Source organism: Mustela lutreola, chromosome 1, assembly GCF_030435805.1.
Source record: "Mustela lutreola isolate mMusLut2 chromosome 1, mMusLut2.pri, whole genome shotgun sequence".
Classification (NCBI taxonomy): Eukaryota; Metazoa; Chordata; class Mammalia; order Carnivora; family Mustelidae; genus Mustela; species Mustela lutreola.
This window is the reverse complement of record NC_081290.1, coordinates 86,115,883-86,187,971: the sequence shown is the minus strand read 5'-3', so window position 1 is coordinate 86,187,971 and position 72,089 is coordinate 86,115,883. Positions and strand designations below refer to the sequence as shown.

Genomic DNA, 72,089 nt, shown 5'->3' with positions numbered 1-72,089 from the left:
TTGTACCATCTTCATACATGAGAACTGAAGCTTTGCGAAGTTACATCTCCAAGATTATATAATTCGTAAATATCAAAGGGAGAAATTTGTCCAGATCTTTGTGAAAAGTCTGTGCTCTCAGCCACCATGTGATCTAAGCCATTCATTCCAAAAACATTTACAAGGACATTTATAATCAAAAAGAGTCAGAGAAGCACTAACGAGAGCGTCCTGTCATCAAATTTCCAATTGATCATGAGTAATAATGCCTTAACATTACATTGCCAATTTCTCTTTAAATTTTATGGACATAGAGAGAAACTATTTTTCTCCTTCTCTCTCCAAAATGTTTTCGTCTATCTACTCCTATGGAATACTGATTTTAAGTATAGAGTTTAATTTATATATTTGTAATAGATTTATTTTTTATATACAGCTATACATACACACATACATATATAGATGAATTTTTATGTTCTGATTATCATCAAAAGAGTTCTCAAGTCTTCTTCTTATGATGGTATAGCCTGTGTTTACTGCCCACCTCTATTCTTCAGCGATTTCAACTTTACTATAATAACTTGTGTGATTCTATGGCATAATATAAATCAAATCCTTCAAATGGAAATCATTTCTTATTTAGTGCTGTGCAATTTGTTGCAAAATTGTTGATAACTTCGTTATAAACATAAAGTTGTTGTGATTTTTTTTATTACTGTGCTATATGCTGCATTTGTTTAAGTTTATGACTGTGGGATGCTCACCAGAGAGAGAAATAAGTTTTCTCAGAAAATGAGGCTAACACAGTTTTAGATAGTAGATCCAGAAGAGATTATAGCATAATTCAAATTCTCATTTAAAAGTAGAAAGCGAAAAAAAAAATAATAAAATAAAAGTAGAAAGCGGCCTATGTTTACATTTTTATTACCTGTCATTTACCTTCTAATCAGTTATTGGTTATCATATGCATAGTAATTTAAAAGTAATGTGGCTTTTACGCCCAATGGCTCAAATCTTCTACATCATTTAATGGAAAAATTGCTACTCAAGACATAAAGAAAGAAATGGGCATATTTATAGTGAAGTTTTTCTTTTCATCTAGATTTTTAATTATGGGGTTGTAAATGGCATCGTGAGAATAACCTCAAGCAGTTACTAAGAATAAGCATGCAAAACTTGTTGGTTATTCAAATATGTCAAGCCCTTTCATCTGGAAATACAGAAGGAAACTGTAGGATTTGCATTATTCAACAGTTAATCCTTCCAGGTTTATTTCGAAATAGTCCAAGTGTGGCTAGAAAAAGATGTCCCCCCCCCAAATTTAATTAAATTCTTTTCAAGTATTGCAATATTTTCACTTAAAATATTGTTAAATTGACATCTTTATATCTCAAGGAAACTATTATGAATGGGCTCAATAAAATCTAGGATTTTTAATTACCTTTAATCTGTAGACTCAAAAGTTCAGAGATAATTGAAAAGAGAAAATTGGATGGAATTTCCTTAGAAGCAGCAAAATTAAATATCATTGACTCTACCAGTGTTCCAGTTACAGATCTAAGAAAGCATATTTACTCTTTGGATACACATTCATTTAAGAACACATTCACTTAAGAATTACTAAACTGGAAGTCACCACGTAGAGCCCAGAACTAGGCTTTAGTCACTAGGAAGATTATACTGAAGACAGCCAACCATAACCACTTAGAAACTTTTCTGGGCTCAGAATGGATGGTGAATCAGTATCCAGTTTTATTACTATATTTGTATTATGATTCTTTTTTAACTTACCCTAAAGATTCTATAATTGATCTACATTGACGTGAAGTTTTTATTTTATAAAATGTATTAGCATAATTTGAATATTTTAATATTTCACTGAATAAATCAAGGTCAATGTAAAATATTAAAAGAAGAGTGCAAAGATTAATCTAAATTTTAGTTCTTTATCAAGATGGTCTTATTTATTTCTACCTGGATCAGGTAAGAGTCAGCTTCGAGAGACAGAAAGCTCACAGTAGGGACACTTGGGTGGCTCAGTAGTCAAGTGTCCGCCTCCAGCCTGGGTCATGATCCTGGGCTCCTGGGATCGGGTCCTGGGATCAGGTCCTGCTCCGTGGGGAGCTTGCTTCTCCCTCTCCCACTTCCCCTGCTTATGTTCTCTTTTCACTGTTTCACTGTCAAATAAAGACCTAAAATTAAAAAAAGAAAGAAACAAACAAAAAAGGAAGAAAGAAGGAAAAAGAAAGCTCACAATAGCAGCCGCTGAAACCAGTTAGATGTTTGTTTTGGAATGCAAACCTTCCTGGTCTGCCACTACCAGGGCAGGACACACTTTACATCTTGTTGCTTCTTGTTTTCAAATAACTTCCATTTTATGGTCTACAATAGCTGCTCAAGGCCCAGCAATCACATTTAGTTCCAGCCAGCAGAAAAGAAAAAGAGACAAAGAAAAACATGCCTCTTTCATTTAAAAGAAGTTGCCCACAAATTCTGGTTACCTTCCATATTAAAAAAAGAAAAAAAAAATGAAGTCATCTGTTAATATTTAATTGTAGATGAGGGTGGAAAAGGTATTATTTATTCTAGACAGTCATGTGCTTAGCTAAAAATCGGTTCTAAAACCTAAGAAGGGGAGAACACATCTTAGGTGACAACCAGCAATATCAGCCACATAAGCTTTTTGTTCATTAACTCTAGGACTGTGGCTCATCTGTGGCAAACTGCCCCGCCCCCACTGCAATAGCCATTTATTATTCAGAAGTTCATGTTCATTACATGACTCTGTCTACGTGTCTATCCCTTCTAAAACAGGCCCATTAGCTGGAATGGAGGTGATTTTTTTCATACAGAAATTGTACTTTATTGAGTTTATCTTAGTAACCTTCATGTCACCTAACTCTCTAGAGTGTGAACATGTGCCCCTGAGGAACAACAGTTTGTATAAATGGGTGGCTGTGTGTTTGCATTAAATAACCAGTGATCTCACACTTTATTATATATTTCATCAAGTTGCATAATACGGAATCAACTTTCAGTAAGTATAAATAATTGTAGATGTTTCCCAGCAGAAATTTCACATGATTGCCTGACACCTAGGAAATTTGCTCTTTCTCTGATATAGTCAGCCTTGTTATAAGTGGGTCCATTGCTCCCCATCACATCCAGAACAGATACATCAGAATCCAGCCACTTCTCAAGGGTCTGTACCGATAACCACTGTCCTCTCTCACCCGCGTTGTTAATGTAGCCTCTGATCTCTGTGCCTCGGCCTGTTGTTCAACACAATCATGAGAGTTATCCTTCTACAGTACAAAGCAGATCCCTTCTTGGCCCGAAAGCATCTGAACAGAGTAAATGGTCAAACCCTGACCTGGGCCTGCACGCCCTGCTGCCACCACTTCCACCCACCCTGTCGCACGCTCTCTGACTCTGTCCCTGCCTTCTTTCCTCTGAATCTTTGTGCCACCATCAAGAAAGACTTCTTGTTGTCTGTCACACACCAAGCATACTTCGACCTCAGTGCTTGGCTTGTCTTCCCTGCTGACCAGCATGCCTTTCTTCCAGTTATTCTTGCATCTCCAACCATTACTTCTTTCAGTTCCCTACTCAACGGACACTTTACCTGAAATGTCTTTCCTTAACCACACTAAGTAAAACTACCAGCTCCTACCCAGGACACCGTAGTCCCCTCTTTCTTCACTTTTCTCCAGAACAGACATCATCCAATGGTGTGCTACATATTGCTTTGTGGGTTGATTTGTTTTGTGGCTGTCCTTCCACTAGAATGTAAGCTCCACGACGGGAAGGACTTGTGGAAAGAGCAGCCCAGCTGGCCATCAGAGTCCCCAGTCCCAAAGCCAGGCTGCGCAACAAAGAAAATGAATAGACGGTTTGTGTGCACTTCTCATTGATGTTAATAAAACTATAAAGCTACAAAAAAATTAAAATAAAAAATTAAAAAATTTAAAGTATCCAAAAAGTGTCAATTAATCCTTCTATGTTATGAAGAAAGGAATGTTCCGAAAACTACAATGATAGATCCTTTGCTTTATCTTAGTCAACAAAATTTAGATGAGTATGTAGTTGAAATTTTCACTAAACTTGGAGATGACACATGTAATAATGGCTAATGGTTTTATTGCTCCCTGTATGCTGGGTGCTATGCTTTACTTCAATGGAGCTCTTATTTGACTTATTATGTTGCACGACATGTGGGGAAACACTCTGAGCTAGGTTAACTGGGCTACCGAACCTCATACAACCAGTAAGAGGGAGGGTTGATGACAGAATCCTGTTTGAGTAGACCCCACAGAACATGCTTGTAACCTCTATTCCAGAATGCTTCTTATGGAAGGAAATAGCTCTGCCTGAAAGCAGAGGCTGAAAAAGAAAATAGAAACAAGAGGGGTGCCTGGGTGGCTCAGTTGGTTAAGCATCTGTTTTCAGCTCAGGTCATGATCTCAGGGTCCTGGAAGTAAGCTGGGCTCCCTGCTCAGTGGGGAGTCTATTTCTCCCTCTTCCTCTACCTTCCTGTGCTCCTTGTTCTCTCTCTCAAATAAATAAAATCTTAAGAAAGAAAGAAAGATAGATAGATCGATTTAATTGTTCCATAGTCTATAAAGTACATTGAGTTAGGAAACCTGAGTTCAACCCTGGTTCCATCAATGACAAGTATGATTTTAGTTCATTTAGATTTTTAGTTCTAAAAAATGGGAAGATGACATTAAATAAGATCAATTAAATATTGTCTAATATTCCCTGGCTCAAGAGTTACATAAATCACTGTTTTTAAAAAGTTATGTGTAGGAGTACCTGACTGGCTCCATCAGTGGATCATGTAACTTCTGATCTCGGGGTTAGAAGTTCAAACCCCATGTTGAATGTAGAGATTACTTAAAAATAAATCTTTAAAAAAATTAAAAACTCTGTATAATACATCATAGTGACTTAAATTGGCAAAAGAAATCTGAATATTTTCATAATTGCATGTTTAATATGAGTCAATTAACTATAAACTGATTGCTTGAAATCAGTAAATTTTTGAAATCATGAATATTTGGGGTATAGCTAGAAAATGAGAAATGATGGTCCCACTGAATTATGCATGGCTCAAATAGTACTTTCAGTGTCCATTAAATTCTGAACATAAGAAAATTCACCAATTTTCTGTAATATTTTGAGTTGAAATTTCAAGAGCAAAGTTAGGATATAGGATACAGGTTTCGGGTGGGACTGGTCCAGAACCACAAAGATGTGATGGTTAATTTTGCAGGTTGACTTGATTGGGCCACAGTGTGCCCAGATATTTGACTAAACTATATTTAACTATTTCTGGTGTATCTGTGAAGGTATGTCCAGATGCGATTAACATTTGAACTGGTAGATTATATAAAGCAGATTGCTCTCCCCAATGTGGATGGGCTTCATCTAATTTATTGAGGGCCTAAGTAGAATGAAAGGCAGAAGATGAATTTGTCTCCCTGCCTTCCTGCTTGAGCTAGGTCATCAGTTTTGGTCTTCTCCTGCCCTGGGCCTGAGACATACAGCATCAACTCCCCTGTTCTCAGTCCTTCAGACCGGGACTGGAACTGTACCCATCACTTCTCAGGATTTTCAAAGGACAGACATCAGACTGTGGGACTTCCCAGCCTCCATAAACACATGAGGCAATTGTTCATAGTAAATCTCTTAGATAGATAGATGGATGATAGATAGGTGGATGAGATACACGTAATATCTACGGTTCTGTTTCTCTGAAGAACCCTGACTAATACAGAAAACAGTCGGTAATATAGAATTATACATTAAATCTGGTATCCAAAAAAGGTTTCGTCCAGGTGGACCAAAACTTTATAAACCCAGAGTCAGTCTTCTCTTTCCCACCAAAGCCATGCCTGGGACTGTGTACACATGGAAGGCTTGGTAATTCAAAACATAAAAGGAAGGGAAAAGGAAAGAAAAGAATAGGAAAGGGGGGTTGGGGAGAAGAAGAAGCAAAAAGGGAGGGGCTAAAATGAACAATAAAGAATAAATTGCCTAGAGAATAAAAGAAAAGAAAGAGAAAAAAAAAAAGGAACAGAACAAGAGGAGATTAGTAAGTTTGGCAGACAGCTCTGCACAGACAGTATGCTTTGGCTCTAGAACAATACATGCCAGAGGGAGCTCCTTGCCTGAAGAGAAAGGCTGAGGGAAAGCAGGCGGTCTTAGAGTAAGAAAACTTTTTCATAAGCATCAATACTGATTATTCCAATTTTTTTCATGGCGTAGAGGTCATAGATACATTTTTCTAATACCATACTTAATTGCCAAGGAAAGAAAATATTCTTTATATGTAAGAGACAGACAAAGACAAAGTTGCACACTCTTCTTTAAAATTACCTCAGGGAGTCCGTTGCATTAGGAGATGGTGACAGCCTTCTCAGAATTGCTTCTCCCTTTTGAAAAACAGAAAAACTGTTGACACTACTTATGCTTCCCTGTGTGGTCTGCCATGCAGAACAGCCTCTGTTAGCACTTGCATTGTGCAAGTGGGTAGCGTCACTCAGCGTAGTTACCCTAAGGCTGAGCCCAGATGGTGTTGTCTGAGAAGAGCTCTGCAGGAGCTTCACAAAACACAGGTTTACTGCCTCCCTTTGGGTCAAGAAAAACCTTGAAAGGTCCTTCATGGACTGTAACTTCTCTAACTCTCCAATCACATCACTCCCCACCCCCACCCCCAACTTCCTTTTTCCTGCAAACAAATCTGCTCCAGTTACCACACACTCTGGCTTTTTCCAAGACTCCTATCTGGAAAGCCTTCTCTCTCTGTATTAACCCATGTCATCTCCCTTTTTAAAGCTTCATTCAATATCTGTTTTCTCTAGAAGAGTGTATGGACTTATTACATGAGAACTAGATCACTCATAACATGTTCACTGCTGCACCACAAATGAGCAGTCTGGATGATGTTATTTTGTCATTTTGGATATATCACATTGAATTGTTCTTGGCTCTATGTGCTTTCCTTAGGCATAATCCCGTAAGAGAAGGAATAATTCTTGTACTTTCTTTTTAATCTCTTTTCTTTATCAGCACTCCAAAACACACACGTGCGTGTGCGCGCACACACACACACACACACACACACACACATTGTCTAGTTTGGTAATTTTATTCAGGGAGAATGAATAAATAGGAATGCACTAATTCCCCCATTCTTTTCTATACCTGAGATTGTGTTCACCTCAGTATAGAATTACTCTCCACTATCAAGAGGATGTTGAAGGCATATGCCATTTGACATGGTTATATGAACTGAAGAAACATACTGGAAAAATAAGTGTCATTACTTGGTTTATTTCTCAGGAAACTGGATACCTTCTATACAAGACTACCAAAATCATATACCTCACATAGGCGCCAAGAGAAGTACTCCGCCTTCTCCCTAAAGTACCTAATGAAAACTGTCCCCATGTGGTCACGTCATCTCAAATTCTATTAATGGATTGGATACTCTAGTCATTACTACACACAATGCAGTTAATATCACATAAAATGGATAAAGCAAGTAAGTTTTCTTTAAGTTCATTGTCTAAAATGGAAAAATTTAAAAAGATTTTAGGGAACATTTCTATATCATGGGCAATTTTCAGATGGTTAACTCCTTCCATAAGTCATAAATGGGGTCTAAAACAAATCAGGAAAATATTTCACATCCATACAGATGTGAAGCATAGGAATTGAACCTCAAATCTGTTCTTATACTCCACGCTCAGATCTCTCCATAATAATTACAGACGCTTCGAAAGAAAACAGAGATATATTTTCATGATACAACCTAAACAGTATACTGTAAATTTTGTTGTTGAAACAATGATGTGGTAAGATGATGAGGAAAGAGCTGTATACAGATAGGCTGACATAAAAACAAAACAAAACGAAACAAGAAACAAACAAACAAAACAACAAATCCCGAAGATGAAAAAGTCAAACACAGAAAAAGCAAAAAAATCTAAGTCAGAAAGACCCAAACGTGAGGAGGAAATCAGAATAGTGTTTCACATCAGTCTAAAAGGTGATGCCATCTGTCCCACCTTAGGAAATGAGTACAGAGGATTAAAACCAAAGAAGCTTCTCTCCTACTGCAGTCTGTCCATTCCTGCCAGACCCCCACGCCTGTCTCTATCCAGCCAGCATGGGTTCAGTCGGCTGTCTCTGAGGATTGTTGATAAAACACCACAGATAGGTCGTGGCTCACAGTGGTTCACCTTATGACTTTTCAACTTTACGATAGTGCAAAAGTGATACAAATTTAGTAGAAGACAAACTTCAAATTTAGAAGTTTGTTTATTTTTCTCTTTTTTAAGATTGGTGTTTATTTGACAGAGAGACAGAACTAGCAGGGGGAGCAGCAGGGAGAGGGAGAAACAGGCTCTCCACTTGAGCAGAGAGCTCCACATGGGGCTCGATCCCAGTACCCCAGGATCTTGACCTGAAGCGAAGGCAGCAACTTAACTAACTGAGCCACCAAGGCACCCCTAGAAGCTTGATATTTTCTTGAGCTAGTGGTGTGTGGTGGGCTACTCTGTCATGAGGCCGGCAGCCGCCGTGATCGCGAGAGTAACAACCAGTACACTCACAATTGTGTGCCCATAAGACCATTCCATTTTTCAGTTTCGATGCTAATCTAAAGGCTCTCAGCATGTTCAAGGTAGGCTAGGCTAAGCTATGATGTTCCGCGGGTTAGATGTATTAAACACATTTTCAACTTGTGATGTTTTCAATTTATTATGGGTTAATCGGGATGTCAGTCCAAGAAGATCTGTACTTGGTAAACTTACATGTTTTCTGTGCTAAACAGATGGCAGAGATAACTCCCAGAGTGTTTCCAGATTTCTCTTCTTCTCTCAAGCCTTGATAAACCACACCTTATGGTATTACTAGGTTTTTCATGTCTTCACTGGGAACACAGTGCAAATATTCTTCGCAGAGAGTGACTTAGGGAGAGAAGATGAAATCCAGGAAGGTGGTTGGCAAGGATATGGGCAGACAGGTGTGGGAGTGGAATTATTCACTGATCCTACACACTGATAACTTCCAACATTTAAAATAGTAGAAGTTCTGTAGGAACAATCATACTTTCATCTATTTTTCTGAGAAATTTTGGCTCCAAATTTGGGCACTCCAGTCAGCAAAATGAAAGCTGGCAGTTAAAGGGATCCAACTCCCTCTGGAAATAGCTTATTGACTATTGATACAAACCATAACTGTTGGGGGAAAAGAAGGCTGGAGAACCTCTTTTTCCTGTCAATCTCCCTGAGAACAGCTACAGTGAAGAGGAAATCCTTAATACTCTTACATTTCCAGCAACTATTAGTGTTCCAACAATGATTTAGCAACTCTTATAGATTGAGGTCTGGGGAACAGCCAGACTAGTGCACCCCTTAATCAGCTCTGGATATGTGGATGGCCAGGAAGGCTCATGCAAGCCCAAGGAAGCACTTTTTAGGTATCTGGAGAACCGATTGATATAAAGGAGTTTTGAAGTGTTCTCATTCATGATTCTTCACTCTTCCCAGTTTCCTGAGGTACATGTTCTTTTTTTTTTTTTTTAAAGATTTTTTTTATTTATTTGACAGACAGAGATCACAAGTAGGCAGAGAAGCAGGCAGAGGGAGATGAGGAAGCAGACTCCCTGCTGAGCAGAGAGCCCGATGTGGGGCTCGATCCCAGGACTCTGGGATCATGACCTGAGCCGAAGGCAGAGGCTTTAACCCACTGAGCCACCAGGCGCCCCCTGAGGTACATGTTCTGATCCCACCTGGATCTTATCATTGCCTCTAATTACTCCACTCTCCAGATCCCTGGCTCAAACTAGCCACTTGGACTACACCTCCCTCTCCTTTCACTTGCTTGTCCTACCGTACACTGCAGGAGCCTTGCATGAAAACTTAGTCCTCCAGCTTTTCATCCCTCTACTGTCTCCCTCCACACCCACCTTTTCTTCTTCCTTTTGGTGTACATGGTCTATCAGATCATTTCTTGATTATATCCTGAGCTCTTTTTATGTAATCAGATCTATTTTTTATTTCGTAGCCTCTGGATTTTTAGTCTTGCTAAAATTCAGCCTCATCTCTAGGCTGTAACTATAGTTTCCTAGATGCCCCCACAAAACATTCATTTTGTTAATTTTACCCCTTACCATTTTAATTCCTTTGAAGTTTATTTTTCTTTACTGTAAGGTAAAGGCTAATGTTCTTTTCATTCAAATTTACTTTCGCAAGTCACTTATTATAGAATAACAAATCCTTTCCCAATGAATTTAATGGTCCCATGGAATTCTCACACATCTTTGAATCTAACGCTATATTTTATATTATATTTTACTCAGCCATGTGGATGCCATATTGGTCCATTTACAGTTGCTTTCTTGTATGTTCTAAGTCTAGAAACACATGTTTTTCTACATTACTGTTTCTCAAAATGTTCTTGGCTAATCTTTGGTATTTGTTCTCCAGGTAAATTTTATCCAGTTTTATCCAGGTGTTATCCTTATTGTTTTATCCAGTTTTACCAACACATACACAAACACATATTATCAGGATTCCAAGTAATAATTCCTTAAATATATGTCTTCGTTTTGAGAAAGTTACATTTTCTAATGTTAAATCATTCTATCTAGAACAAAAGTCTTTACATTATTCTTACTCACAGACACAATGCCTTTTCCTCTCCTTGCTCCTTCCTGAATCATCAGTTTTCCCTCTTTTGGGCATTATTCCCATCAACATACAAATATTTAACTTAAGTGGTGTGGTAACTAAGGGAAGATTACCATCAGGAGGATTGGTTTTGATTTTTGGTTTTTTTCCCCCGCTTTCTTCTTCTTTTTAAAATAATATAAGTCCTTCAAGGGGTGTCCCAGTGGCTCAGTCTCTAGGTTTTGGCTCAGGTCATGATCTCAGGATTGTGAGATAGAGCTCTGCATTCGGTTCCATGTTCAGTCAGAAGTCTGCTTGAGATTCTCTCTCTCACTCCCTCTGCCCTCCCCCCTCACCTCTGCTGATGTGTGCATGCTCTCTCTCAAATAAATAAATAAATCTTTAATAATAATAATAATAGTAATAATAAAACTCCTCCAAGGGTTTTCCTTTTCCTACTCTATAACTTCTTTGCCCTTTTCTCCCTAAACCTCACTCCAATCAGATTTTATTCCTGGTACCATTTCAGGGACACAGCTTGTTTTTGGTTCACAAATGATCCACAAGTCATGAAGTACCATGGCCAGTTCTTTGTTCATAACTTCTTGCCTTGTCATCAATACTTGACATGTCTGATCGTGCATCACACTTTCTTTATTGGCTTTCATAACAACATGGTTTGATGATTTTTTTTTTCTTTTGCTGCTTCCTTTTAAGCTCTTTAACCTCTGAGAGCAACATGGTTCATTCTTTGAGTCTCTTATTTTATCTGACTACTACCCTCTCTTCCTTAGTGATCTCATGTTTGAGATGGTGACCTTGAACACCGTCTATATTACAAAGATATCCAAATGAGTATCCCTTCAGCCTGTACCAAACTCACAGTTTTATATCTAATTACCTCATGGCCTCTCTACCTAAATATCGAATAACATTTCATATGCAGCAATTTTATTACATTCTCCCATTAATATAAATATGATCGTGAGATCTCATAGCAGTCAAACCTTAATCCTACCTACCTTACCAGGCTTAGCACTCTGTAACTTCAGCCACAGCTGTTAGTCTAAAATGACACGCACTCCTTTACCACTTCCATCCGTTGAAGTGTAACCCACCTCTCAACTCTTACCTAGCAACCACCATCTGATTAACCTCTCCCTTCCCCAAATTCTAGTATCATTCATTTGGTTATTTCTTGTTTGCCATATTCTGTCTCAAATATGAGTGGTCTGTTTTGTTGAAGTGGTCTATGAGCTCTTGCAGGACATGAAAAGGAGAGTCATCTTTCTAGATTTTCAGCATATACATTGCAGGATTTTGAAAATAGCAGTTGCTTAGTTAATTGAAATTGAGTTCTAGGATTTTTATTAATAGTACAGAATTATTTGTCTTCTATAAATAATAAAGCAAAGCTGCTTAGAATGAGGAAATTTTATTTATACATTTCAATGACCTACATAGAAGCTATATAAATCAATTTTATTAGAAGCAGAGAAGAGATAGGTATATTGTTTAACATTATTTTAATAGCTCACAGTTTATTGTCGGTTGCCCATCCTCTCTTAGTTAATATCACCAAAGGGACCTCACAGTGTAGTAGGAACCATGAGAAATGTAACAAGTTTATTGCCTAGCATGTTTTTAACACAAATAGGAATGTATTAAATTATTTAATGAAAGACTTTTTCAGGTAAGTCACTGTATTATAATGATACTAAGAATTATAGATAGCCCTAAAATTAAAACTTTTCACTATGATGCAGTATGTTTTTGGAATATGTGTAAGCATCCATCTAAACAGATACTACTGAATGGGCCCCAAGCCAATTTCTGAGAGCATATGTTTGCTTCCTCTTCTGTTTTATTTGTCTCCTTTTCAGTTTCTCTTTTTCTATACACTTTATTAATCTTGTCTCCCCTATTCCTTCTTCCTTTCTAAACTTTGGCTTGAGCAAAATACACATGAATTGTTTCAATGTCCCTGTGCATGTCCAGCGTGAAGTTGCTGATAAACAATTTAAGTGTCCCTGTCTGGATCATCTTTCACTGTTCTCTTTGGTGCCTACCTGAAAGATATCAATAAATTTTCCCAGCTATTAAGGTTTAAATTTACTAAGTTAGAAAGTTTAATGAATGGACTATCCTAGATTAATTCTATGTTCCTCTTAACTGCAAATAAAATAATTGCTTTTTTTTTTTTTTTTTTGTAATGAAGATTACTTTGTTGCTTTAGGAAGTATATTAAGTAAAACAGACTTTTTTTTTTTTTTTTTTTTTTTGAGAGTCTGTATTTAGGGCCTGGATATAACATCCTTATATAATAAAGAAAATAGTAGATTGGAAAATTTTTCTCTAAATAGACACTGATATCAAAATATGCTCTGGAAGTTTTTGGTGGAAGTTTTTAAAATAAAACTTCAAAATCAGCTTATTTTTGTGTGCATTACCTCTTTTTTTCCGAGCTTTTGGGGAAGAAAATATCACTAATTAAGGGTTCCAGTTAGATGGGTTAAAGTTAATCAGGATTGACTGTACTTGAACTAAAATTCTTAAAATGACACACAAAAACTTAGTTAACATCTTTCTTTTGAGGCCACATATTGCATTAAAGGCAGTGGTAAAATAACCAACCCATGACAAATGACAGTTTTCTGCTGCCAATGCTATTTTAATTGTAAGTTCCAATTTCTTCAGCATTTTGTTGTTTGCTGATTTGTAACCAACTTACGTAGCACCTTGGTTTGCTGTTCCAGGTAATGTGTTGGTTTTCCCTCTGTCCATAATTAAATTCAACTAAAAATAGCCCCCAACTTAACATTTCATAAGCAGTAGTTAGTGTTTGAAATTTTTCATTAGTTATTTTTCTATATTTATAAATGTTTTAATTCAAAAAGTTGTGTTAACAGTTCACTTCTTAAAAGTCTAACTTATCAGATAGCATATTTTATGTGAACTCAAATCCTTTTATCAATTTTTGTATCTTTCATTTAATGTCATTTATTTCCTCCTTTTTAGGAGAAAAAATCTCAATCCTGGTTTTATTTTATATAAATGCAACTTACATTTTCTAATTTTTCTTTTCCTTTGCTAAATGTAGACACAACTCCCATTTATTTAAACAAACAATGGTTGAGGAAACAGTTTTGAGTTTCTCTGTACTTGACTCTGCTGTATATTTCTCTGGTGTAAAATATGTCTTACTAAGGGAGAATAGTTTCCTCTTTTCTGCAAGTGAAATAAATCACTCATTAAACAATGACATAACAATATAGATTAAGTGTTTAGTTAGCATATGTGACAAAGCTGACGTCAGTCCATGATCACTAAAGCCATGGAAATGGAAGAATGGCTCCCTCTGAAAAAGATCTATGATCTGCTACCGACTCAGGTTAACTATTCACTGACACCATACAAAAAATAAAAACTCCCAAGGTGGGGTTGATACATGTACCAAATAACCAGTCATATGGCATACTGGATACAAATGCAAAATCATAGACCTCCCTTCTAGAGTTTCTGGTTAGAAAGCCTGGAGTAGGATGCAGTCAACACAGCTTTAATAATTTTCCTACCTCCCACTACATCTACTACATTTAATTCTGAAGAAGATGATATATGGGTCAGGCCCTGGTAAGGGGGAGGAATACACTAGACCCTATGTTTCTGTGTTGCCATCTTTTTCTGCCATTCTGGTTAAAATTCTCAACTAGTAGAATTTTATACAATCCAAACTAGTATTTTCCCTGCCCTGTTTACTATATCAGAGCAAAAAGTTGGATAACCCATAAGTTAGGGAATTCAGTGTTGTAGTGGAGTAATATCTTGAAGTGTTAATCAACATGCATCCGTGACATTTTGTGCTACCCTGTGACTACATCTCTATCTACTGCTGGAAAAAAATGTACTCACAGGGTCAAAGAACAGACTGCTGAGGATCAAAAGCCTACATTTTTATGGGTAAAATCTAGCCAACAAGGGAATTCAAAGCACTAATGTTAAAGGTACTAGATGACTCAAGTGAAATTTCACTTCTTCTGTCCCCCTCTCTCTCCTTTCCCAACCCCCAGATGAAAAATAACTCCACAAAGTTTGGGGGAAGAAACAAGTGTGAAAGAGATGTAAGAGTGAGTATATAGAGTAGGATCTAAGGTAGACATATCCATGTTCTGCTGAAGGAAGTCTTGAAGGACTTCAATCTTGAGGGACAGAGGACTCCAGATATTTTGTGGGAAACAAGTATAGAAGGAATCTTGGCCTAATTTTTCCTGGTGGAGATGAAGACAAGGAAAGTTCTCGCAGTAGGACTGGATTCAGTTATCTCCAGTAGGCTTCACAGAATTCCCCTACACCAGGAGTAAATGGTTTCCTTTTTCTCTAGTAATCAGGAAGGGGTGAAGGGTTATATGAGGCCTCACTGAGTTTCTGTGTTCTTAGCATACACAAGAATAACAACATGATTTCTGTACACCCAGGAGAGGCCCAAGCATTAACTGAGTCCTAACAAGACCTCTGGAGCCTCTGGACAAGATTAGAGGGTGTCACAGAAGCAGTCTGCGTGGGCAAACACACATAGGCCAGTCCAAACAAGACTGCTTCAGAAAACTCCAGGGTGGGGAGAGGGCAGCTCCCTGGAACAGATGCCATCCTTCATTGTTTGACACTCTACAAGCTCCTTGAAATACTACAGATACAATGTGGAAGAAGAGAGGGTGGGTAGTTTTTTGGGTGGGTGGAGGGATGGTCACATTTCAAAAATTTATTTCTTAAATATCTGTGCTTTGGGGCTAAAATGAAGATTATTATAAAAATCCAAACCATCTGCATGACAATACATTTTAAACCAAGACAGATGATTAAAGCCTTGAAGTGTTCCCTTTCAATCCTGGATTGGCAATGCTTTTAGTCCATAAACCTCTCTATGAGAAGCACAGTCGTACTTGCTATATGTAGCTACTTTGATGACATTTTTAAAAAATAAAGTTTCATGAATTGGGCAAGAGTCCTCAGCTCTCCCTCAGTTCTGAGGATTACAATGATGGGGATGGGGAATGTGGAACTGGCGACAAGCCAGTGGCCAGGAGGTGACATAATCAACACAAAAGTATTTCTCTGTAGGGTTTTGCTCCATGACTATATCTTGTGTCCTTGACTATATCCTGCCATTTGATTCTCATCATTGTGATCATTGATGAGCACTTCACAGAAGAATGGACCCAGGGTGACCAGAAAAGAGTTTTTACTCCATTGTTCTTCCATGTACCTAATAAAATGCTTGAGAGATAAAGTAGAACTGAGTGAGAATGAGAAAAGATTCTAAAGGGAGAGGCAAAAGAGAAGAAATGTATTGTCCACATTTTGTTTTTATTAAGAACTTCATAGGTATCCACATAAGTGATGTTTTTTTCCAACATGTTTGGATCTGGATGACTTTCAGAGTCCAGAGTGCTGACCATTACACCATGGGGCCCACCTGGATCTGGATGACTTTCAATAGGAAAACATAAATAAAGATGAACGTCGCTTTGCAAATATTCTAATGGTAACTGCATCTATAGGTAATTCCTAGACTTCTCAGTGTTTAGAGAGCAAAAATAATCAATGGATATGAATAAATTAATAAAATTACCAGTAAACTTTTTATTTAAATTGAAGTCTAAACAATGGGTGGCTCATTGACTTTTGCAATCCAATATATAGATGTATTTTGAATCTATATCTTTTGATCAAATTAATATAATTTCACAGGATTTAGGAAATATTGAAGCTGTCTTATTGACCCAGCATTTCTGTTTTTCTAAAGTATGACATTCAAAATTATCAGCCTGTTTAGAATTAATAACTTCAGAGAGAGATGTTGGGGACAGTTTGGCACCAGAAGTTACAACAGCATCTCAATATATGAAAGGTTTGTCACAGAAATTTAATTATTGCTTGACTCTATGGTTCTATGTTTAATAGAAAAAGAATTGACTTATCTTAACTTCTTGTCTAATGTGTTTAGTACATACACTTTCTTCATGTTTTTATTTATCCTGTTTCTCCGATTGCTTTACTTGGTATAAGCTCACTTTTATTAAAGACGTATAAACACAATTATGAGAAGTTCTGATTTTCAGAAACGAATGTACAAAAATTCAGTTTACACGTGTGGTATGAAGACATTTTTGCTTGTAATTCTTTAACCACCTGCGTCTCGGTAATGCACTGTAAAAGACATAGTTCTTGCCATTCCACTGAAACTACTCCCCTACATAGCAGATCCTTGCCTCTGTCCTAATAAAAAGGAATCTTAAATATTCCTAAAAACAACTTGTGCTCTGCTAAGGGGATACGCAGAAGGGTTTAGTTTGCTTTGTTGTTGTTAAGTGTCCTTAGAAGAGCATCAAGAGCAGGTGTTTGTTAGTTCTATTTAATGCTTGAAGGAACTGGAATTCGAAAAAGTTAAAGGACTTCTGTTGTCACAGAATAAGAATCGAAGGCACGAAGCTCCTCCTGGAAGACCTACTTACTCTGTGTCAGGTCCAGTTTTAAATTCCACCTTTCTGTAAGAATTCACTATCGACACCTTTTAATTCTATGTTGCATTGAGCTAAGTATTCTAACATCTCAACTACAAAATAATTGCCACCTAGGCAATAGCTCTTCATGCCTTGGCACAGAGGTGATACATGAAGGCTTGACCATGACCTCACTTTTTCAAAACCAGTATTTTGTGCAGTTTAGACTTGTGGTGAGAACTATGTTGCCTAGTTACCACTAATGGGACATATGTATATCAAAGAAAATATTCAGGATTTTAAGCAGATAATCATCTTTCTCACATAAAACTATGTTTTACATGTCTTCATAGGTATATAACTGTCTTTGCATTACTTGGGTATTTTTATCAGGTGTTGCCTAGTGGCAAATAAACACTGTATGTTAAAATTAGAGCACAGAAATAACCGCATGAGCCCAGGGGGATAGTGAAATTGCATTTTCAATGTAATTAGCTCTCTAATTATAAGGCCCAGCTTAGTCAATGTATCTGAAATATAATTAATTATGATTTATTTAAACACAGCTTAAAATACATTATTCTTGATTTCCTAAAAGCTGAATTACAGGGAAAAGTTTAATTATAAAACCAGCAGTTTTATAAACATCTTATTATAATTTTTTAAAGGTTAATGCAATAATTACGAAGTTAGCAGCAGTTGCCCAAATGCAATTTTAAGAAGAGAACATCATACAATATAAAGGAGCTTAAATTACAAGGAATAAAAAGATCTGCTTCTATCAAATTGACTCATAATAGAAACATTCCAATATTTTCATATCAACAAATTCTGGCCGTAATTTGCACCTTTATTGTGGTCAAGTTCCTATATCCTCAAATTTACCATCTTAACCATTTCTAAGACCACAGCTCAGTAGTGTTAAGTATGTTCATACTGTTATGCACCCAGTCTCCAGAATGTTTTCATCTTGCAAAACCAAAGTTCTATACCCATTAAACAACTCCCAGTTTGCCTAATCTCCCCTCCCCACCGAGCTTCCTACAACCATGGTTTTGCTCTCTGTGAATCTGATCACGCTAGATACCTCGAGTGAGTGGACTCACACAGTAATCGTCTTTTTGTGACAGACTTATTTTACTTAGCGTGATATCTATGAGGTTAACCCATATTGTAGCATAGGTAAGAACTTCCTTTCCTTTTAAATGAAATAATATACTACATTTTGTTTGTCCATTTATCTGCCGATGGACACCCGGGTTGTTTCCACCTATTGGCTGTTGTGACTAGTGCTGCTATGAACACAGGTGTACAGACAGCTCTTCAAGACTCTGCTTTTTATTCTTCTGGTTACAGAGAATACACACACACACACACACACACACACAAATCTAGAAGTGGAATTTCTGGATCATACAGTAATCCTATTTTTAATTATTTCAGGAACCACCACCGTACTGTTTCCATAGTAACTGTACCATTTTACATTCCCACTGACACAAAGGTTCCAATCTCCCCACATCCTGGACAACACTTGGTTTCTGTTTTTTTTGAGAGTAGCCACCCTAATAAGTGTGGCGTGATATCTCACTATGGTCTTGATCAGCATTTCCTTAATGGTTAGTGTTGCTGAACATCTTTTCACATGCTTGTTGGCAATTGATACATCATCTTTGAGAAATGTCTGCTCAAGCCCTTTGCCTAGAGATGCGTTTTTTATCAGCCTCATATATTCAATACCTTTTCTCAACAAAAACCAGAAGTTTTGTTTTGTTCTATCTTAATCGGGGTTAATAAGGTTCAATATTAGAAGAGAGGAAATTAGTGAAATTGTTCTCAGGAAATTTTGTTTTGTTTTGCCTTTCAGTTTGCCTTCAGACTTCACCAGTTCCTAAGAGCAAAGAAAAAGAATTCTGCATTGGACAGTCTGTTGAAGTTGCTGAAAACAAATTGTGACCTAGGTTGGATCTGATGCGCAAATGCTAGCACCGTCAGCCAGGGATGGCGGGCAGTGGCAGTACTATCTCCAGTACTTTTAGGCCCCGACAGAGGGCCCTGCAAGCCCTGAGACTGCGGTCCTTTGAAGAGCGGTAATGGGTTCCGGGGATTCCAAAGTCACTCCATTTCAAAGCCAGAATTGCTCACTGGCCTGAACTGTGTTTCTAAAGAGTACTATTTGCTGCTCTTGAGCTCCCGCCTGGTAATTTTTGAGGCTTTTGTTATAGTCACTTGAGTGGGATACCCCCTGATTCTTCTCCGTTGCAAGTATCACCCTCAGCCCTCTTCCCACATTCTAATTTTCTGCTCTTGCTTCCTTGTCCTCAATGCCTCTCGCCAAGGATCCCCCGCGTGAGCACAAGCGATTTCTCTTCTCATTCTCGTGCATTAACTACATCTTTGCTGCACAACACTAGTCCCCTTTTCTGGGAATCTCATCCCTTTTATTTTCAAAGCTACTATTTTCTGCACTTAACCTTAAATGTTTAATAACTGTTCACATTGCTAGTACCCTGCCTTCCTTGTCAAAGTTGATTCATCCAAGGGTGGGCCTATCTCTGCCTTCCCTGGGAAGAGGAGAAATCCCTCTAGGGATTTGATTTGAAAACTGTCCGCCTATGAGAAAAGCTGATCTACAAACAGAAGAGAGACAATCAGGGGGATGTCAATTGCCTGGTTTTGGTCACCCCTTAGGTTGAGCAACATCTTGACACTCTATGGTGAGGCAACCCCAACTTTTCAATAAAGTCCCCTTTTTGCCAGAAATAATTTGAATAGATTTCTATGACTTGCAAACCAAAAGATTCAAAATGAATATATTTATCACCTGTGGCCACTGAATCAACTTTCCTTTATAAAATCCTACTTCTGGCCTGGTGAGGTCTTAGCTTTCCTTTGCCTAGCTAACATGACCTTTCTATTAAACATGACTGAGACCATATGAAACAAATATACTTCTGCTGTCCTGTGACAATTTCTCCTAGGAAGTAAGTTTTCAAAGATACTTTACTACTTAATAATTTTTCCTTTTGGAAGACATTTGTAACTAAAATTGGCTCCTCAGTTCTCCAGGTTAGAAGACCTTACTTCTCTCTGTACTTGCATATTCTGATGAAGGGTCCATGAACATCACCCTTGTCCTCTCCACTGAACAGCAAGTTCATTTGGGTTTGCTATGAGTGGGCCTGTCTCATCTTTTTCCCAGGCCCCACAATATTGACTTGAATTCAGACTCTGATCAAAGAGGACTTACATTCAAATGAGCTCAGAGCATTAAAGGTAAACATACAAGGGCATTCTTAGTGCAGTGGTTTCAGGACTGTAGGGTAGGAATGGGTTGGGGGCACAGGAGCCATTGGGTCCATTATTAATTTTCCAATGAATGTATATCTGTGAGTGGTGGGGCAGAGGGCAGCACTGTTCTGTAAAGACATCAAATACGAAAGTAAATCTAAGTGTGAAATTTGCCATGAGTCGACAATGAGGGACTGTCTGCAGTTCATTTTACAGAGTTCCAATCGCACTGCCTAGCCCATGCCGGATTCTGATGTAAGGAGATAGTTCAAATATTCTGTGAGAAATGCAACTCTGTACATGTTCAGAAAATCCTTTGTGTTCCTTGCTTCATCAAGGGTAATCCAAAACAGATTAAAAAAAAAAAAAAAAAAAACAGGGCAACACCTCTTCTCATGAACTAATCATTACTTTACACCTCAGTATGTTTCATGCCTGCTTCAGGCAAATTTCCATGAGAATTCTAAATGTTTTGATTGCTCCATAAACCACTGACATAATGCAAGGGGCCTAAGCAGCCATAGCAGGCCTCCCCAAGAATGAGTTCCTAAAACCTGCTTATTTGCCAGCTGCTGCAATCTTCTGATCTCCAAAGTTACATTTGCTTGGAGGGCAGCTTTGGTTTAGATCAGTTGAAGTGCCCTAAGCAACATGCACGTCTCTTCCTTTAAAAGTACCTTTTCCTCTGAGTTGCCGGCAATGTATTTATTATAAAGAGAAATTTACCAGTATGAAAAGCTTACTTGGGAGATTAAAAACAAAGCTAGAAATTTAAATTTCCTCTCATCTTTTAAATGACAAACTGGAAATGTCATTGGAAACTTCTTCGAACGGGGGTAATGTGTTTTGACTCCTATGTCAATTGCTAATTGAAATATACTATGTCATACTAAAGGAGATACATGCATTTATAAAGATTTTATTTATGTATTTAGAGAGAACACAAGCAGGGGTTGGGAGTTGGGTGGGGTGGAGTGGGTCAGAGAGAGAAGCAGAGTGGGGCGCCCAGTGAGGGGCTAGATCCCAGGACCCTGGGATCATGACCTGAGCCAAAGACAGACGCACTTAACTGAATGAGTCACCCAGGCTCCCTGATACATGCATATTTTGGAAAAAATACCTGTTTAAAGATCCTAGCTGTTCCTTTTCTGACTGAGTTTCTTCAGGGAATACATGCCTTTTCCAGTCTTACCAAAATTAAGAGAGGATTTTGGAACTCTTGGTTGGTGCCTGGTGCAGTGTGAAAGGTGGGTATGGAACTGAAGTTTGAAATGGAAGGAAAGACAGAAGTGACAGATTAACCATAGAGATCCAAGTGATCATATGGTCTTCCAAAGGGTCAATAAATGACAAAATTATGGGACAGAAAATACATTGCCACGGTCCGGCATTATAGGGAAGCTAACCTGAACAAATTGTTACCAGACTGCCAGCTATTGTCATTAAATTTCTCTTGCAATATCAGAATATGGTTTTCAAATGTTCTCTCCTATTATAATCTGCTTGTTTTCTTCTTTGTAAATGTTGGAGATGTCATGTAACTCTGTTATTGGGAAAATACTGGAACTTATGAGAACTGAAATTTAATTCTGAAGATTTTAATTTTATTAAATTTAGGAATGATTTGAAATTGATTCTCCAGTATTAAAAATTGCCTTTATTTTAAATCTAGATATAATATCTCTTATAAAATAGTTTCATATAATCCTATGAAGAGCTGCAAGAGTAGGAGTGATTACTTCTAACTCATAAATGATAAAACAGTGTCTCAGGAAGCAATATGGAATAAACAACAGCAAAGTGGAGACGACTTTTCAGGTTTCCTGGAAACTCAGTGCTCTTTCCAACATAACACAAGCCATTAAAAAAAAAAATTCTCTCAGGGGCGCCTGGGTGGCTCAGTGGGTTAAAGCCTCTGCCTTCGGCTCAGGTCATGATCTCAGGGTCCTGGGATCGAGCGCCACATTAGGCTCTCTGCTCAGCAGGGAGCCTGCTTCCCCCTCTCTCTCAACTTGCCTCTCTGCCTACTTGTGATCTCTCTCAGTCAAATAAATAAATAAAATCTAAAAAAAAAAAAAAAAGAATTCTCCCAGTGGTGTATTATCAGAGTACTAGTCTCTATAGAAACCTATGAAGTTTTGTTGTTTTGTTCTAGTGTTGTTTGGTTTGGTTTGGTTAAGTGTTCTACATACATTAACACTGATGTTGAAGAAAATTTTTCCAGGAATAAAGCTTACATGTAGGTGCAAGGACTTTTCCAATTTAGCATTTGAATCCTTACTGGATCTAATTCATGATTCATGCCAACAGAAAGTGAAATCCTATTAATCCCCAAGTTTTACTAGAGGGTAAAATGGTACCTTATTTAACTTTGCTAGTGAATGGGCCTCTATGAAGGGATAGGAACACATTTTTTTTTTTTTAATTGTTCTAGTTTTAATGAATGAGAGTTCCTTCGGCTATGGATTGGTTTTATAGCACGCGTTTTATTTCTCTTGTTTTATGTAAATGAGGGGTTTATGTGTGGATCAAGGCCCTGCTTCAGAATTAGTTTATAGATAATAGCTAATCATATTATCATCTTAGTTCTTTCCTATAGTCAAAGATGACCAAATGCTTATGCAACTTTTCTTCTCTTTGACATTCAGAGTCATGCTAACAAACCAGATTCTCACTTTATGGAATTTTCTGGGAATCCTCCTAGATGATGTGCTGACTACTGAAAGTCTCTGCAAACAAATTTCAGAAAGCAAGGAGAAAATAATATGATCATCTGGCCTTTCTTTTACTTCCACTGGTGTATCTTTAGGTTTGGTCATCTTTTACCATCCCATACTTAATAGATAATAGAAATAATAATTAAGAGAGCATTTCTTTCCAAATTTTCCCTACAGGTAGATCTCTTCTGTCAAAATCATACAACTCTTTTTTTTTTTTTTTTAGTTTTCTAAGGATTGTTATCCTTAACTTAAATTCTCCCTATTACAAAGATCATTCATTAATACCAAACATTGTTTTCAATGTAAGTTATGCCCTTTTTTCTTCTTCTCTATATAAGGTACAGGGTAATATTTAACATTTTCTTGTTAACTATACTGGAATTAAAATAAAAAACTTAATAAAGAAAACGTTTTCCTTATAGATCTTATGAATTTGGAAGTAATACTGAGTCACCCTTAAACTTTCATTTTCCACATTTGCCAGTCTCAGTTTGTGTGACTCATCTGTAGACCTTAAACGGTCACCTGTTTCTTCAGCTTTTCCTTCTACTTAATTGTCAGTAATGACAAATACTGGTATTTGCCAGATTATACTTGCCAATAATGGCACTGTTTATAATTTTTTTGACGATGAACAAGTTACTTAATTTCCCTAATATGATTTTCTCGATTCATAAAATGAGTAGTAGAGCTTCATAAAATTTTATAAGGATTAAATACAAAGTAATTGTATCTGATACATGGAGCACAGTGACTAAAATCACTTGGTAAATAGTATACTCTCCATAGCCCCTAAACTGAGGAAAGGAGCATGGGGAGGGTCTATGTTTTATAAAATATTTCTCTGTTACAAAAAAAAAAAAAAAAAAAAAAAAAAAAGAAGGAAAGAAGGAAGGAAGAAGGGAAGAAAGGAGCGGAAAACCACTAAATTAGTCTTTACCCCAATTCACCGATTCCCGTAGAAAGATTTTCTCCCCTTTCTGGTCAGCTCACAGATGCTGACTGTCCTTTAACTCTCTGCAGCGATGGGGTTAGCGGGGATTTACTCTGTTTTCGGTTCTGCCTACTGTTTTCATCCTAAGTAGGCTATTTCTTTGCAAATATGTACTCTGATTGCTTTACACCCATGTGTTCTGCCTGCTGTTCTCACTTCCCCATCTCCTAAACTGGTGTTACTATTCTTCAAATTGAGGGCACCCTGAGGATGGAAACCTGCAGGGAAGCAGAATGAACTTAATCCCATTGTTAGTTTCTATTCTAAACTGCCCAGCAAGCAAAGAGCCACTCCTTACAGAATGTGTTGCTCCTGAGAGTGAGAGGGTAATGAACTGTGAAACCAGATGGCTCAGTCCCCTCAAGCCATTACAGGGTTAACTTCCCACTTACTTGGGAGCAACAAGGGTGCCGCCTCCCACTGATCACCCCTTCACACCCCCAGGATAACCTCACCTTAAAAGAAGTTGTCTTTTATTGGGAAAATGAAATGGTAAAACCTGTTAAGATGAACAAGCAAGAGCACAAGCGAATCAACTGGAAAACCACCATAAGCAGGGATTAAAGATTTCAGTAAAGCAGGGAGAGATACGTATTTTCACATATACACACAATAACCAAGTGCAACAAACAGTGGAAGAAATACACAAAAATGACATTTTGGGGGTCTATCAGAATGACAAATTTCCAAAATTTGATCATGTAAAGCTTTCCCTTTTTGCTCTTTTTGAAAGTCCATGAGAAAACAGGCGTGCTCCTTCCCTGCAGAAGAAGTCCAGGCTGCTATGATCCCTACAGAGAGCAATTTACTTACTACATAAGGAAAAAGTGCCAAAGGACAATAAAAATGGCAGTGTGGGCCAAATGAACAACACTGGCTTCCTCTTCTTCTCATCTTATCTTTATGGGATGGAGGCACTTTTCACCAGATTTTGAAAAAAAAGATGTCTTTAGAGCAACACTAACCACTAATATTACATGTAGCCCTTGTCATCGTCCCTAAAAAAATTATTTAAAAAGTAGAGTGGATAGAAAGGGGAAAGGACCAGAGCTGTGATTTCAATTTTCTTTTATATGCAGTAAAAGCTCTATTTATTTATTTATTTATTTATTTATTTACCATGGGAAGAGCCTTCCGTTGATGTGCTGTGCTTATGCAGTTAACCATAAGCTTTTACAGGGACCATATGCTGTAACAAAGTGAATCTTTGACGTCAATTTATAGACAGAAAGATCATAAGAAAAAGAGAAACATTGGAATGGAGCTTCTCACAAAGCACACTCTTGAGTGTCTCACCTGTATTACTACTTTTTCAATCCACAGAAAAAACTTCCATCTACCTTCCCACATTACAGTATTGAGGTCTTGAATTTACTGGGAAGAAATGGAAACTGCAGCTATCAGTTTCTCCAGCAGGGATCTGAGGACTCTCGTGAACTTTCAAAAAGAACAAAAAGGGAAAGCTTTACATGATCGAATTTTGGAATTTTTGTCATTCTGATAGACCCCCAAAATGTCATTTTTGTGTATTTCTTCCACTGTTTGTTGCACTTGGTTATTGTGTGTATATGTGAAAACTGCTGAAAATACATATCTCTCCCTGCTTTATTGAAATCTTTAATTGCTTGTGGTGGTTCTCCAATTGGTTAGCTTGGACTTTTCCAGGTATATGTTTAAATATAGTGATAATGTTCCCTGCTTCTTTACAAACTCAACCATTTTTTCTTCTTTTTCTAATTGTATTGGTTACTAACTTAGAACAATATTAAATAAGAATGATGATACTGAATTTTCTTGATATATTCTTCACTTTAGTGGGCTGTTTCTATTTTTTTATTAAGCATAAAAATGACTTTTATGTTGAGGAATATATTTTATCCTATTTCTATAGTGTTTTTTTCAAGAATTCTTGTTGTAACTCATCAAATATCTTTTTAGAACCCATGAAGGATATATATTTCTCTTTAGATATATAATTAAAATAACTACTATATTAATAGCTGTCTTAATATTGAACCATGCTTGAATTCCTGGATTAACCCCATTGGTTATGATAAAATATTTTTTTAACGTAATGTTGGTTTCCAGTGGCCAATATTTACTTAAGTCTCTTTGGATCAAAAATTGTAAGGGGCGCCTGGGTGGCTCAGTGGGTTAAGCCTCTGCCTTCGGCTCAGGTCATGGTCTCGGAGTCCTGGCATCGAGCCCCTCATCGGGCTCTCTGCTCGGCAGGGAGCCTGCTTCCTCCTCTCTCTCTGCCTGCCTCTCTGCCTGCTTGTGATCTCTCTCTGTCAAATAACTAAATAAAATCTTTAAAAAAAAAAATTGTAAGTAAGATCCTATGGGTCCAGTATTTTCTTTTTCATGTAGGTTGGTACCATTTATACAGGGAGTCCTTATTTTGTGGAATGTAAAAGCGAAAATGTTTTGTGAAACATGTTGTGAAAACGTAAAAGTGACCTGCACACTGAAACCATCCAAAAAGTTCTTACAAACCCTTGCAATCGGGGTGCACATTTCTCAGTGCAGTTGTGCTGTTTCACCAGATAATAATATTATTATATATAATATATAATAAAAATACCAATTATTAAAACCAATAATACCAATTTGCGCCAACTCCTAACACAAAGAAAGCAACCTTCATTGGCAGTGGAGCAAACCTCAGTCATTCTCATAATGGCTATATATGGTTTCAACCATAAAGGCTTCCTGTCCTTTACACATTTTAAACTAAAAAACACTAAAACAACTTTGGTTTGTTTTTTATATTTATCAAACTTTGCTAACATGGTTTGTACTATAACTTCACGGAGGCCCGGATCTCACCCTACCTTTGCTACTGCTACTTTTAAATTTTCTCCTCACATCCAATTCTACTCTAGTGTCACCCATTTTCATTTATGTCTTTGCTACACTTAAAACTTTGTTGATCAGTTTCCTCTTTCAATGATCCATTCCAGTAAAATGATACAGGGGTTTGTCATTGGGAGACAAAGAAACAACACGATTTCATGTTTTGCTATCTGTGCATGAAGTGAGTGACAGATACTCAGTGACCCTTCACCAATAGACTTTGAAATAGGTGACATGATGGACACTGGTCATAATGTGTATCTGTTATGTACCCAGAGATTTGTGGACTGAAAACCAGCAGTGAAGTGTTTACTTTAGGCAATGACTCATGGTTAATATATCATGGTTACTGAAATTTGAACCCTGCTGTTGAGGGACTAGTGTTATTTAATAAACTGTAATAACAAGTTCATGCATTATGAAGGCTGCATACAAAGTATTTGAAAGTGTTTTTTTTTTTTTTTTTTTTTTTAATTCCCCACAATGTTTTAGAACAGTTTTAAAGACATGAAAATTTTCAGCTTTGGGTGAGATAGAATTCTGTGAAGTGATCTATTCTTTTTTTTTTTTTTTTTCCTAAAGTAGCTATATTTCTTCTATGGACATAAGATATTTAGTTTCTTAAAAATCTTGTCTGGGGGGTACCTAGGTGGCTCAGTGGGTTAAGCCTCTGCCTTCATCTCAGGTCATGATCTCAGGGACCTGGGATGAGCCCTGCATCCGCCTCTGCTCAGCAGGGAGCCTGCTTTCCCCTCTCTCTCTGCCTGCCTCTCTGCCTACTGTGGATCTCTCTCTCTCTTTCTCTCTCTCTGTCAAATAAATAAATAAAATCTTTTTTTTTTTAAAGATTTTATTTACTTATTTGACAGAGAGAGATCACAAGTAGGCAGAGAGGCAGGCAGAGAGAGAGAGGAGGAAGCAGGCTCCCTGCTGAGCAGAGAGCCTGATGCGGGACTTGATCCCAGCACCCTGAGATCATGACCCGAGCCAAAGGCAGCAGCTTAACCCACTGAGCCACCCAGGCGCCCCAAATAAATAAAATCTTTTAAAAAAAAATCTTGTCTGGGGTCAGTAGTGGTCAATTAGATTTTCAAGAAAATTATCTATTTCTTCCGGGTTTTCAAATTTACCTAAATAACATTAAACAGATCTTGATGTATGCATCAACTATAGGTTGATTACTTCAGGTTGGTCTTTTACTTCAGGTTGGTATTTTGTCTGCCTTCTTTTGTTACCTGAGTTCTGCTGCCATCGGGCTATCTTGTTGTTCCCTTCCCTTGAAACAGTATTTGCTACTCTTCATCCCAAGAAAGAGGTGTTAAGAGATGCTCTTACCACTCACAGCAGACCCTACCCATTTATTTGAATCTGTGAATTATGTCTGTCTTCTGACTTCACTGAAAATGAACATACAGGTTTTATTAATGTTCATCTTATTACTTTTGCATAAAATCCAGAAAGACAAAAGGGAAATAGCTGCCTTGCACTTCATGTTACACTAGAAATAATCACTGGCTTTTCAACACAAAGTTAACAAATTTTATTATTTTAATATATGCATTTAGCTCAATAATTTTAAAATTATATAATTTACATATATATATAATTTATATAATAAATTATCTGTGAATTCTTTTATCACCATAGATGATGGGCTTGGTTTGTGGGAAAATTGTGATTATAAAAGGAGAGCATGAGGGAATTTTGAGGTAATGGTGGAACAGTTCTCTATCCTGATAATAGCAGTGGTTATATAAATCCATGTGTGTGATAAAATGTCATAGAATGATTTAAAAATGGGGAAAAATGAGAAATATAAATAAAGGTTTTTTTTTTAAAAGATTTTACTTATTATAAATTTATTTATTTTAAAGGGACAGAGAGAGAGCGAGTGCACATGAGTGAACAATCAGGGGAAAGGGCAGAGGGGCAGGGAAAGAGAATCTGAAGCTGACTCCTCAATGATCACAGAGCCTGAGGTGGGACTCAATCTCACTGCCAGGAGATCATAACCTGAGCTGAAACCAAGAGGTAGAGGCTTAACAGAGAGCCACCCACGTGCCCCACAAATAAGGTTTATGAGTGTTTTTTAAACAGTGTTTTTCAATGTCAGTTTTCTGGTTTCAATAAGTGTACTATGGTTACATAATACTATCACTGAAAGAATCCAGGTAAAGAAAACACAAGAACCCTAAATCATTTTTGCAAGTAAAATTAAAAATTTGCTTACATTTGGTAAATTTTTGCTTTAATTATTGGATTAATTTCTATTTATATATTTGTTTATTTGAATGAGAGAGAGAGCAGAAGTTGGGGGGTGGCGCTGGAGAAGGGGCAAAGGGAGAAGCAGACTCCTCATTCAGCAGGGAGCCTGAGGACCCTGGGATCATGACCTGAGCCAAAGGCAGATGCTTAACCGACTGAGCCACCCAGGTGTCCCCAATTTCTTCTTATAGAAACTTAGACCTTGTAGATATTTAGATATTCTTAGAGATAGTTGGAAGCCCAATAATACTGTTTAGTCTATGCTCATTCAAAGTTCATATGTCATGGTTGTTTTTTCATACAGCATGGTATCTTCACTTGAAAGATTGGATTAAAAATTTCTCAAAACTGGGATAAATACTATTGTTTCCTGTACTGATCTATGACGGGAAAACAGAGGTATCTCTGTTCAGTAGTGTGATAGGTTAAAGGAGATGTGATCTACTCTTCTTTGAAATAATTAAACTTCTCTATGGATTCCCTTATGGGGAAGGAAGAATGTCAGAATAATCAATAAAAAAACTGGAATGTAAAATCTTAGAGGTTGACATGTGAAACCTGGGCATGGGAAATCACTCAGCTTGGATTAAGAAGATCTGTCACATGACTGAGACTAAGTTTTCCAAACCATTCCATTAAAGGAGGAAGTTGAACTAGATGACCGAGGGCAGCACTTCACAAACTTGGGAGGTTTTCAGAAAATACTGAAAAGCTGCTAAAGTGGCTAGCTGAGTTTGGAAATCCACTGATCCAAGATAAATTTTAAATCAAAAATTACTATTTTAAGCAGGACTATAACACCATCCATTGAAGAAATAAGTGATATTCTTATCTAACTATGAATTGTTTGAAAAAGTGAGAGTTCTTAAACCAACCCATATATGCGTTTTCAGGCCTTAGAGAAATGCTCTTATTTATAATTGCTTTTTATCCATTGGAAACTCTAAATCACCTTCAGTCTTTATTCTTAAGCATTCCCTTATGAGTATATTTGACTGAAATATATCTTAAATAGATTTAGTTCCCTGAAGTCAAGATTTTCTTTGAGATATTCTCAAGTACTTCACTATCATGAAGGGATTCATTATTTGAGGTTTGAATAGGGTCACTACCAAAAAAAAAAAAAAAAACCCAAAAAACAGATAAAACCTCTATTTGACTTCTTAAGTGATAAAACATTTCTTTAATGTAATTATTTTTTAAAAATTTTATTCATTTATTTGATAGACAGAGATCACAAGTAGGCAGAAAGACAGGCAGAGAGAGGGAGGAAGCAGGCTCCCTGCCAAGCAGAGAGCCTGATGCGGTCTTGATCCCAGGACCCTGAGATCATGACCTGAACTGAAGGCAGAGGCTTAACTCACTGAGCCACCCAGGCTTTAATATAAGTTTTATTTTACATTCTCTCTAGGTTTTCATTACTTAATTTTCAAAAATGACTGGCCAATTTTTCTTTCTTTTAAAAAATATTTTTTAAATTGTTTACCACCTCAATGGGGTAACTACTTGAAGTTCTTACTCTTATTTCAACCTGTATTAGCATACGCTTTAGTTAAAAATTTAAAAATATATTTTTTTCTTTAATGCTGTTAAAGACTTTTGTTTGTTTGTTTGTTTGTTTTTCCCCTGTAACACGAATTTTTCCTCTGAAGCCACTGATATGTTTTCAAAGCAGAGCTGTTTCTGTGAATATTCCTGTGAGGCCCATTACAGCAGAAACAAATATAGGTAGGATAACTAGGGACATGGCCCACTCTTGCCCTGTCTCTCCCATGAAGGTTAAGAATATCACTCCTGGCTCAAGTCTCACATTTGCACCACCATCACCACCCTGTGAAAAGGCCTGGAACCTATCGTGACTGTGTTTGGTGTCTTTTCTTCTAAAAAGCACCTGTGAGTTAGGACAGAGGAGATGCCTGTATCATATGGAGTAAGGTTTGTTGAGGAAAATATTTCAAAGCATGATGGCCACAGTCTTCTCCCTTAGGAAACCATCAGAGGCCCAGACACTACTCTGGGAATACCAAAGAACAGTTTTTTGGGTGAAGCATAAGTACCCTGTGGTTAAGGTAGTGGCATAAAGCTGATCTCTTGATTGAATCCCAAACAACTCTTCCTGATCGTCATGTGTTCCTGAATCTTCTTCATAAATATATTTATGTAAGTCTCCAAGTTACACTTAGCAGATAGAAACACAAACTAACAAAAGATCCATTTTGTTCTTGGTGTCATAGGCCTGCCTGACACATGGCAGCAACACACGACCCTTCGGATTGCAGGACGCCTCCCAGCACAAGTTCCAGTACCACTGCCTTGATCCCTCAGAACATACAAAACCCAAATCTCTCAGCAATGTCCCTAACCTTATTTTATCCTCTAGTCTCTTTGAACTCAAGTTTTAGTGTTTTAGACATTGTTCTTTTTCTACAAAAAGAACAGAATCAGACTTTCATCTATCGATGTCTCTCTGTCCCTTTCAGCTCACCCTCTGGTCTTGTTAGTAGACAATTCCCCATGAATCCCTCTGTCTCTGCCCATCTTGTGACATCATTTGGAATATCTTCTCAAGGATGTCTGTGTAGCAGATAGCCTTGGAAATAGAGTGTTTCCTTTCAGTGCAGAAGGCAGATTTCTTTGCTGTCCAAGATAAAAGCAATGGCTCTCTCTGGGGCAGAGTTTTGGCAAGTCTGCTAGCAGACCTTTCACAAGATCAAGAGTCCTAGGCCTGTAACTCCTTAGTTGTGCATGTGGCATCCTTCGGGGTCTGCTCCTGCATTGTTCCCATACAGTGTGGGGACAAGGAGAACCAATGCAAACACGAAGCCATGAGTAAGAAAGTTCTTTGTCTCTGACCTCAAAGTCTTTAGTTTTCTGCTGGTATAGCTATGAAACTGTGGCACGCTGACTTGTGAGTTTATCAGTGGGGTAAAATGTGATGTTACAATTCTTGATATACCTCAGTTGACCTAAGCACCATAGCTGGCATTTTCTAGCCAGGGTTTCCTAACATTTATTTTCTTTTCCTAATTACACCCTGATTCCCTCTTGAGAATTCTGTATTCCCTGTTGGATATGATCTCAGGAAAGTGATTTGATGTTCTGTCCTCTCCCAGCTAAGAGATGGGAGCATGACCCAAGCTAACCTCACTGAAACTTACACAGAATGACAGACACAATGAAAACAATTGGTATTCATTTATCCCAGCTCCTTAAACAAATACTTCCTGCTATTTCCGAACATCCTTTTTTTAGAATCTATAGACAACTTGAACTCTGCCTTGTGTCCAGGCCAGTTTCTTCACATTTCTCATGAATTGTGTGTGTTTCTAATATTCCCCAAATACATTTCCTTTGGCTTGAGTTGTTTTTTGTCACCTTCAACCAGAGACTTCTAAAGTACTCAGCCTTGATCTAACACTCTGCAGGTCCTAATGTGTTTCATATGTGTTGTGGACTGTGTTTTCACAGAACATGATTAGCCTTCACTACAGTTTGGGGATTAGAAATAAGACAATATTAGACACATAAATTTTTAAAAAACACTCTGAATTTCTAGATTCTGTAGATCTTTTCTCTGGGACAAAGCTATTTCAAAGCATTCATTCATTAATTTAACTAATATTTACTGAGCATCTCCTTTATAGCAAGAACTGCTAGGAAGATGGCAGTGAATAAAATAGAAAATGAATCTTTCTCATGGGATTTATAATCTTATTCTAAGTTATATCATTTTTACTCTTTCTTTAAAAAGAGACTGTTAAAATGTAAATGCTTTGTGGGCACAAACCTTGTTTTTCTTGAGTACCATTTTTATTGGTAATTGCTTATTAAGTATTCAATAAATATTTGCTGACTAAATAAATAAATCTTACTTCCAATAGGAAGTTGCTGGCCCTGAAATGTCTGCATTATTGGTCACAAACAACTGTCCAAAACGGAGATGAAAAGCATTAGAACCCAAAGGGATGAGGGGATAAAGATCTCTTTGCATTTGTCTTAAATTTTCGTATCAATATGACAAATTTTCAATGTCGAATGGATACTACAAGTCATTAAGTAAGTATTTAACTAGAAAGAAAATATGACTACTATTAAGGAGAACAAGTAATAAATGTAGCAATCGCAACTAATAAAATAAGTCTGAATAAAATTTAACTTACAGTTTAATGAAAGCCTCTTTGCAAAAATCAAATGAAATAGAATTTAGAACTTTAAAATAAGGCAAAATCATGGTTTACATTAATTAGTTAGACAATCTCATCTTGCTTTGTCTTTTAGAGCCACTTTTTTAAGATCACATTTTATTTTGTCTTCATTTTTTAAATTTTATTTTACCGGTTTAATCTCATTTTTAATGGGTTGTTTTTCCCCACATGTCCAACAGTTTTTGTTGCAGCTTCTATTAAGATCTACATCAAATGAGTTATTACCGGGTTTCAAATCAAATGCCTATTATTATCATCACCAGAAAAAGTTATGGTGGCTTCTTAGGGAAAGGGTCGGGGAGGGATGTGTCTGTGATGTGGAGCAGGGCTAGCAGCCTACACGTACCCTTGCAGCCCTGAAAACCACCGACTTTTCCCTGCTTGCTGCATAATTAAAGGACAAATGGGTAAGTTTTCTGAATTTTAGTGACAGTTACTCAGTTCTTCTTAAAAGAATAAACTGAATTCAACTTAATTGTCTCTGGTTACAAAGAGGTCAGTTCAGGTTATCAGCTAAAAAGCAATCAGTCATCTGCATATGTTCTAATAAATGATAAATAATTGGCTTGTTTTTCCTGCGATATTCAATACAAACCAAGTGAATAGAACAGATGGGGAAGCAGTAATAAGAAAATACGTACTATTTCTTTCTGAGTTTGATCACTTTTGGAGCTTGGGTAAGCTCGGTATGTTTTAAGAAGTGGACCAAAATAGTATAATTTAAATATTTTTCCCACAGCTGTTTCTGAATGAAAAGAAAGTGCCACGAAAAGAATAGTAACTGAACACTTACTATGTACGAGACAATCCAAAAGATACAAAGCTGAGTAAGATGCAAATCCTGTTGAAAAGAAGATTACAGTGGGAGAAAAGGAGATGATATGTTTAGCATAATGCTGAAGAACAACTATAAAAGGCAAGTATAAAATACAACAGTAATTAAAAAACACTTCTCTCTGGCTGGGAGATGGGGACAAAGATCAATGTAAGCAGAGAAATATAGGTCGAAAGGAGCATGGAGTGTTCCAGCAATAACAAATACGGCTGTGGGTGTTGGGGAGCGGAGGGTTTGGTGCGTGGGGCCCACGGGAGAGGAGCAGGAGAGGACAGGGAAGCAGCAGCGGGACGGAGGGGTGAAAGATCCAGTCTGTGAGGGCTTTTTGTGACAGTCATGAACTGTGCCATTCTGTATGACACACTAGGAGATATCCAAGGTTTCTGGGCAGGTAAGCCATGAACAGAGTGATGTTCTAAAAAGGTAACTGGTGGCTACCTGAAGGACAGACTGCAGAGGAGACAGACTCAAAGCTGGCTGGAGTCTGTGGCAAGAAAAGAGCCATGCTTTCAGAGATGCATCTGCTTTCAATTTGTAGGGCTGCAGAAGGCCCAGCACAGAGGGGGGCATCCTGGTAAAGAGGGGGTTCTGGGAGACCAGGTAAGGCTCATACAAGAATGGCCACAACAGGCATGGAGGAGGGAATAGGAAACCTGGTAGGGGGAGAGTCCACGTGGCTACTTCCTCCTGAGCAGCCAAGAGAGGCCAGATGACACTGCAATATATTTCTCAACCATGTTTTTAACAAGTGCTCTTTCAAAGACTGCAGAGCAGGGTACACTATCATCAAAAAACCAAAAAACAAAACAAAAACAAAAACAAAACACATAAGTATATACAAAGTTAAATGAACTTATCTTGTCCTAAAAGACCTCTCTGAGCTTTTATGATGATACACCTTGATGGGCCAAGAGAGAAGAACACGTGCAACATTTAGGAAACCTAGAATATAACATGAAAGTCTATTTTAGACCTAATAACACATATTGGAAACAAAGTGCATTAATGTTACTTTGGAGTTTAAAACCTACATGCCTGGGAGAGTGAGAGCAATGTGTATGTAAAGTAAAAGCTCTCTTGGAGATTCAGCTAGGATGGACATTTGGTTTTCTAATCAAACTAGTGAGTTATTTAAAAGTTTAGTCACATTGTATTTCTAACTTAAAATATATAGAAGTGCATCATCCCTTGGTTAATTTCTTGAGGAAGGACCAAAGCCTTTTCTCCCAAGAAGGGGTCCCTGCCAGGACTTCCTGGTACTCCTCTTCTGTGCATATGCCACACCCACAGAACATCGTCTACAATATCCGATTTCAGTTTCTTTAAAGTAGAATGGAAAACTATTCACAAAAGAGTTAGGAGGAATGATTTTAGTGAGAAAGTTGACGGCTTTAGGTTTGGATATACTGAACTTAGTGTTTTTAAAACAGGCATGTAGTTTTTTAGCAGGTATTTATTTGGAAATGCATAACATGCCTTTCCCTACAGGAATTAATCAAAATTATAGCATTTCTTTTTTTGCATGTACACAGCGTTGATGTTTGTTATGTCTTTACCTACCTACTAATGGGAATTATTAAATCACCTTAAATCTCATAAAATCACATGATTTCTTCTAACCTCTACCTTCACAATAATCATTAGTTTCAAACACAGGTTTATCCTTAGATACATGGTTGTGACCTACATTTTGGTCAGGGGGATGGTTAAGTAGGTACATTCAATTTGTAAAACAAACAAACAAAAAATATATATATATATATGGGACAGCACCTTAAGGTTTGTGTATTTTCCTGTATGTTTTAGTTTAGCATAACTTTACAAACAAAATGGGAGTAACACACCTTAAATATGTACAGTAATTCTTTGGGGACCTATTGTTACCTCACTTTTAGACATGTAGAACAGAAATAGGTAAAAACTCTAACTAAAAGCTTCTTCTAAATATTAGAAGTATATTCTTCTACCAATATGTTTCTTGTAATTTAAATTTTGTCAGTGTGGGTAATGATTGTGTATATTTAATAATAATCTAAATATGCAGTAAATTTCAAATGATTCCATTTTAATACTGGACAGTTTTAATAATTTTAAAATTTTACTCTATTAGCAAGACAAGCTGGCAGAAGTCCTATCTTGAAAGTAAGATTAGTGCACGTATTTGCTTAATAAATGAAAATTTCTCCCAAACCTAGAGTATGTATCACTACTATTAGTTGGAATCCTTCCAACTACTAGGGCAAGGGATTGAAAACCTTAGTCATTGCCAAGTTCTCACTGTGTATTTCTTTGGACCACCAACTAGTGAACTCCTTATGTTTTAGTCAACCAGTCTGTTTTGAAATTCTTCTAAGGATACCACCCCTTTGTGCTTAAACATTGTTAAAAGGTTCTGAGTCAGATTTTTTATTAATCCAACACATTTATAAATGATATATGGTAATTACTACAGAACTCTGTAATTATCATAAAATACTCCAACAGAATATCTTGCTGGCCTTTTTGAGAAACCCCTCCCTGGAGTAATACATTGTATATATTCACACACATGCACGTACATATATAAGGTGTGTTCTGGTGGGAGAAGCAGATGGTGAAGTGACTCAACTTTACCGAGTGAAAAATACACACAAATCAACGATCATACCTGCAATAAATCCCAAACTATCAAATGTGAGATGGTCATAATATTCTATCGACCAAGGAGCTTGCATGCACACAACTGCTTACTGCAATTTCCGAGTCATGAAGCTGGACATGGTGAGCTATGGTAGTTACATAGTTATCAATCAGGGAAGAGAGAAAAAGAACACTAAGTCCTTACAAAAGCTTTTAGAAGACATAAAGCTAGATCTTTTTGTTTTTCTATTTTCCTTTGTGGAGTTTTTATATCTCGTATTTTTTGGTAAAATGTTTACAAATTCATTTTCTCCATATTTATTTAAAATAAACAACTTAAAACCTACAGTTGTTTTCACTGTAAACATGTCATGCATGTTCTGTTGGTTCAAGGATAAAATTAAAACAAGATATCCTCTGTAGAGCAAATATATTTATTATGCACTTTCATATACATAGGGATTTTTGCTTAATATAATACAAGGAATAAAATAAAACTTTTACAATGTGAAATTCAATGTACACTTTAGGCTATTTACATACCCCAAACCAAGGAAAAAATAAAAAAGAAAGCATTTGTCTGCAACTACATTTGCTGAGAAGTGTAAATGGAGAACATTAAGCAAAACAAACATTTGCATAGCCAACAATATTGAGAAAATTATTTACTCCTGTTTTTAAAGTAGTGAATTATTTTTGGTAAGGATTCCAGTAGGGTGGGGGATAAGGAAGAGAGACAAAAGATACTGGCTGTACTTTGCAGTACACAGGAGTTCCAGATAATTTTCCTTCCAAAACCTTTCCTACATACAGATTTTAATTTTTCATTACTATATATTTTTTTAATCACTTCCCTTATCATCAACTCAGGACTTTTAGGGAATGGGCACAGATGAAATGTAAAACAAGTTACAAGCACATGGCATCATAGGTGTGTAGTGACATCAGGTGATTTACAAAATTTAAACATCTTGATTTTTAAAATAGCTATTTAGGCATTTTTAACTGAGGGGACTGTTTTTTACTCTTCTTCATGAAGCAAAAGCCATTTTCAGTCATACTTTTAAATCCCCCACAAAAACAAATAGGCAAAGTGGGGCATCTTCAGCACCCTTATCATCCTTATCATCCTAACTAAAAGCCAGTTCTATCCTATTCCAAAACACAATTAATAGAAAAACATCTAGAGGAATACTTACTTTTGAAAATCATATTTTCCCAACAGATTTTCTTCCTACCAACTGTTTCAAGTGTACATAATATGGGTATGAAAACATTCAGCTCTTTGAAAAACATAAATCCCTTATGTAATGAGTCATATTGTTGCCCATTGGCCACAAGGTGCATTTTTGTAAAAAAACAATAAAATTAAATAAATACAACTCCAATAATTCAAGGTTAATAGAAAAACTGGCAGCTTTCAGGGTTCTCTTTCTAAAGAAAAATACACCTAATAAGAAATTAGAGCTTCATCTTCTACAGTAATGTAAATGTACTATATTTGAGAAATGAGTAAGATTGGTTCTAATAATAGTATGTATTCATATTTATCAATAGAATCATTAACACTTTTAAGGCTACTTTGCAAGAGTCCTATTAAGTGTATTTAACAAATGTCCCATAGGGACAAAAATTCAATACTTGAAACATTCACATTCGAGTTATCAATATTGCCATGTCACCCTTAATAGCGAATGAACTTCTCTCCTATTCCTGATTATGACTTACCAATGACAAACAAAATGCGTTTTGCTGACTTTAAAAAAAATAAAGAACAAAACCCTTACATGAAGATTCAAGTGAAACACTTATCACAACCAATTACACGTTTCTATTTCTGTGAACAATGCATCACGTATGTGTCCTTCATATATGAAGATGGCATTACTGACCTCTTTTACTCAACATTCTTCTCTAGTAGTAGCAGTGTTTTTGTGCTGAATCTCCAAATTCTCTTTCCTCATTCCTTTCTTATCAACAGCACATGAGAAAAATAGAATTTCTGGGCTTTCTAAAATTCACGGGGCTTATTCAAAGATCGAACCTACAACCATGGCTCCTCAACAACTCTAACCTTTCCAGACGTACACACAACCCAGCTAAGCCAGCCTCACTGGTTTAGAGTCCATCCAGGCGGCCAAGGCTGTGTGTCCCCTGCTCATTTGAATCAGTCACCTTTGTTTTCCCTAGTCAGAGACTTCATCTTTAACCCTGCTATCCAGTTATCCTGTGAGCAACTGGCCAAAGAAGAAAACAGGAAAGAGTATGTGGACAGAAAAGTGCAAATCCATCACTATCGTTTACCAAGTATCAATAAAAAAATACACATGTGCTATGATTGACAGGTTAGTGGTGTCATCTTTGAAGGACCGCACATATTACATTCATCAAAACTATCATCCAACTACCACTAAAACTGACTCAGCTGATTTTGAGAGGGGGCTATTTTGGTCATGCAGTGATTTACAAGATAGAACTAACTGAGAGAGAAACCAGCATGAAAATCTACACTGGCAAATTGTATTCAACCAGACAGAAGAGATTAAGTGTAGTCAGTGAATTGTTAAGGGATCAAAAATCTACCCTCAGACAGCTGCATCTCCTTCTACTTACACACGCCCTGAGGCATGGCTTTGTCCCTGAGAATTTTCATGCCTCAGGAATGATAGTCTGTCTTCTTGGAGGTGGAATGACAAGTGAGTGGAAGGTGAAATTGCATCCCAGTGAATGAAACAGAACTTTGTTCTGATTATAGTCTGCTTTTTCCTCTCTTTCTCTTTTTCTTTTTTTCATCTTTAGCCAGAGATTAGGAGGATTCTACTGGGAAATCCAAATTTAAACTACTCAGAGCAGCTCCCTAAAACACTAGAATTATTTTTTAAAAAATCTGTCAACAAACCATTTTCACTTCAATGTGGCATTAAATAGAAACACATTTTTCAAGCAATGCTGAAGGTGTACTGAACATAAAATAGTTGCATGATTTATTTTATTGAGCAACATTTTTAAAGATACAAGAAACAAGCCATACACTACAACAATGCAAAATGTGACTGAAACAATATGCTTAAGTTTCATTCGCCACAAAAAAGAAAAAAAAATAAATACAAAGAACACTGCCTTTTCGTACATATTTGATCATGGCACATGCACATTTATCAAATCTTAACTTAAAAGTTTTTTTAGCTTTTACCAGGGAACTGCAGTATATATCTGCATTTAAAAATAAAAGTGCTTATTCTTGTGTAGTGAATACAAAGCACACAAAATGAAATTTTTTTAAGCACAGAGGGTTACATTGAGAAGGCAGCCTTACTATTTAGGCACATTACAGTAATTAAGGTAACTGTACTGCAGATATCACATTCTTCATTTTTTTTCAGCAAATCAACAGGCATTTTATGATTTCATCCAGTAGCTGAAGAACCACTCCAATCACAATGTCTTCTGTTTCACAGAATAGGAAACTAATGCAAAAGTTAAAGAAAAAATTAATTTCTACATAATACTTATTATATAACTACATATAGTTTTAAGACCCTATATAATTATATATATAGATAGATATATATATACACACACACACATACATACATTTACTATGTAAAGCATAAAGTGGACACATCTATTAGAGATTCATTATTCAATTTATAAATCACTTTTAAAGAATCCACAAAATGTTTACCCTAATTCATGTGTTTTACTGTTTAACATATATGTATACTTTGCTTTTACAAAAGATGTCATGAGAGTTAGAGGGCTGTACCATCAGAGTTGAATATTTTAAAAATAAATCACAGAATGAACTACTTTACACAAATTATTTTTAAATGATATCTGACCAGTCATCCATCAATTCATATCGAAGGGCTTTACTATTAGAAAGCATAGCAAGTTTACAATTTGTAATAATGCTTCACCTGAAATACCCCAAAATATAGCTCCAAAGACAAAAAAAGAAAAAGGAAAAAATTTCAGTTTACTAAAGAGTACAACTTTGTTAGAGGATGAAAAATGATTAAGCAAAGTGGGATAAATATACTTGTAATATAAATTAGCAAAGATTCCTAATGAAACCTTTGGATTTATCTCTAATGAGAGAACTGTGCTTCTGAAAAAGTATCTATTATATAAAATTAGGTATATATTTTCCCATTAACTTCCCCTATATAATTAGTGAAACATCCATTGCGGTGGAAAGAAGAAAGTTTTTAATAAATAGGATTTATTTTGAGGTTTAAACATAAAATTCTTATGTCTGAATATACTAAGTTCTAAATATCCTCTTGCTAACACATCCGACTTACCATCTTTCCTCACCTATTCTTCGTGTGTGTGCAAATTTTACTTAGAAGTTTTTTTTTGTTGTTTTCGTTTTTTTTTTTTAACTTGGAAGATTTTTAAGAGATCTGTCATAACAAAAATTACCTTTTGCTGATTAAATCTTTGACTTCCTCCAGGGTGAAAAAGAAAGAAATTAACACTGACTACCTATCTACTAAGCACTACATACGCTATTTTACTCAAACCCAAATGTGAGGTTTACCGAAATGTCCTCTCCCCTCCTTCCATTACCGTCAAAGAACTCTGAAGTGGGGAAATGACGGTATAGGAGGAAATTCTTAATCTGAGATCCATTAAGTAGTATTACTCATTCATTCATCTATTCATCCTCTCATTCATTCATCCATTCACATACTCAATACATTTTCACTGAGAAATGAATACACGTATTCCAAATACACAGAATACGTCAGAGAACAAAACAGATAAAAACCCCTACTTTCACAGAGTTTACATTTTAGTTGGGAAGTGACAAATAATAAACATAATAATAAATAAAATATATAAAGTATACTAAATAATAAGTTCTTTGGATAACAAAAAGCAGGAAAGGAAAAGAGTGCTGGTGGCAGGACAATCCGAATTCACAAGGATGCTAAGGGAAGGGCTTGTTGAGAGAGAGGATGGCATCTGAATAGATTAGGCGAGGGAATTGGCCATGTGACTATAGTAGAGGGAACCATACTTTTGATATTTTATTCTCTATGTTGATGAAATGTTACCTTTTATAACGGCGTTTCCTTTTTATAGTTGAAGCTAGGGTCAGAACCCTCAATCTGAAGCTTCAGGGCTTGTTTAAGGCTTAATTCCGTCTCGGAGGAAGGATACCCTTCTAACACTTCCTGATGCCCCCTGTCTTGTATTGTCCGCGGGACTGACACCCTACCAAGAAAAACCTGGTTGCTCTGAAGATGGTAATTCGGATTGGTCATTATCCCATTTCTCTTTTTCTGCTCCCCACTTTGTTGATGAATAAGAAATTGCTGTTGAGATCGACCAATTTCTTGCTGAGTCGAAGGTACCATAATTTTGCACTGCGATTCTGCGGGCATTTGCTTAGGTGGCACACTCGTCCCCGATTTGGCAGTAGGCCCTCTTTTATCGAACTGAGTCATCTCATATTCTAAAACCTTTGGCTGTGAAGAATTATTTTGTTTAGCTTTTTTCCCAGCTGCCCCAGATTTACTGGAATTTTCTGATTTCCCCCCTTTGTTTGTTTTAGTCGACTTCAAACTGGGCTTTACCTGACTCCACTCAAATTCACTACTTGGTGAATTATGGCTCTGTCCCAAGGACTGCGTTGTGGAAGACGGGGAAACAATTGACTGTCGACTTCTACTGCGTGGCAACGAATGTTGTTGAATTTGTTCTGTAAAGGACAGGTTATGAAAGCTATCAATTGGCACTGTTTGAGCCGTTGCCGTAGATGATGTAGTTCTCAAAGATGAATTTTTTGAGCTTTTCAGGGAATTGTTTGACAACGACGACTTCTGACGATCGACTGTAGAATCTGGAGATTCTGAAGGAGAACTGAATGCATGAGCTGGCCCATTAGGTAAACCACGCAACGAAGGCTGCATGTCCCCTCCACCAGTACTGCCAGAGCTATTTGATTTAATTGTTAATGACTGCATTTTTGAAGACACCGACTGCAGAGGTTTTTGCTCCATTGTATGCACAGGAGATGGGGAACAGCCGTTCAAACTAGATGCACCATATTTTTCTAATAATTTAATTATTTGAGAATGTCCATTTTTGGCAGCAACACGCATAGCAGTGCGTCCAAATTGATCCGCGTGGTTTGGATCAGCACCGTGCTCTAATAAAACCTGCACAACATCAATGTGCCCTTCCTGGGCTGCAATACAGAGAGCAGTTGCACCCTGATTACATGTATGGTCAACTATGGCACCATGCTCGATTAGAAGCTGAACCACTTTTACATGACCCTGCCACGCTGCAGACTGCAAAGCAGATCGTTTTTCGTTATCTGCGGCATTGACGTCAGCATGGTAGGTTATCAGAACCTGTACCATTTCCAAATGGCCTTGCCAGCAGGAAACGTGAAGTGCTGTCCTTCCTTCAGCATCACTTGCTTCTACATTTGCACCATTTTCTAGAAAATACTCAGCCATTGTAAGTTGGTTTTCTAAGGCCAAAATATAAAGCGTAGGCCTCCCATCAGCATCTTTGTAATTAACATCAGCTCCATGGCTAAAAAGCAATTCAACAATGTCTCTATGCCCTTCTAATGCAGCAACCCGCAGTGCATTTCTTCCATCATAACCTCTCTGATCAATGTTGGATTTATTTTCCAATAGTATTTGAACACAATCATAATGACCCTCTTGCGAAGCTAATATGAAAGGTATTCGTCCATCATTATCAATCTCGTTTGTTCTAGCACCTTGTTCAATAAGTGCTTCACATATTAACCTGTGACCTTCAAAAGCTGCCATATGCAAAGGTGTCCATCCAGCATCATCTCTGTGATTTTCATCTAACCCTCTGTCCAGTAGAGTACGTACTACCTCAACATTTCCTTGGGCTGAAGCTATGCTGAGGACTGTTCTACCTTCACTATCGATGCTATCCACAGCTGCACCCCAAAACAAAAGCGTGTTTACAACGGAGGCATGGCCCATAGAAGCTGCTGCTAAGAGGGGTGTACGACCATTGTTATCTGTGTGGTCTACATCTGCTCCCCCTTCTAGAAGCAAGTCAACCACATCAACGTGTCCTTCATAGGCAGCGACCAGCAGTGGAGTCATGCCATCTTTATCACAATGATCTACTTCAGCACCTCGATCAATTAAAAGACTAACAACTGATGCATGTCCTTTACTTGCAGGCACACAAAGAGCAGCTACAGAGAGCGCAGTCCTGCCATCAACATCCTCATGATTCACTTCTGCTCCGTGGTCCAGGAGGTGTTCCACAATTTCTCTATGGCCCATGTATGCTGCTGCTATCAGTGCAGTTCGACCTTCATTATCAGCTTTGTTGACTTCAGCACCATGTTGTAGCAAATTCAGTACAATATCCTCATGTCCTCCCCAAGCTGCTGCTCTCAAAGCTGTTCGGCTATCAGCATCTGCACAATCCACTTTTACACCTGCATAAAGTAGTGCAGAAACTACCTCGGTATGGCCACCCCAAGCAGCAGATCTTAATGCTGTCCAACCATCTTGATCAGTATGATTAATATTTGCACCACACCCAATCAAACAATTAACCACCTTGGTATGTCCTTGTCTAGCAGCTAGGGTAAGTGGTGTATGTCCATGGGCATCTTCAATCTCTAAATCTGCTCCCCTGGAGACAAGTAAATTCACTACATCAAGATTGCCACTGTATGCAGCATTAGCCAATAATGTTCTCCCATTTGAGTCACACTGATTTACTGAAGCTCCATTATCTAATAATGTCCGAATGGAATCCTCTCTTTCCAAGGCTTGTCGGACTATGCACGACGTGCGATCATCTTCACTGTTAACGTGAGCACCAGCTTTAACCAACAGCTGTAGCACTTCTTGTTCCTTGGGTATTAAAGTAGACAGGGAATCTCTGACAGGTGTACCATTCCATATCATCCAGAGAGCTAACTCAGCTGTCTCTAATTGTAAGTTTGAATTAATTAAATGCAATGCAAATTCTTGTGCTTCCAATGGTGTTAAATTCTTGGCTTGACAGGTATAACTCATAGCCAACATTCTGTGTCCTTCTGCTGCATTACATAAATACTTCTGAGTGCAGTGTTTCACATCCAGAAGCCACTCTGCAAAACTATAATGGAACAGTATTTTAGTATTTCCTAGTCCATCAACAAGAAGTTTGGAGAGGACATCTAACTTACGTTGAAAGTCTTCCAAGGTTAATGACATATTTTTAGTCCATACTGCATGATATAATTCTGTTATGGTCAAAGGCCGGCAGGCTGCAAGAATCACATTCAAAATGGGCTGAACTTTTGCAAACTGTTTCCTTACAAAAAGTCTCTGACACAGCCAGAGATAGAGACCATTTAGAGTTCCTGGGATGTCACGAATCTCTCTTAACATAATAAAATTTTCTACAACTCCATCTAGAACTCGCTCTAGATAAAGAAAGCATCCGCTGCTTTTAATGTGCAGTTGATTTAACATCTCTGCAGTTTCTTTTGTGAGGTGTTGTCGCAAAGCTTCTTCTTGATCTAAACGATGAAGGATGTACTGCTGAACATCCTTAACAATGTATGCCTTCCGAAGGTCATCTAAGCTTATTTTTCGAAAACCTGAAGAGACAAAAGTAGATGTCATCAATTGAAAATGATTATAGAAGCTGCCATATATTTGAAGAGGATGTCCTCAATATAAAATAAACTAATAAGCAAAGAAATCAATAATAAATCAATACTAATAAATTAATACCTATGAGTGTGTGTATACACACACACACAGACACACACATATATATATATTTTTTTAAGCTTTATTTATTTGAGAGAGAGAGCATGTGTGGGTGGGGGAAGGGCACAGGGAAAAGAATCTTCAAGCAGACTCCTCATTGAACACAGAACCCGCCAGGGAGCTTTGATCCCATGACCCATAAGATCATGACCTGAGCTGAAACTAAGAGATGGCTGCTTAACCAAATGAGCCACCCAGGTGTCAAAATATCTATGAGTATATAAATCAGTTCTCTCTTCCTTCCATAAAAACCACTAATGGAAGATAAAGTATTTCATTATCTGATCTACAAAAGGAACTATTTCTTATTGTATTAGTAGCTCAGGGCTCCTCTCAACTTTAATAACAAGAGATACTAAACTCAACATTAGAAAGTCTTACATACATATCCATGAAAACACCTTAGTATGATTTTCTGAACTCCCAAATGACTAAGGAAAAAAAGTTGCCAGAGATAATAATAACACTTGCTTATTTTTAAAGCTGATCTTTTTCACAGTAAAAATTTATATATTTCCATCCATATACCTAAATGTACACTAGCCTTAATGATGGGACTGAATATTTATATCCAATTAAGAGTATTACCTGTCACTGCCTCTGAATTACTATTATAAGTACACTTTCATAAAAATACATACAAAATGCTTATAGTTTAATAAAGCTCTTCCAAATCTTCCAAACACTAAATAAGTGTTTAGTAATAGGTACTTAGATTGAATAAATTATTATGTTCATCATTAATGACAGTTAACTGTTCATTAAAACAGAACTGAGAATACCTGTTAATAATTTCATTATCTTAAGTTAACTTTACTAAAAATACTTTTTTAAAAATTGCAACTTCTAATCATTATATATACATTTCTCTTATTATGAATAAGCACAATTTAATACACTGCTATACAAAGCACTTTAACACATTTTTATAAGGCCGAAAAATTCTCATCATTTTTAGGGACTAAAAACAGGATTTACTGAAATGTTGGACCATAATCTGTTGAACCACTTTTGTATTCTTACTGAAATATTTCCCAGGGTATGAAACTTTTTAGGGCTACTGACAGTAGAATAACAGAGTGACAGGATGTGTGCCAGGATTTATAACCTGTTGCTCTTTGAAATTATTTATTATCCTGAAGAATATTTGAGGGTAGGGGCTAGGAAAATTAAACCTAAAAGTAAAACAGTAAGAAAAATCAAATAAATTCTGGCATGTTGATACACTAGTAAATTATGTAGTCATTACCATAGTTTTTTGTTTTTGTTTTTAAGATTTTATTTATTATTTGAGAGAGAGAGCATGAGAGGAGAGAGGTCAGCGGGAGAAACAGACTCCCTGCTGAGCAGGGAGGCCGATGTGGGACCTGATCTCAGGACTCCAGGATCATGACCTGAGCCAAAGGCAGTCACTTAAACCAACTTAGCCACCCAGGCGCCCCTAAAATAGTTATTAAAAAAATATAGTGACACTAAAAGGCTTATAAATATTAAACTTTATTAAAAAGCAGGAAATCAAATTGATATAAGTATGATCTCAACTAGGTAGGATAACATACACAGAATTTAACACATAATGTTAAAGAGTGGTTATTTAACACTTTATCCCTGAAAGATGTTAATATTTGAGTATCCTGTCATTTAAAGCATTTTCTATATGGAGCATGTATTATTTTATAACTAGATATAAATAATTATGTATGAAGATCTCCAAAAATACTTGAGGATTAATTTGTGCACAAAACAGTTTCAAATGGGCTATTTCCTTCAGTCCCATAACATGTATCAATTGCCATTAGTCCACAATAATATCCTCATAGGCAGTCAAGATTTTGCTTAAGGGCCAAAGTAATTTTCATTAAACTGACTCTAATCTGAACTCATTAATAAAAATGCTACTGGTTAGTGTACTGAATACATTAGGAAAGAGAAAAATCTCTTCCCAACAATGTTAAATCCTCAGATATGAGTGGGTGAAACTTATTTAGATCCAGTAAAAATATTAATGTTCTTTCCCTAAGGTGATACACCTACCAATTTTAATTCTGAATGCACTCGTTTAAATTCAAAACCCATATATCACAACTTAAAACAACAGTAAAAAGTAGAAAGAAATATGGAGGACATTGGCAAGGGAAGCTGATAAAAGTCTAGGAAAAAAATGAGTAAATGAAAAAATATGCTATGCTCATGTATGGAAAGAAAGCATATTTTGTATTTCAAAAACTTCTCTTACAAGTTTTAACTAAATTTAATATTTTTTGTTTATATCATTAATAGTTATAATTTTTAAAAGTATGGTATTAAAGTATGGTATTCCAGAGGAATAAAAGTAAAAGTATATAATTCAGAATAATAATATTGGTGACAATAAGGGCTGGGAAGTAAGTGTACAAAAAATAAAAAATATTAAACCAGTGTGGCACTTGCATAAAAATGCCAACAGACAGTTTAGAAGATAAGACAGTTTAGAAATATATCAATAACACATCGATATACATACATGGCAGTAATTACACTTACCGGTAAACATTTTAGTAACGGCCTTACTCTGTTTTCGGGCAGAACACAGAAGCAATAGCCATGGTGGAAAGAACTCATGGTGACCAGCCAAAAGCTCTGCAACAGTTCCAGATAAGCTGGTAGATGTTTGTTCACCTTCAGTGATATTACATCCTTCATCAACAGAATCAACAAGTAGATAGAGGCTTTGCTGGGGAGGCTTCATTCCCAAAAGAGGGAGGAGAACACATCTGTAAAACACACCCACATGAACATTTTGAATGTTACTGGCTATGACATTTAGTTTCTCATTCAGACATTAGTAATACAGGTTAGAAATATGTGTTAAGAATAAATAAAGTTTTAGATACAAATACTGTACAAGTTTCAGTTTCTTACTTTAAGAATACTAGTCCTAAATAGTTCACATTTTTAGTAACAACATTTTCCACAATAAAGTGTGTGAGGGAGGGAGTATATGTGTGTATGCATGTGTGTATTAGCCATCCAGCATAATTAAGGAGAACAGTAGGAACTTTAGGAAAGAAACCACATTTCAATATTCCCATCCTGATTTTTACAATCACCAATAAAAAGCTTGAATTGCTTATAACCAAGTTAAAATGCGTTGCAAAAAAACCAACCAAACAAAAAAAACAACCAACTTTGGGGCCCACTTTAATAACAAGAAAATATCAAGAGTCCCCTTACAATTTAGAAATGCTTCATTACAAAATTTCATTTCATCTTACAAAATGACTGTAGCTATACTAGCTAGTCATGCACAAATTTTGTTTTAATGATGGTACGAAGATAAATTCTTATAATCTAGGTCCCATTTGGTGTATGTCCACCTTTCAGTGTTAAAGAACAAATTATTACATTTAATTCCACAGAACAATGCATTTCCTACTCATAATTTATACTGCAGTTGAATAGTTGAATATAATTTTTATAACTGAAACAATACTCATTCATTTTCAACAAATATTTACTTAAGCATGTCATGTGCTGAAAATGGCACTGAAAGGGACATAATCCATTTAGTTATGAATACCAAAAATTTACAGATAATCCTTTCTCCAACTCTCTTCTTCAACTTCCAATCCCATAGCAACCAAGATCTAATTTGTCACTATGTCCTACCAGTATTTCTTTATAAAAATCTCTCAAACCCATCTCAGTCTGTAACATCACCACCTTACTCCACACTACCAACATCTCTCTCACCCGGACCACCATAATCACCAGTATGTTCTGTATGTTACATGTCCCCAACCACCCAACCACTTCCCCATAGTTCCTACTGCAGCCAGAGCAACTTTAAAATACTACTCCAGCCACACTAGCCTTCTTTCAGTGACTTTTATTAGATACAATTACACAAGGACCTTTTCATTTTTTTTTTTAAAGATTTTGTGTGTGTGTGAGAGTGAGCGACCGAGCGCACACAAGCAGTGGGAGAAGCACGCTCCCTGATGAGCAAGGACCTCAAGGTGGATTCCATCCCAGGATGCTAGGATCATGAGTTGTGCCAACGCTAACCGAATGAGCCACTTAGGTGTCCACACAAGGACGTTTTCTTTTGCAGTTTTATCTGCCTGAAATATGCTTCTTTTCTAATGTAATTAACTCCTCCTTAATCTTCAGTTGTAAGCCTGAGAGTCACTTTGCCAAGACTGAATCCTTATGCTTTCAGAGCATTAAATATTTCTTTCGTAACACTATCAAATTTGCAATGTTAGACTTACTAATTTAATATCAATAATCCTTATTTCTTCCTTTACACTCAAAGCATCAAGAAAACAGGGGCCATGTCAGTTTTGCTCATGAGTGTATCCCAGGACTTAGTATAGTGCTGTGACAGATCCTAAATAAAGACTTGACATTGTTGTAGTCTAGAATGGAAAAGAAAGAACTTCAATGCATTGTGCTCAGTGCTCTGATAAAAAGCAGTAGCATTACTAATGTGACTGATAAATGACCAACTCAAGGGAAGTAGAAAGGAAAGGCAGAGGATGTCAAAGAAATATTCAAATATTAGTTGTTTTAAAAAAAAAATTCTAATTCTCCAGGAATTATAATAGATTTTACAATAAATTATAATTAGGAGGAAGAAGGGCAATACTGCCGGAAGGAATATGTTAAAGTTGGGAAAATTTATTGTACCTTATGTATATTTTTCCTCTATATAATAGAGAAGGTTATAACAAAGAAGGTTGATGAATAACAGGTACTACAGTATATGTATGTCATAGTATATAACATACTATAGTATTGTACCATAATCACTGCCACTTGAGAAATAATACACAGTGCTATGGGAGTACATAGTGGGCCAGCTTACCTTATTTTTGATAGGGATTGGGTGGGGGAGAGCTCAGGGAAACCAAAAAAAAGGACCTTAGTCAGGAGAAAGAACCAGGATGAGGACAACACACAGGACAAAAAAAAAAAAAATCTAGTTGTGGCAACCTCACCCTTCAAAGTTTTGAAGAAGAGAAAGACCACTGAACAGAGTATGGAAGAAAAGTTAGGAAAATGCATAAAAACTGGGTTTTATAAATTTATTATGAAATTTGGACTATGACCTAAGGATACTAAGGAGCCACTGAAGTATTTTAAGCAGGAAATTGATATGTTTATATTTGTATTTATAAAGATAACTGGCTATATTTGAAGAAAAGCCTGAAGAAGGGTAAGTCTATAAGGGAAGAGTGAGATGGGAGGCCACTGCTTGTTAAAAAACAAACAAACAAAAAAAGCAGGGGGGCACCACTGCTAATTTTAATTCAGTGTTTTACATACTTTAGGTACTTTATATAGCCATTAACTCAGATGATTCTCACATAAACTCTTTAAGATGTGTACTATTATAATACACATTTCCAGATGAGGAAATCAAGGTACATGAGATAAGTCATTTGTCCAAAGTTAAAAGAAGGGATTCAAGTCTAAACATGGACTCCAGAACCCCCAAGGATGGATCATTAATTCTGGTTTGTCTGGGACTGTCCAAGTTTTAAGCAATGATTTGAGAAACTAGCTGTACCTCTTCCCCACCCCCAACTTCTGGGCAAACCAGTAGTTGGTCACCCAGGTTTATACTCTTAACTGCTAGAGTATATAATATATTTATATATATATATATATATATATATATATATATATAATTTATAGTATAAATATAATATATATAATATAATTATATTATAACAAATGCTATGAGGATTTGAGGGAAATCTGGTGGGTGAAACTGATAGGGTCTGATGATTATTTCATTGCTTTTGCTTACTCGTTGTTTGCCCTTCTTTTCCTAATTTCTTACAATAGAAACTGAAATAACTGTTCCATACTTTTCTTCTAAAATAATCCTTCAATACTACGAAGTCCCTTAAGTATTTTCCATATCATCTGGTTCAAAATAATTTCCCTTTGATTCCTTCCTTGAATTATAGGTTATTTAAAAGTAAGTTGTATAGCTTTCAATATGTTGGGATTTCCCAGATTTTTTATGTTATTGTGTTATTATCATTATTTAATTCAACTGTCATCAGATAACATACTTTGTATAACCCACATATCCTTAAATTTATTAAGATTTGTTTTGTGGCCCAGATTATATCTATCTTACTAAATGTTGTATGGACACTTGAAAAGAATATGTACTCTGTTACTGCTGGGTAGACTGTTCTACAAATGTCAATTAGGTCAATTTGGTGATAGTATTGTTTAATTGTTCTTACTGATCTGCTGTTTATTTGCACTATCAGTTACTGAAAGGGGAGTGTTAAAATATCAGAAGGTATGTGTAGATCTGTCCATGTCTTATTGCAACTGTATTAGTTTTTGACATTTTGAAGTTGTGTTATTAGTAAGAAACAATTATGATTGTTATATTCTTCAGAAATTCGCTCCTTTATCATTATGAAATGATCCTCTCTGACCCCTGCTGGTATTCTTTTCTTCAAATTTTACATCACCTGATATTAAGGTAAGCTTTATCTTCTGATTAGAGTTAGCACAGTATATATTTCCTCACTCTTTTTCATTTAAGCTACATGTCTCTTTGTATACAAAGTATACTACAGGTAACATATAATTAGATCTCACATTTTTTCACTAAGCAAACTGCCATTTAATTACGATATTTATCATTTACATTTAATATGACTATTGATATGGTTCAGTCTAAGTCTACCATGTTCTTGTACATACCATTCTGTAATGTATAAGCACATCTGTAACATATATTACTAGGATTACAGGTAGATTAAGGGGCATACCTATGTATACTTGACAGAACACTCTCCTTAAAAATTACAAAAATAAATATTCCCAACAGCTATGTAAGAGTTCCTGTTTATTTTTTACAGATACATAAAAAAAATGGCATCATTGTAGCTTTAATTTACATTTTGCTTATCATGAGGCTAATCACATTTACAAATGCCTAGGAGTTATATAAAGGCATGTCTTTATATCTGCCCATTTTACAAAAGACTGTCAATTTTTTCCTTTTGAGGACTCCTTAGTATTAAGAAAATACATTTGTTGCTAAATTTTTTCACTATTTTTCCTTTTGACTTTTTAATGTATCTTTTTTTTGAAATGCAGTTTCTTTTTTTGTTTTTATACAGATAATAATATATCAGAGTCTTTTTTTCTTTTATGATTCCTGAGTTTTATGTCACATTTCTTTCTGGGAGGGCCTTCCCAACTTAAAGCTTAAAAAAACATTTCCTCATGCTTTCTTAAAAAGCTTTAAACATTTTGTTTTTCTTTTTAATCAAATTAATTCTGACATAAAGATGTAACCTAGGATTCCAATTTTGTTTTCCACATGGCCCCAAAGATATCCCAGAACTATTTATGAAATTATTTCTCCTATTGATCTGAAATATCTCTTTTCACAGAATAAACCTTCATATATATATATATATATATATGTATATATATATATATACACATAAATATATATATATATATGTTTCATTTCATTCTGTTGTCTTACCATCTTTTCTCCAATAACTTTTTTTTTTAAAGATTTTATTTATTTATTTTTCAAAGAGAGAGCAAGGGAGTGCACAAGCAGGGGGAATGGCAGGCAGAGGCAGAGGGAGAAGCAGGCTTTGCTCCAAGAAAGAAGCCTGATGGAGGACTCAGTCCCAACCTGAGGCCAAGGCAGACGCTTAAAAGTGACTGAGTGACCCAGGCATCCCTCTCCAGGCACTTTTATTTCTGCTTCATGCAATTGTTTAACTTAGGCAATTGCTTATCAATTATATTTTCATTTAAGGCTATATGCTTGGCCATAGATTTCTTTTGTTCCATGGCAACACTTTTCTGGTGAGTGTTTCTTGCGCTCTGCTTCTCAGATTCCTTCCTCTTTTGTTCTTGAGATATATTTTTATGTATTTGTGACAGCTCTTCTTCAGTAAGGTAGTTCTCTCTGGACCAGCAACTGCAGGTTAGTATCCAGTGCCCAGGCTTGTAAGAATTCTCCTTATGACTCAGAGTAACAGACATGAAAAATTTCTTTGAGCTTCTACTTCTCCCTAGCCAATTAAGATCAGAAGCTGTGGGGATACACATAAAGCAGGGTTTCTCACCACAACCCTTTCCTGAACTACCCCCAAATGTCTGACTCATTCTTCCCAGCCCTCTTTGTTCTTCATTTCTGCCTAACTCGGTCCAGGGGAACTTCTAGCATAAGTCTATAACATGTCTCCATGTTTCCAAATAAGAGTCTTTATATACTCTTGATGATAATCAGGGTATGCATTGATTATAAAGCATAAATCCTCTGCCAGTTTTGTCTGCATCTCAATTTAATACCAGCATCCACATTATACTGAGATTTGGGCTTATAGTTCTCTCACAGTTTTAATTTTTTCCTTTTGTACTACTTTCCATGACTTAGTCATATTATAACTGGAAGCCAATCTATGGCTTTAAAAATGTTGAGCTATTTTTTTCACCCTAAACTCAAAAGTAAAAATCCCCCAAACTATCTGCTATCTGTCTCCTGTGTGGATGCCCCACAGGCACCTCAAGTTTAATATGTTTAAAGAAGTGATCTGAAGGAGGCACCTGCACCCCAATATTTATAGCAGCAAATGTCCACAATAGCCAAAACATGGAAAGAGGCCAGATGTCCATTAACAGATGAATGGATAAAGAAGGTATGGTATATACATAAAGAACACACACACACACACACACTGGAATACTATTCAGCCATCAAAAAAAAAAATGAACTCTTGCCATTTGCAATGATATGGATTAACTAGAGGGTATTATGCTAAGCGAAATAAGTCAATCAGAGAAAGACAATTAACATATGATCTCACCCAAGTAAGTTCTTCCCCATCTGCCTTTCCCATGTATGTCACTTCATATATCTCAGCATCCCCTAGTTTCTTTTCTTTTCTTTTTTTTTTTTTTAAGATTTTATTTATTTATTGGAGAGAAAAAGAGAGAATGTGTAAATGAGAGTGGACAAACACAGGGAGGAGACTCCCTGCTCAACTCAATCTCAGGTCCCTGGAATCGTGCCTGAGCTGAAGGCAGAAACTTAAACCAAGTTAAGCCAAAGTCCTTATGCGAAAATCTTGAGTGTCATTCCTGAGTCCTCCCTTTTGCTGTAGACACAATGCTCTCCTTTCAGTTCTAACACCAAACATGTATTTTTGGTTTTTTGTTTGTTTGTTTGTTTTTGTTTTTTTAGGCCAATGCACTTGGTACTCCCTCTGCCTAGAAAGTTCCCCCATATAGAATTTCTTATTCTTTATGTTTCAACACAAATTTGCTTCTGAAAGACATGTTCCCTGATCACCATGTCTTACAAAGACTTTATCATCACTTATTGTTATTATTCTAAATTAATTTCTTACATTATTTGTGTAATGTTGTTGTAAGGCTGAAATGAAACTCTTCCACGTCTATCGCCCCTCCCCTAAGACTTGGCTCTCTCCTTCTACCACACTAGCTACTCTTCACATCTTCTCAACCTTTCAACATGGAACTATGTCAATATTCAGATCTTGGATTTTCTCTTTCTTCTTCTCTATTTATGTGCACTTTTTACATTAGTTTATTAATGTCCTTAAGTACCATCTATATTCCACTGAAAATTACATATACAGCTAGCACCTCTTTTCTGAATCTAGACTTGTGAATCTACTTACTCAACTTCTCTGCTTAGGTATCTAATGTTAAACATAACAAAACCTAAGCTTCAGACCTCTAACCCTCATCTTGTGCTTCCCTTAGTTTTCTCTGCTTCATTAAAGAGCAATCCCATCGTCCCAGTTTCTCAGGCCAAAAGTTTTAGAATCGTCCATTGTTTAGGAACTTCTCTTTGTTTTCCTCATACTCTACATCCAATGTGCCTTCAGATCAATTTTAAAAATAATCAAAACAGGACAATTCTCACTACTTCCAACACTACCCAAGTCCAAGCACCACTGCCTCTAACCTTCATTTCTACACTAGCCAGCTACTGATTTCCTTGTTTTCACCTTCACCAAACCAGTTCTCAACAAAGTAGCTACCATGATCCCTTAAAATCTTAAGCCAGACAATGTTACTACTCTGTTTAAAAGACCTGATGTCTTCCAAACTACTGAAAGTAAGAGTAAATGTCCTTAAAACAGCCTTTAAGTCCATACATTGTATGGATCCTGTTCTCTACTGGTCTCCTACACATACCCCCTTGCTTACTCTGTTCTAGCCACACAGGCTCCCTTATTTTTCTTGGATTATATTAAACCAGGTTCCACTTCAGGACTTTGCACTTGATATTGCCTCAGTCTGTAAAGTTCCTGTCAGAAGCTTCCTTCACAATGCCCTAATCTCCCCTATGTAAAATAGCAATCTTTCTCCCACAATCTCCAGCACATCACTACTATTCTCTTTACTCTAGTCTGATTTTCCACACAACTTTTACTGTCAATTGATATGCTATATAGTATCTTAATATTTTATTTTCTACCAACCACCCACCCCAACCCAAAAAATGAAAGCTCAATAAACATGGATGACATTTTCACTTTTACTAATATATCCCAGTATTAAGAATGGCATCTGGTGCATTCCTAGTATCCAATATATAATTGTTAAGTGAATGAATGAATTAATAGAACCAAGTAAAAGTGAGAACTCAAAAAATACATACATACATGTCTATATCTCACACTGATACTATTATGGCACCCAACATATGCCAGTAAAACAATCAAGAATTTTTAAATATTATGACCTAAAAAAGGTAAGATATAAAGGAAATAATAAAAAAATACTCATTTTTTTTTACATTTCAAAACAAAATTTTACAAACAAAATGGCAAGCCACAGGATCAAAGATATTAAAAATAAAAAGCTACCACTTCACGTTCACTTTCCGAAACATAAAGAACTATGAGAATACAGTGTCAGTGACCTAAAAGAGTAATGGAAATTCAAATATACAACACTATAAGAGGATAAACTGATGCAATTTTAAAGCATAGTTTGGTGCTACCTCACAGAATTGAAGATGAATATACATACCTTACGATCCCAAAGTTCACTTCTAACTAGGCAATTTGGAGTCACCCTTCACTACTTCATTTCTAGTATATATCCCCAAGAGACAATGTTCTGAGAACCACAGTTCTGTGAAAATTTAAAAGCTCAGTATATCTTTTGGGGGCAGGGATTGGGGATGGGAGTGAGAACACACCCATGCATGTGAGTCCAGTGGGGAGAAAGGAAAAGGGAGAGAAAGAATCTTAAGCAGACTCCACACTCAAGCACGGAGCCCAATGCTGGGCTTGATCCTATGACCCAGAGAGATTATGACCCCAGCAGAAATCAAGAGTCAGACATTTAACCAAGTGAGCCACCCAGGTGCCCCATAAAAAGTGGAATACACCTTAAAGGAATATCAACATCACAACAACAAATGAATTACAGCATAAAGACTGGAATTATATATTGTATAGTAGTTAAATGAATCATGAAGAACCACAAATAATAACATAGATAACATAAAAACAAAAGTTACACAAAAAATATTGCAGCATACTGCCAACAACACAATGCCATTTTATAGAAGAGTGGTTTTGAAAGTGTGGTCTGAGGATTCCTAAGGGATTCCTATACCTTAAAACCTTTCAGGGTAAGAATAAAACTAAGATGTGATTTGCCTTTTCACTCTAGATCACTCTGAAGGATACAGTGGAGTTTTACAGAGGCTGCATTCAAAAGCAGATATGATAATCCAACTGTCTTTTATTAAGCCTAACATTGGAAAGAGTTGCAAAAAATATAAAATAATGCTCTTAAGTATGTGGTTTTGGGTTTGGTTTTCTTTTTGTTTCTTTTTTTTTTGGGTCCTTGACAATATATATTCTTTCACTGAAATGTCACTTATGTTAATATGTGATGAATTTATTATTAAATATTTATTAGTACATATTTTTAAAATTCATCAGTTTAAATTTCAAATACAACAAATACTGATAAGTAACCCACATAAACAAAGGTTCTTTGAGGTCCTTAATAATTTTTAAGAGTCCAAAATAAAAAAAATTTTGAGAACTGTTGATATGGAATCAAAAATATAAAATATAAAATATTTTAAATATTAAATAAATAATATTTATAAATATTAAGTTATAATAATTAAATTAAATTAAATTATAAATATTAAATATTAAAATAAAATATAAAACTTGAGCATACAACTAGTAGGTGAATATACATATCTCCCTATATAGTCAAACTGCATATAAATTAATCAAACTACATAGATATAGAAAGTAAATCCATAAGAGGGATCATCTTATGGGGTGTGAGATCAAAATTAGTAAGGGATACCTGAGAAGGCTTCAGATGTGGATTATTTTTTTCTTTAAAACAAAACAGAAAACTCAGATTTCAAGCAAATACAGTAAAATAGGTAGGTAGAGGCATATTTGTTCTTTTTTGTATAATTGAAAAATTTCAGGGGTAGGAACAATCTATCATTTTCTCCACAAATTCTTTTTCTGCAGCCATTTCTTGTACTTGGTGCCACTAATTTTTATGTTTCAATTCCTGTGAAGCCTATGGTTTGCAAGCTGCTTCTCTCTCTAAATTAGCACTTAATAAACATAGTAATTAAACCTTAAGCTACAAAAAGTTTTTTTTTCTCCTAGTGAATATGAATTTTAAATGATAATCTCAGAAAGATTTATAAAAATTAAACTATGAAACTATGAGCAAAGTTATAATGTTTTCAATTAAAATAGTTATTCCTCAATTCAAGAAATAGTAACTGAGTCTCTATTACATTCTATGCCCTGGAGATAGAAAGGGAACAAGACAGGCAAGCTGTCTCCTCATTCCAGTAGGTAGGCATAAAGTCAAAGTAAACAAATGCACAAAATAATTTCAGATCATGATAGATATTGAAAATTAAGAAATAAAACCAAGTGGAATGGTCTGATTTAAGAAACTGACTGGGTGGGGAGATTTCTTAAAAACTCGGTGGAAAGGAAAGGCTCTTTGAGGAGATAAAGTTGGTTGATATCTAAGTGATATCAGATCAAGTAGTCATAGAAAAATCTGCTCGCTGGAACCTGATCTATTTCAAAGCATATTAAGGTAATGATATGGAAAAAGAGCAATGAATAAGGATGAAAGTGGTACAAGTTGAGGTCAAAGGCTAGGCAAAGAAGGGACCATGTAAAGATTAGACTTTATTCTAAAGGTAGTGAGAAGCCATTGGCAGATTTTAAGCAGATAAGTAATATGATCTGAGACTCTAACTGCTTAGTGAAGATCAGCGAGACGAATAGAGATAGCAACAGGAAGACCATGTTGGGAGGCCAGTGCAGGAATCTACACAAGAAATAATTGGAGTAGCAGAAATGGGGCTGCAGAAGTGAAGGTATTTATTTTACTTGAAATAAAACAAAAGTAGTTAATGAACTGAGTGTAGAGGATGAATGAAATTGAGGAACCTATGATTTCTAAATTTTTGATAAAAATTATGGATTTCCTATTTGAAATATTATTTCCATAGCTTTTTTATCATTAGTTATTTTTACAATAGTGGTATATTACTGGTTCCATACCTTTCTCATCCTCTTTAAACTGAGAAGCGTGCCACAACAGGTCCTTCTCACCGTCATAGTAGAAACAAAGAGGATAAGCCCAACTACTCATGCTCACTTTAAGCCTGTTTGGATCATGTCTACTGACATCCCACTGGTCAAAGCAAATCACGTGGTTGAGCCAAATGGAAAAAGGCAGAGAAGCATATTTCTCCTCTAGTAGAAAGAACTGCAATATCATGGCAAACCCCAAGAATACACAGAAAGATGAAGATCAAAAACAAATACTTCAATCTATAACAATTTCTTTTCTTTTTAAGATTTTTATTTATTTGGGGGCGCCTGGGTGGCTCAGAAGGTTGGGCCTCTGCCTTCGGCTCAGGTCATGGTCTCAGGGTCTTGGGATCAAGCCCTGTACTGGGCTCTCTCCTCAGTGGGGAGCCTGCTTCCCCCCCCCTCTCTGCCTGCCTCTCTGCCTACTTGTGATCTCTCTCTGTGTGTCAAATAAATAAATAAAATCTAAATTAAAAAAAAAATATTTTTATATATGTTTGATAGAGAATGAGCATAAGCATGGGGAGAGGCAGGCAGAGGGAAGGAAGCAGCAGACTCCCCACTGAGCAGGTGGCATGAATTGGGTCTGGATCCCAGGACCCTGGGATCATGACCTAAGCCAAAGGCAGATGCTTAACCGACTGAGCCACCCAGGCACCCTAATGTATTACAGTTTTTATGTATTCAAATCATGAGTCATAATTGTAAAAGGTCCGCAGCTTCTGGAAAGCTCCAAATCTTTTTTCCAGATAACAAGTAAGATATAATTAGTTCTCTTAATACTTATTTTTTAAATTAAGCAATTACATGAGCACTTAAGATTCTATTTTATTACCAAGGACTATATTTATTATTTTATTTTTTAAAAAGATTTTATTTATTTGAGACAGAAAGTGAGCACAAGTGGAGAGAAGGATCAGAGGGAGAAGCAGACTCCCCATTGAGCAAGGAGCCTGATGCCTGGCTTGGATCCCAGGACCCTGAGATCAGGACCTGAGTCGAAGGCAGACACTTAACCGACTGAACCACCCAGACACCCTTCCAATGACTATATTTAACTATGCATGTATATAGTAAAAAAAACAACAACATTACATTAGAATATATCTGAGATTAGAGGGACACCTGAGCAGCTCAGTCCGATAAGCATCGCCTTCGGGTCAGGTTATGATCCTGGGGTCTTGGAATCAAGCCCCACATCCGGATCCCCGCTTGCAAGGAGCCTGCCTCTCCCTCTCTTCCCCATTCGTGCTATCTCTCACATTCTTTCTCAAATAAATAAATACCATTAAAAAAAATGTGTTTCTCAGGTTAGAATAACATGAAAGAGAGAAATTGACTTATATAAGACATTTATGTATATAGTATGGTCAAAGACAAAATTAGAACAATGTAGAGTAAATAAGCAATCAATCAGAATATACTTAAAGGTGCATTTTTTTAAATGTTAAGCTCTATACCCAACATGGGACTTGAACTCACAACTGTGAGATCAAGAGTCACCTGCTCTACTGACCAATCCAGTCAGGTGCCCCTTAAAGGTATTTTTAAGGGCAGAAAAGTATTTACTTATTTCATTCCATAAAATCAAACCATTTTATTATACGGAAAACATTTGATTTCATACAATTTTTTTTAAAACATCAAAAATGCTCGGGGCACTTGGGTGCCTCAGTGGGTTAAAGCCTCTGCCTTTGGCTTAGGTCATGATCTCAGGATCCTGGGATCGAGCCCGCATTGGGCTCTCTGCTCAGCGGGGAGCCTGCTTCCTCCTCTCTCTCTGCCTGCCTCTCCACCTACTTGTGATCTCTGTCAAATAAATAAATAAAATCTTAAAAAAAAAAAAATGCTAAAAACAAGATGAAGCAAAAATAAAAACAAAAAATCTGCAACATACATAACAGAAAGTTCATATCCTCTCCCCCCCCCTCTCCATATATATATATATATATATATATATATATATATAGGAAGTTCTTACTAGACACTAAGAAAAATAAGACTATTCCTACTTTTCACATCTCTTACCCACATTAACACTGACTTATACACTTAAAATGTTTCTTGAAGCAACAAATGAGCTTGTGTGGTCTGATGCAGTTTTGGAAACATGATACCTGCTTTAGATGGAATAGAATGAAATTATCAAGAACTTTTAATAAAGGTAAGCAGGGAAATTTGAATTTGCAGTATAGGTTAGATTATCACAATCTCAGAGAAATGACCTAAAGAAAGCACTATTTTATTAAGGCTAATCGGCCTTTTGTTCCAATTGAACAAAAGGAATTAGAATATAGAGGCTAAAATTAAAAAGATCAACTAGGAGTAGATGAATAAATATTCTAGATTAGGATAAAAGATTCAAGAAACATTCTAAGAAAATGATTAAATACTTTAGAATAAACTAATAGAAAATAATCAAAGAAAACTCTAGAAACAAACTGAGGGCAGTGCTTCTTAAATTTCAATGTGCACTGGATTCACTTAGGAAATGGGTTAAAAGGCACATTCCGATTCAAAAGACCTGAGATTCTGCATTTCTAATAACTTCCAAGAGATGCCGATAATATTGATCTTAAGACCACACTTAAGTCTAGGAAGTAAGAACTAAGAAACAACTTAGATACTAAGAGTCCATTTTCCCAGAATTCTAGATAATGACCAAGTTTCATATTAAATGCTTTCATCCTATATCCTTCCATTTGGCAGTTGCTAAAGTTGCATTTTTACATTTTTACATTTATTTTTGTGAATATTTGTCCAATGTGTATTCCCTTCCACTCCCCCTCCCCCCAACACACACTTAACCCAGTGTCCTGTTTGGCTCACGGCTCTAGCCCTGACACTGAGCGTATTTCTGGCACCCAGCAGGTGCAGAATATTTGTTTCAGAAATAAATGAATGAGCCAATGAACAGAGACGCTGAAAGAGATGCTGATTTGAAAAAGACAGAAAGGTTAGTGAAGAACACTCCAGTGAAAAGATACATGTTGATCAGAGTGAGGGTAAAGGCTATTGATGTAGATTTCATTGCTATCATATTAGATATGACCATTGGTAGCCACATAAGTAAATAAAATTATTAAAGGTGCATGTATAAAGAGAGAAGAACTAAGTAAGATTTGTTGGACAAACACTCAAAGAGAACCTAGAGGGAGAGTGACCAAACGAAGTAGTCAGGGGATTTTGAAAGGAAGAAATTACAAATAATGAAAAAAGTTCTAGGACTTACCATCTAAGGTTAAGATAGAGAAAGCAATGAGTTCAGAAACTACACTACATAAATATCTTTCTGTGGGTATGTATATATAGAAGTTAAACATCAGTAAGTTAAAAAATGAGGTCATAGAAGTAGTACTTGAATATACAAATTCGAAGTATGAAGATTTGGTGGGAAGTTTTTTTAAAAAATCATTTTTTTTTTTCCAGAGGAACAGAAAACATGTTCATGTCTGAAAATGCCAGTAGGAGCTAGGCAGGATATATAAACAAAAGAAGTGGTCTTGAAATGGAGTAACAGAGTTGGGGGAACTGGTGTGTAGGTCCCATCTAAAGAAAGCACTTAGCTCTACCAAATAACTGATTCTAAAGAATGAGAACCCAATATTGTCAAATTTCCTTTTGTTTTTTCAAGAAAAACTAAAAATCTGGATGTGTGTGTGAAATTTCCTGAATTGGGTAAAAAATATTCTATTTGTAGGGTATAACTTTACTCTCTCTGGTCTAAAAAGAAATTCTGAGTTATTAGGAAGTAAATCAAAGAATGGCCAAGTAGAACTAAAAATATAACTGAAATTAAACAGTAAAAATATGGAGCAATATGTTATGTCATTATAGCAGAAGTGATTAAAGGTAGTGGAATGGTTCAGCAAATGATAAAAAGTAACAGAAACGGGAACCAAAGGTAGTAGCTCTTAAGATATGAATATAAAAGAGAAAGTACCCAACAAGGGTAGAAAGAAAAGGTTTTAGGAAGGGAAAGAGGGAGGGCTTGAATGAATGGAAGTCCATCTTAAAGTGAATTAACATGGTTAAAAATTGGAAAATAACAGACAATTCAGTGAAAAATGACTACCTTAGACTATAATGAATAAAGAATTCTGATTATGAAAATTACATTAATCCATTTATTTTATTTAAAAAATGAACAGTAAAGACACTTTACAAGATCTTTTAATCTGAGAACATCTAAGAATGGATAGTGACAGTTAGAAATTATTAGTAGTATTAGTTATACAAGACAGATAATGGAAAGGGAATATTTTTCCTTGAAAATACCCCCAAACTGAGGGTAAGAGGGAAGCACACATTCCAGTTTCATTCTGTTCTTTGTCCCTTTGTTGAGTATGCCAAAAATACTTGGAGCCAGTTAAGACAGAAGATAGACATCTGGCCACTTAAAACTATCTGGACTAATGCCATATTCATACATGCTAAAGAGCAGACACAGCAGGTTAGTAAATTAATAATCACTATATCAATCTGGTCTGTATTAAAAACTGACCTAAATAATATAACATTTCAATTCCCTTTCTTACACAAGAACTTCAGCAGTCCTTCATTTAGGTTCAAACATATTCTAGAAAGGTAAGTAGAGAAAAATGGTAAGAGAGAAAAATGAAAAAGGGAAAAAAAGAAATTAATGGGTCTTCATTCATCATTCCCTTTAGATCATATAATTCCTTCCAACTAGTGTTAAAACATTCACGTGTTGCATGAACACTATAACAAGGATTTACCCCAAATATTACTTCTTTATAGAAATAGGATAAATATTACTCTAAGAATTTGAGCTCAATGAAGGCAGGGCATTTTGTCTGTTTTATTCACTGGCTTAACTCCAGGTGGACTCTACTTAACACAGAGAAGGTTCTCAATAAATATCTCCAGCTGTACTGTGCTTAAAACACAAAAGACTCTCAAATATTCGACGTAAGAATGAAGGTCAGAAGAAATCTTGTGACAACTAAATCAAAAAATCAAGATAGTATATCTTGTGAGAATGGAAAGAAAGCAGCAACACTTAACTAGATTAAAATAATGTTCCTCTTGTTTTTATTATCATATAGTAAAAGACCAGTAGTTAACAAGTTACCATGCAGGTGTAAGACCTGTAATCATGTAAGGTTTTTTGTGGTATTACATATTCTATCTAGTATCATTAAAGATAAATACTAGGGAAAAAATTAGGAAGTAAACTGAAGTATATAAAACACATTTGATACTGAATCACTTCTCTGCAATTTCCCCAACTTTGTGGATCTGTGACGAAGTAATATTTTATCAATTTTCCAATTATTATATACTATTAAATTGTTTCACACATGAATATATGAAACCATCAATATTACCAAGTGTTCGATGTTAAAATGTAACAAGGTAAAACTGGTTTTGAGTTTTTTCCCAAAAGTGAAAAAAAAATTTTACTTTGCTTATATTTCATCTCCTATCATGTTTTAATAAGCTTTGATCTCTGTCTCCCTTAAAATAATATAATTTATTGAAAACAATGATGTTGAATTACATTTCTCCCTGCCTAAATAAAATAGATTCCTATTAAAATTCTCTAAAGGACTTTCTTAACAAATCAATCACCAAGAAAACTAAAATAAAATCTTGACTCTGTTTCAAAAGTAAAGGCTTAGATCATCTAATGCCATAGACTATGCAAAAATATTTCTCTTTAGCTATGACTTGTATTCTCACATTTGCATTTATTTGACTATGGTTATAGTAGAGCTTCACAGTCTTAGAGGAAATGTATTCTATAAATTATCAGAAACAGTTGTTACAATACCAAAGTTACCTAATTTATTTAATGATTAATTACTTTAATGATGAAGAAAGTAACCCAGGTTTCTGAAAGATCCAGGAGGAAATTAAAAGCACCAAAATGCTCCAAATAGAAAGACTATATTTCCATTATCATTTGGGAATACAAAGTGATTAGTTACTTCTGTCAGTCAGAAAATCGGGATTGTGTGGTTTTTACAAATATCTCTAACTGCTTCTTATTTCCCTTCAATTAGTTAATAGCTAAAATTCACATAGAGGAAAAAATAGGAGTATCATCTCAGTAGAAGGACATTTTCTCAAAAAAATTTATGATGCCATACATAAAAGTCTGCTCAAAATTGGAATATAGCAAAAATATACAGTTATCGGGCATGATTTTAAATATTTAAGGACATTTGAAATTTACACATAAATTCCAAGAAAATAAACTGTAATTACCTACTTTAGTTGGACTAAGTTCAACTTAGCTAAGTTCTTTGAAACTGATTTCCCAAGGTGTTAAATCCAAATAACATATACGAAATGAAATTATAAAAAATAAAAGTTCAGCTCTTCAATTAGTGATAGGATCTTCACAAAAAGTAGGAAGTCAACAGGAAAAGAGCTGTTTATGTACAGAGACTTTACGTCTCTTAAAAAGTACAGATTTATATATATTAAAGATATCACTGATTCCCTATTTAAAACCATCCACTGAACCTGGTTATTTCACGTCTGTGCACCAATATCACCTAACAGATTTACTTGTTATTTAAAAATGATCTAATAGTTTTAACTCCGATGTCAGTGGCTAAAAGCAAAAGGTAACAACAGATTTGTCCTGAGTTTTACTGGACTGCACTTATACATTAAAAACTCAGCAATAATATCACACCTCTCAAAGACACATCCCTTTGGGTGACTTTAATATACCCATCCTATGTTTGAATTCCATACAACTAAACATAAAGATAATTTTGGACTACTACTACTGTATCACTTATATGGGTAATCTGAAACCTACACTCAAATCACAACTGTGACACACACCCCTGTCCTCCACAAACTTCTAATCCACTCTCCCCCTCAAGTCCTTCAAAGATTTTCTATGATTACAAATCTGTATTCAGATACACATACTTCAAATCCCAGCTCTGCCACTTACTAGCCTTTAACCTTGGACAAGTTACTGAGGCCTTCTGTGCCTCGGTTTCCTCATCCATGAAATGGGAATAATAATACTATCTATTTCACAGGATTGCTATGAAAATAATTTAGCATTTGTAAATCACTTACAACAGGGACACATAATGTTTGCTATATAATTTTTTCAATATCAGTTTAAATTAATAGATTCCATACCATTAGATAATGAGGACATCATAAAAACAAACATCACTCCTTTCATAACAATTCAAATCCTGCTTAAATGACTCCTAGAGACACACAGAGAAACAGACATAGGGTCACACATACATACAGGTACGCTAATCTCTACCGTACTGTATACCTGCAGCTTTGGGGAACAAACTTTTGCCTGCTAAGAACTATTTACTGTAAAGGGATCAAGGGATCAAAGTGTATGCAAACGAGTAATTCAAGCAGCAGTGAGGCAATAGCAAGCACAAAAATAACAATCTGCCGACTTCTTTTACAATGAGCAGAGGGGTGATATGCAAAAAATTCTTTTCCAGGAATCATGTTTTCTTCGCTCACTTGCTCTCTTCTTAGACCAATCAATTTACCAATGGAAAAATGCTTAATTGAAGTTAGGAAAAAGTTTTTTCATACTGCTCACTAAAAGTACTAAAATTACGCCAGATTTTCATTATTTTATAAATATCACATATTTAAAAGCACCACTTAACTTTTTGTTTACTTGATAGTGGAATACATCCCAAAACACAGATTTTCTTCAGATTTTCAATGGCCAATGATCTTTCAAAAAGAACTTGCCTCACTTAAAGAAATAAGAATAGTATAAGCAAAAAAGATTCTATGCTGAGAGTTCCTTTAAATTCAGTGCCATATATAGTGCCCTATACCCTCCCTGAAACTGTAGCCTCTTTTCCAAGCAGCTAAGTGGTTTTCTCTACTACAAGAACAAATATCCCTTACCAGTTATAGATAACATTAGAAAAGTAAATAAACAATTGCCATAAATTTGAAAAAAATAAGTTTCTGCAGTGCTTCACATTGTTATTAGAAAGTAAAATAAATTACTTTTAATCCATATCCTGTGCAACACAAAGCTTAAATTTTGTTTCCTTCAATACTCAAAGTAAACATGTGTATTTACAACTACAGATTATCCCCAAATGTGCATAAAATTTTAAAAACAGACAAAAATACAGACCAAAATCTAGAAAACATTAATTTTTGCTTAGAAACTAGAACAGCATGGCATTCTTACTGTTACCTTTTAAACGCTTCAGCTGGGTTCCTTTCACATTCTCCAGGCTGTAAGAGGCTTTGGACTGCTGGATCCCTTAGCTTATCCTCATATCCTTGGAGTAGTCCACTGCGGCAGATCTGGGCAACTAGACCTCTAATAAACCCTCCAACACACAAAGTATCAGAGTCTTGGGCTTTGCAGAAATGAAAGGCCAAAGCTTGGCGATGTAAACCTCTCTGCAAGCTTGCAGGTGAACTTGGCCACAGCAGCTCAGTACATAGGGCTGTCTTGCCACTGCCAGGCCCTCCTACCAACAACACACCCCAGGCAGCTCCTTTTCCAGAGACAACACTAGCATTATTCCCAGAATTCATTACAAGGGATGGTGTGTTGACAGCACTATTGCAGCAGTTAGTTTTCTCCTGGAGGCAATGCTGAAGCTTGTGGAAAACCCACTCCCTACAGTAAAACTGCTTCCCCTGCAGTAAACTCGTTTGAGCCATTTTGCAGACTTTCTCTTCCCAAGGATTAGTCATAATAGGTTCCTTATCTTCAACATTTGTTAGATCCTGGATACATCAACACAGGTCTTTACATCCATTAGGACATAACTTGCAAATTAAGTTGACTTTGACTTTACAGTAACTAGTTACAGTAAAACTCAACAGCCATAGATGCCATTTGCCAACAGAATGTGCATGACTTTGACTCTTTACTCTTGATTATCAGCAGAGACTCTATTAGTTTAACTGTTGAACTGGTGGAAAATTGCCTGGTTCCAAAGCGTGGTAATACTTTCCCTAAATCTTGATGGGTCACATAACTCCATGGTTATATCTTAGAGTTTATGTGATTGTGGATGTTTCAAGTGTGCAGATGAGACAATACATCTGGAAAACTAAAGAGAATGCCCAATCTTTCAATTTGTACAAAATGCTTCTCCAGATTCGAAGTGTTAATTCTGTATCTGAAAATTAGATGCAGAAAAGATGTCTATTATAGTAAATGCCATCAAAGAGGTTACATGTGTACAGTAGATCGGTAGTTCTATATTTCTTGTTGAAAGACAATCACTCAAAGTACTAGACCTTACCAGTTTCAGGCATCTGGGCAACTGCCAGAGATGGAACTGTTTCAGATTATGTGGCAGAAATGACAGTCCACTGTTACCACCTTCTTAATCCAAAGCATTCAAAAACTGCATTTTCAAGAGAGTAGATTCTTAATGAACCTGTTCACAGATTTCTAGGTTCAAGAGAGGGGGCAAATCAACAATTTCCACAAATAACTAAAACAACAATATCTTAGTGCAAAATATCGTGTGTTAAGAGCTTGTTTACTTAAAAGTTTACAAAGGATACAATTTGCCAGTTAAAATAATCTCAAAAATCCATATACTTAAAAAAAAAATCCATATGCTTCATCTTTGGTACTTTCAAAAAGTTGGACAATTGCCCCCCAGAATCAAAATTACATTTTCCTTTCTGTATTCTACTTCCTCTATGGTTATGCTTCCCAAAAAGCTGTATTTTTATCAAGTTACCCTAGATTAAAACAAACAAACAAACAAAACTGTGTAAAAAGGAAAAAAAAAAAAAAAAAGGCTTTATGCACACACAGTAACATCCTTAACTCTGGCCAAAAAGGTCTTTCCGACTAGCTTGGTAGAACAGCGCCAGTTAAAGGAAGCTCTATTAAACTGCACAGTCCAGCCAGTCAAGGACTCCGTTTACTCGACTAGTCACACTTCTTTGTTGATAGTTTGCAAAGCCTAGGGGATGATTACCAGGGCTGTGGCTGGATGGGAATGAGTTAAAAACAAAACAAAACAAAACAAAACAAAAAACTGAGGGGAGAATGGGGATGACCTTAAACGATAAATCTAATCACCAGTACAATGTGAATTCTTCCTTCCTCTGCGCTATAGATACACGTTTTGGATTGGGATGAGGATTGGAATCTACTACTGTGGCCGGAGAAAAGGCTGCTGGGGAGAATTTCTTCCCACGCAGGAAAGGGATAAGGAGTAGAGTGCTCCAGGGCTGGTTGGTGTTTGCCTACAGTTCCGGCCTCTAGTTTCAGCTGATAGACAAAAGGAACTCCGGGATTCCCAGAGACGGGAACCACCTTCGGTCTGAGCAGCCAGGAGCCACAGGGGGGCCACCTCGGAGAAGACACGGACTGAGGTGCAGCTTCTTCGCTGAGGTCTTCCCTTCAAGAAGCCTGGGAACGCCCCAAACACCCCGCCCCGCCCCAAGATTTTGGGGTGTGTCTTTTGAAGGGGGAGGGGGTGCCCGACGTCCTTGCCAATCCCAGATGAGGGGTCTCCTCCCTGTTGGTGTCCAGCTCTGAGCCCCCAACAACACGCGCCGCTCCCGCCCCCGCCCGACCCACGGCTGAACGTGGGGAGAAGTCGGTCTGGGGCCGGAGACTAGAAAGGGTGGGCGGGTGAGTCAGGTTCGAACCTAGCCAAAGCCCCCAAGCTTCCGACCTGAGAAGGGGCCTCGCTTCTACTCCCGCTGCCGCCCCTCAGTTACCTCGGCCCCAGCCGCCGCCGTGGCCGCTGCCGCCCCGGCGGACTCTAAGCCCCAGACACTTGCTCCTCTGAGAATCCGCGACCGCCAGCGCTCCCTGTACTCCAACTGCAGCCGCCTCCGTCGCTCGGCCTGGGGTTCGCTCTCCGGTCCAGATTCGCCTGTTGGCCCCCGGCAACTGCCAGTTCCAGCTGCCCCAGCAGCCTCGGTCTTGCTCCTCCCAACCCCCACCAGCCAACCGCCGCCGCCGCCGTCAGGGCAGTGACTGTCTAAGGCAGCCCGGGACTCGGCCGTCTCCGCCCCGCCCCACTCCTCGGCCCCGCCCCCACACCCAGGCCCCGCCCCCAGGCCGCTCGCCCTTTCTTCGCCCGCCCGCTCCTCCCCTGGCCCCTCCCCTCCCCCCCACTGCGCCCACCCGTCGCCGGCAGTGCCTGGGCGTGTGCGGGCGCCTGCACTCGGCTGCCCGCGTCGCTGGGAAACCTTTGGGGGAAGGGAGGAGGGGGGGGTGGCCTTGGGGCCCCGCCTTTCGGAGGGGCGGAGAAAGGGGCGGGGGCTGCGTTCTCACGTCCCCGAGCTCACGCGAGTCGCTGCCCCCACCCACCCCGTCACCATTCGGCCCTGAGCCTTTCTTTGTCTTCCAGGCGGGAGGGACTCGCTGGCTTTGGGGGCCATATCCGCTCCTGGGAAGGGCAGTTGGGCGGGCAGAGTTCCCTCTTGCCTCTCCCTTAAACCCCTTGTTCGAAAAGACCACTCCAGACCCGTCCTATTCTTCAGTCCGGGTTCCCTTTTAATCCATTATACCTCTCAGTCTGGGACAGAGAAGCAAGGAAAGGACTGGGAAGAATATTGTGAAAATAAAAAATGGTAGGGGTATAGGGCGACATTCCCATCCGCCTTATGAAAAGGACATGGCCTCCCACCAGATGTAGTTGAAAGTAGTCATGATTCGGTCTCAGGCTCCTGCCCTCCTGGGTAGTTGGATGACCTGCAGGGGCCACTATAGGGGAAAAAGTCCACAGTGGAGGTTAGACTGTAGAATCAGATAAACTGCCCTAGAGGGCCTGACTATAGGTAGTCACTGTTGAACTAGAGAGGCCAGTTGTTTGCACTCGCTTGGACCTGGGTTCTTTTATTAGATTCCACATTTCTGCTGGGAAGGTAAATGTACTGTCAACTGAGAGAGTAGAAAATGTGCTGTCCCTTATTGTTCCATTATTTTTGGTAAAGCCACGAGCTCTCCATTTCCTATTCACTATTAATTTGAATGTTTATTTCCCAAATATTAAACCAGCCTCCTATCTGTTTTCTCTGGAATTTCAAAGTACAGCTATCACACGTAACTAGAAAGTCATAAAACCAAATAGATTGTGCTTGTGCTTACCCTTCCATTCTGTTTATTCCTAGCCTATCCATGGCATTTTGACGCTTGCTGATCTTAGTATTTTAATTCATTTTTTGTGACTTCTGAGGTTCTTTTCCAAAGTAGAAGCAAAAAAGGCAAAAGATACAAATTCTCCAGAATTAGAGAGTTGAAAATTGATTTTTTTTTAAATACAATTTTGATTTGCATTTGCTTAAGCAATTTTAATTACCACCAGCTTGTTTGCCACACAGCTTTATAGTCATCTAGTCCTTTAATTTCATGGCTGTAATATTATATGTTTAGAAAAATTACAAATAAGTACGTACATCATACTATCATTTCCATTAAACTATTTGCTAATACAATAATTAAAATAATTTCTGCCCAATAGAGAGAGAAGTTACAGAAACTTGGGTTTAGTAGGCCTAATTTTTTTATGATAACCATCTTAGAATGCTGTTTGAAATACCATCAGGGATAACCGAGCTGTAATAACCTTCAGACTCGTTTAGAAAATTTTTTGACTTTAAAGTTTATTTCACATTTCATTTTTATGGCTTTTTGCTTTCCCTAATAAAAAAATCTCTGAAGAACAGGGACTGTGCCCTACACAGCCTTGCATTTCCAACACTAAGCAAGGTTCC

At 36.7% G+C, this 72,089-nt stretch overlaps 1 protein-coding gene across 5 annotated transcripts; it reads right to left on the bottom strand.

Moving 5' to 3' along the window:
* Positions 1-37,361: 37,361 nt before the first annotated feature.
* Positions 37,362-70,362, bottom strand: ANKRD50 (ankyrin repeat domain containing 50). 5 transcript variants are annotated; one of them, XM_059168937.1, is made up of 6 exons: positions 70,086-70,362; positions 68,642-68,793; positions 67,573-68,515; positions 48,262-48,491; positions 42,013-45,563; positions 37,362-40,413 (listed from the first exon to the last, which is right to left on the bottom strand). In XM_059168937.1, exons 3-5 carry the CDS (start codon positions 68,082-68,084, stop codon positions 42,016-42,018), a joined length of 4,290 nt encoding a protein of 1,429 aa, XP_059024920.1. In that variant the 5' UTR covers positions 68,085-68,515; positions 68,642-68,793; positions 70,086-70,362; the 3' UTR covers positions 37,362-40,413; positions 42,013-42,015. The 5 variants fall into 5 exon arrangements, with proteins under 5 accessions (XP_059024920.1, XP_059024921.1, XP_059024917.1 ...); XM_059168938.1 differs by having other exon boundaries at positions 68,642-68,746; XM_059168934.1 differs by lacking the exon at positions 68,642-68,793.
* Positions 70,363-72,089: the final 1,727 nt, after the last annotated feature.

Coding starts and splice junctions, on each gene's coding strand:
- ANKRD50 (XM_059168937.1), bottom strand. CDS start 68,084: ATGACTAATCCTTGGGAAGAGAAAGTCTGCAAAATGGCTCAAACGAGT. Junction 48,492..67,572: donor CCAGCTGAAGCGTTTAAAAG/GTAACAGTAAGA, acceptor TGTGTTTTACAG/ATGTGTTCTCCTCCCTCTTT. Junction 45,564..48,261: donor CGTTACTAAAATGTTTACCG/GTAAGTGTAATT, acceptor TTGTCTCTTCAG/GTTTTCGAAAAATAAGCTTA.